General features: G+C 45.5%; 2 protein-coding genes and 1 long non-coding RNA gene across 5 annotated transcripts; 2 read left to right on the top strand and 1 right to left on the bottom strand.

Annotated features, from left to right (window-relative positions):
* Positions 1–12,011: 12,011 nt before the first annotated feature.
* On the top strand, positions 12,012–51,416 carry LOC121857229. Its single transcript, XM_042353197.1, has 11 exons — positions 12,012–18,485; positions 28,822–28,910; positions 42,037–42,161; positions 42,704–42,892; positions 45,016–45,134; positions 45,531–45,684; positions 46,210–46,374; positions 46,795–46,960; positions 47,440–47,586; positions 48,355–48,513; positions 49,358–51,416. The coding sequence occupies exons 1-11, from the start codon at positions 12,022–12,024 to the stop codon at positions 49,510–49,512; spliced, it is 7,932 nt and encodes a 2,643-aa protein (XP_042209131.1). The 5' UTR covers positions 12,012–12,021; the 3' UTR covers positions 49,513–51,416.
* Positions 51,417–54,775: 3,359 nt separating this feature from the next.
* LOC121857185 lies at positions 54,776–59,273 on the bottom strand. 2 transcript variants are annotated; one of them, XM_042353122.1, is made up of 4 exons: positions 57,194–59,273; positions 56,752–56,971; positions 55,313–56,407; positions 54,776–55,172 (listed from the first exon to the last, which is right to left on the bottom strand). In XM_042353122.1, the coding sequence occupies exons 1-4, from the start codon at positions 57,194–57,196 to the stop codon at positions 55,156–55,158; spliced, it is 1,335 nt and encodes a 444-aa protein (XP_042209056.1). In that variant the 5' UTR covers positions 57,197–59,273; the 3' UTR covers positions 54,776–55,155. The 2 variants fall into 2 exon arrangements, with proteins under 2 accessions (XP_042209056.1, XP_042209057.1); XM_042353123.1 differs by having other exon boundaries at positions 57,371–59,272.
* Positions 59,274–63,847: 4,574 nt separating this feature from the next.
* On the top strand, positions 63,848–67,495 carry LOC121857259. Of its 2 annotated transcripts, none has more exons than XR_006087148.1 (6): positions 63,848–64,186; positions 65,115–66,091; positions 66,310–66,412; positions 66,604–66,754; positions 66,924–67,013; positions 67,277–67,495. It is a non-coding gene; the product is annotated as an uncharacterized LOC121857259 (long non-coding RNA). The 2 variants fall into 2 exon arrangements; XR_006087147.1 differs by having other exon boundaries at positions 66,924–67,030.
* The last annotated feature ends 4,298 nt before the right edge of the window (positions 67,496–71,793 follow it).

The raw sequence follows: 71,793 nt of genomic DNA, 5'->3' as shown, positions 1-71,793 counted from the left end.
GTCTTCTGTACTACTGTCGACCAAGACCTGTTGCCTTCTGTACTACTGTCGACCAAGACCTGTTGTCTTCTGTACTACTGTCGACCAAGACCTGTTGCCTTCTGTACTAATGTCGACCAAGACCTGTTGTCTTCTGTACTACTGTCGACCAAGACCTGTTGCCTTCTGTACTAATGTCGACCAAGACCTGTTGCCTTCTGTACTACTGTCGACCAAGACCTGTTGCCTTCTGTACTACTGTCGACTGACCTGTTGTCTTCTGTCTGTTACTGTCGACCAAGACCTGTTGCCTTCTGTACTACTGTCGACCAAGACCTGTTGCCTTCTGTACTACTGTCGACCAAGACCTGTTGCCTTCTGTCGACTACTACTGTCGACCAAGACCTGTTGTCTTCTGTACTACTGTCGACCAAGACCTGTTGTCTGTACTACTGTCGACTAAGACCTGTTGTTTCTGTACTACTGTCGACCAAGACCTGTTGTCTTCTGTACTACTGTCGACCAAGACCTGTTGTCTTCTGTACTACTGTCGACCAAGACCTGTTGGCTTCTGTACTACTGTCGACTGTTGTCTTCTGTACACTGTCGACCAAGACCTGTTGCCTTCTGTACTACTGTCGACCAAGACCTGTTGCCTTCTGTACTACTGTCGACCAAGACCTGTTGCCTTCTGTACTACTGTCGACCAAGACCTGTTGCCTTCTGTACTACTGTCGACCAAGACCTGTTGTCTTCTGTACTACTGTCGACCAAGACCTGTTGCCTTCTGTACTAATGTCGACCAAGACCTGTTGCCTTCTGTACTACTGTCGACCAAGACCTGTTGCCTTCTGTACTACTGTCGACCAAGACCTGTTGTCTTCTGTACTACTGTCGACCAAGACCTTCTGTACTGTCGACCAAGACCTGTTGCCTTCTGTACTACTGTCGACCAAGACCTGTTGTCTTCTGTACTACTGTCGACCAAGACCTGTTGCTTCTGTACTAATGTCGACCAAGACCTGTTGCCTTCTGTACTACTGTCGACCAAGACCTGTTGCCTTCTGTACTACTGTCGACCAAGACCTGTTGCCTTCTGTACTACTGTCGACCAAGACCTGTTGCCTTCTGTACTAATGTCGACCAAGACCTGTTGTCTTCTGTACTACTGTCGACCAAGACCTGTTGTCTTCTGTACTACTGTCGACCAAGACCTGTTGCCTTCTGTACTAATGTCGACCAAGACCTGTTGCCTTCTGTACTAATGTCGACCAAGACCTTTTATCTTGTGGACTTCCAGGACCTGTTGTCTTCTGTACTGCTGTCGACTACTTCCTCACTGTTAGTAGTTATATGTTGGACAGTAGTTGGGTGAGGTAGCCAGTTGGTCTAGACTCTGGCCCAGCGCCTCGGCTCACGACGCTACAGTACAGGCGGTGTTGTCTCTGTGCTGGAGACCGACACCTGAACACTGAGACGTGTTCCCTATGGCCAAGTCTCTGTTGGAAATAATCACAGGAAGTAATAATTGGTCTGTCAAGCAAACCTGCCGCGAGCTGAGTGATGACCGTCTCGGTGTATAATACAACAACCACAACATGTTTTGACTCAAGATTAAGTTAGAAATTAAAACTAAGAAGAGTTGAGATAATTTATTGGTAATGAGAGTTAATACCTTGCCTTAAACAACAGCTAACACATATGAGCTGAAAATGTCACCCAAGTAGTGTTTGCTTTAATATAGAATAAGTTATACAGCATTTATGGCGAGTCTTTACTGAATAGCTCTAGTCAGTAATGCTTTACTGAGTCGTGGGTGTAACCCCATGGTGTGATAGCGCCGTGGGAAGAGGGAAGGTTTCAATGAGTCATTCGTAAAGAGCATCCATAGAGCTGACCAACACGACTAAAGATAAACATTGACATAGAGACGGACATAAAGAACAAAGACTTTGGTGTGTGTGTGTGTGTGTGATTTTTAGTTGTAAGTATAGTAGAGTATTTATTTATTTATTTAAGCTGTTTGGCAAAGTAAGTTTACACCACCACACAACTACACCAGGTTAGGCAAGGTAAGGTAAGGTTAGGTGAGGTCAGGTTGGTTCAGGTAAGCTTAGGTTAGGTGAGGTCAGGTTGGTTCAGGTAAGCTTAAGTTGTGACTGAGGGTGGCGGGGGAGAGTAAGTTGGGTGGTCAGTTGTGTGTGTGTGTTATTTACATTATGGCGGGGATATTCACAACAATCTTCCTCTGTGGTGATAATATTCTCTCCATTACATCCCCAAGAACTGTTATGAGTGTTACTGTCGAGAGGTCACAGGTCACAGCTATGAAGAAGACAACAACAGGGCGTTAACAGATCAGTGCAGTTGTCACCTGAGCTTGTCGCCTGACCTACTGGTTTTTGTGTCAGCGTCTTAGGATATTTATTAATGTAAAATGAAAACCAGCAATTTTTTTTCCTTCCTCGTTACTGGTCTGAGGAAGTGGCGGGACTTCCCCGGTTTATGTTTTTGTGTATCTTTAATAGTTATTGATGTTGTTTGTGTCCAAGGTCAGCCGGTGTTAATGATAGGGGTTTAATGGCGTTGTTTAGGATTTGAAAGAGAAATGCAGTCTGGTTCTGCCTTAACAACACACATTCCTGACCGACTGAACCACTTGCACCGCGGGTAACATAGCGGCAATAATGCTCTGAGACTCCTCATTATTTAGTTTGGTTCACGTATCTTCGACTTGGAATATCAACAAGCTGAGTCACGTTTGGGATTCACGGCGAAAATTTTGCAGTATGTTATATCTGGGTGAGGTAGTGTACCGTGTTGTGTTATGGGCGCAGTGTTGAGTCTCTCGTTTAAGTCAGTCACTTCGGTATAATCTTACTTGTATAGCTATGAGGAATATTAATCTTATGAGCGTTATGTGGACCTGGACCTTGGTGTTGAGGATAAACTTCCCTCCTTTGATCATAAAAGGTTTATTGCTGAGGTTATTGTGCATAGTTCAGTGTTCTTTATGAGGGAGTCCTCAGCAGGGGCGGGTGGGTCCTCAGGGGGGGTCCTCAAGGGGGGGGTTGTTAAGGAAGTTTGGATGGATGGAATTAAGTGATGGTTCCTGGGGTGTCACCTTGATTGATTGATTTAATTGTTATGTCTTTGTAATGTTTTAGGTGTAATATGTGTACAGAGAGAGAGGCAATATGGCCACTAGCCACCAGTAACCTGAGGGTCATAATGGGTAACCCGGGGTGATCAGAAACAACTTTTTGTGGCCATCAGGACAGCCGGGCTGGGCCGGACTGGGTCGTGTAGTGGTGGCCGGTCGCTGTGGCTAATCAGAGAGACGCTTTAATGTGCAGTGGAAGTGGAGGCGTCAGGTGCAGGGGCTAGTTTATGGTGCACCCCTTGTAGTGTGGGTGAAGCGAGGTTCTCAAGCACTACAGGTGACCGGGTGGAGATGCTTGTCCTGATGACTCACGGTGTTGATCTCTCTCTCTCTCTCTCTCTCTCTCTCTCTCTCTCTCCTGCCTCTGTACCTCAGCCAACACCTGAAACCGAACAGGTATTAATTAAAAGTTTTGTAGCTCATTAAACACCTGAAAATCCTGATATCTCATTCAGCAGGAATTACCTGCAGGTGGAAGGAACAGTTACCTGTGGTGGGAGGTGCAGCTGGGTGTGGTCCTAATCCAACGCTCCCCTCTTGTACCGCCTCTGCCGGGAATCTTCCCTTTTGAGCAAAAACTGACGTGTGTGTGTGTCCCTGAACCTTATCCTTCTACCCCCGGACCTTCACCACGCCGTTAATTTAGTAACGGGCATAGGGCGAGGTATGCCCCCCCCCCTCCCTTCCCTAACTCTTACCCGCATATTTTTTATCTGATCATTTTCCCGTTCCATCTTTGTATCTCCCTTCTTCCCTCCTCTCCATCCTTCCTACTGTCCTCTCCCATCCTTCCATATTTGTCGACGTTAGTGAATCTCTCAGCTCCGGGTAGAGAGAGAGAGAGAGAGCATACATTTAGTAATCCCCCCAACCTCAAAAAATTCCCCCACCGTAAGACAACACACCCAAAATAACCTCATTCACCAGACATTTTAAGAGGTTGAGTTCGTCCACTAAGTCCCTCAGGAGAAGAGTTCCTCGCGCCATAAAACACGTTTGGTGCTGAGAGTGATGGTGGACCTGTGGCCTTTGCTGCATCAAGACCCGTGTGGGAGTCTCCTGAGCCCTGGATGACGGTGTATAGCTTGTAGTCCTCTCCTCACCTCTGTCCCTCCTGTCTGCTGTAAACTTGAAATGTTTTATTTGTTGGAACGGATCCTTGTGTGTATTCTTGACGACACCCCCGCCCCGCCTGACACCCCGCCCCGCCTGACACCCCCGCCCCGTCTAACGACACCTGGTCCTGTCTCCTGAATTATGATAATCTTTGTTGACACTCGTGTACAGTACAGAGCCTCCTGCCCCTTCACCTTTGTCTGACTATTTATATTCTTGTGTCAGCCTTGTGTACCACCTCGAGACTACACCTCAGCTGCTTCTTGACCTCTGTCGTCTTAAAGTGCTTTTGTTGAGTCTCACCACCTCCTCCCTCACATGACCAGATGACGTCACTGTTCTCCACCAATAGCATCTCTGAATAACTCGATATAAACAAGAACTATTTTGTGTCAGAACTTCGAGGAATATATTTACCGTAAACAAAACTGTGTCATAACTCGAGTACTTGAGGTCTAGTAAACACGAGGCTGTAGAGGAGGAAGGGACGGGCTGAGCGGGAACAGGACAACCAAGGATTTTTTGTACAGCTGTGAAGGGCATCCCTCCCTCCTTCCCTGGGCTAGAAGGACCCCTCTCACTGACCCTCTTGTTAACGCTGGTGCTGCCTCTCGGGCGTGACCTGAGACCTTGGTGGTTATTACTATATGTTTATAGACTGATTAACGACAGGGGTACTGAGGACTTATTGCTGAGCTGAGACAACGAGGTGGACTTCTCACCAGTATATATGAACAAGATTGATTTTTAGGGAGAGGATCGGAGGATGGTGTGTGGGGTGAGGGGTGGGCTGTAGGGGACCTTTTTAGGATCAGCTGTCAGTGGTGAGGATCCTTCTATGAGGGAGGGTTGAGTCGGCCACTCAGGTGAAGATAGTCGACGATGAGATAGTTTTCCATGTTTATGGAGATAGAGCCAGTTCTTGTGTGTGTGTCGCGGGTGTGTGTTGTTCTCTCACACAAGGGCACGATGCCACCACACCCTTGTCCTCCCCCGCACCACCACACCAGAGGAACCCCGTCTGTCCTTGGTACATCTCCCCCCCCCCTGCCCCTCCTGCCACAGTGCTGATGAAGAAGTTGCAGAAGATGGTGGTGAAGGTGTTTTGTGTGAACCATATCCTCTCACACCTGCCTCGTAAAAAAGCATCTTGTCCCTGAATGTTTAGGTCCTTGACACTAACTTTGTAAACTCCGCAAAGAGACATCATGGGACAGTATCAATAGTGTGCAACTTCATTTGTGTTTTGAAGACTCACGCGAACTCTGGCGGCTGTACCAGTGAGTGTGTGGTGAAGCACCATGACATGACGCAGCAGCACCCAAGTTATAAATAATATATACGTCATTCCTGTTGTTGTATTGACCAGTAGTGTTTATAATGGCGTCATCCTCCACGACATGACGCAGTGAAGTTTACTCCCGTAAAGTTGGAGGAGATGGTGAGGTGGTGCCCGGGACAGCAAGTGGGGGCCGGACAAGAGGTACCTGGAGGGGGAGAGGGGGCGTCGTCCTTGGGTTGTACCACTAAAAAAGAGCCCATATACACCACTATTGGGTCTCGTCTTATATTCTCTACCGTCTGCTGTGGTCAAGGACGGCGGCATTGGCGAGAGTCCTTCCTCTGTGGCTCATTAGTGGCCGGGCAGGGCAGGGCAGGGCGGAGTAGGGTATGGCAGGGCAGTCCACCACCCATGTTAAGTGCCCTTATACTTATCCACTTAATTATCTCCACTCTTGGCCACTCCCCCTTAATTATGGCCACCCGTGCCCATAGTCTTGGTCACTCATGCCTTTAGCCGTTCTACCTTTTGGCCTTATTCACTTCTGATTTTTGGTCCTTCTTGTCAAATGGAACCTTTGAACATTTACAACAAACGTTATTCGCGCGATTGAAAGAACAATGGATAAAATCCTCTCTCCCTCCCTCTCCCTTTTCATCTCTTCTCCCCTTCCACCTTTTCTCTCCTTCCCACATCTCCCCTCCACTTCCTCTCCCCCCTGTCCCCCTACTTCCCAGCTTCCCTCCGTCATTATCTCCCCCACAAATGACGCTCAGCCCTCCAACCGCAGCCACCACCACCTGCGGCTCTGCTCATTAGGTCTCCCCGAGGGCCTGTACCTGGGCTGCTGTGGGAGGCTGTGGGTATTACTTCTGCTGTTGTTATAATATCTCTCTCTCTCTCTCTCTCTCTCTCTCTCTCTCTCTCAGGTAAAGCCACACATAAAACAGAGGGTGTGGCGTCTCTATCATAGCTTGTGAAATCAATTGTGTCTTTGTGATCCAATTATTACATCCAAGACACAAGCCACACCCTGCAGGTCACATGAGTCACTTGCCACACCCTGCAGGTCACATGAGTCACTTGCCACACCCTGCAGGTCACATGAGTCACCACACCCAGATGCTTTGTGTTATCAAGGTCATCAAAGGTCATTGATTACTTCACCTGTGTTTTACCTTCGTTATTGTTATTGATTGTTTTTATTATTTTCACGGGTTGTGGTTCAGCCTCTCGTGATCTACTGTGTGTGTGTGTGTGACAGTGGAGAGATAGAGGGGGGGGGGTCTGTCAGCTGAATAACATCTTCTGGCGTCAGGTTAAACACAATAAAATACCTAATTGCGCCGCTGTCCTCTAAAATCTAAAGGGTCAAACCAAACCAGTTAAGACGACTTTTTTATTTAATAATCCCCCTTAAAGGGGTCCTCTCATCCCCCTCCCTCTACCACCACCACTACCACCATCACTACCATCACCACAGTCACTACCACCACCACAGTCACTACCACCACCACAGTCACTACCACCACAATCACTACCACCACAATCACTACCACCACCACCATCAGTTCCACCACCACCATCAGTACCACCACCATCACTACCACTACCATAACTACCACCATCTACCCACAATCACCACATCACTACCACACTACCACCACCACTATTATCACCACCATCACTGCCACCACTACACAACCACCACCACCATCACTACCACCACCATCACTACCATCACAATCACTTACACCACCACAATCATCACCACTTACCCCCGGACTAAGAGGCTCTCAGAATGTGGTCCAGCTTCTGAACTTTAAGGGACCATTTGAGTTGTAGCTTGAGCGGCATTCTAGCATCCGGTCAAGAGTTTCCTTCGTACGTGTTTGGTGACGGGTAATTCCCTTTGTGTCTGGGTGGGTGTGGGTGGGTGTAGGTGATGGCGGGTGGGTGTAGGTGATGGTGGGTGGGTGTAGGTGATGGCGGGTGGGTGTGATGGATGTGGGTGATGGTGATGGTGGGTGGAGGTGATGGGTGGGTGATGGTGGGTGGGTGGTGGGTGGATGGTGATGGTGGGTGGGTAGGGTGATGGTGGGTGGGTGTAGGTGATGGCGGGTGGGTGATGTGGTGGTGGGTGTAGGTGATGGCGGGTGGGTGTAGGTGAGGTGGGCGGTGGCGGGTGGGTGATGGTGGGTGGGTGGGTGAGGTGATGGCGGGTGGGTGATGGTGATGGTGGGTGGGTGCAGGTGATGGCGGTGGGTGGGTGTAGGTGATGGCGGGTGGGTGGGTGTAGGTGATGGCGGGTGGGTGATGGTGGGTGGGTGGGTGGGTGATGGCGGTGGGTGATGGTGATGGCGGGTGGGTGATGGCGGGTGGGTGATGGTGATGGCGGGTGGGATGGCGGGTGGGTGATGGTGGGTGGGTGTGTGTCAGGTGCCTTGTGGTTAGTTAAGCCTACAAACACCCTCCCCACTTCACTTGCCTCCCTCGTGCTGTACACAGGGAGGTGCCTGTGCAGAGAGACGTGCTACTGCTCCTGCTAGCTGTACACAGGGAGGTGCCTGTTGCGAGAGAGACGTGCTACTGCTCCCTGCTAGCTGTACACAGGAGGTGCCTGTTGCGAGAGAGACGTGCTACTGCTCCCCTGCTAGCTGTACACAGGGAGGTGCCTGCCTGTTGAGAGAGAGACGTGCTACTGCTAGCTGTACACAGGGAGGTGCCTGTTGAGAGAGAGACGTGCTACTGCTCCCTGCTAGCTGTACACAGGGAGGTGCCTGTTGAGAGAGAGACGTGCTACTGCTCCCTGCTAGCTGTACACAGGGAGGTGCCTGTTGAGAGAGAGACGTGCTACTGCTCCCTGCTACACCTTGGTCATCCTGTTATGTTACCTGAAGCCTCCCTCACGTGCCACAAACATCCATCACTCAGGTGAGGTGTTGGGCTGACTGTGTGTAGTAAGCAATATATTTATCATCTTTATCGTAGAGGGAAGCGGAAGTGAACGGTGATCGGCGGTAAGAGGGGTTGATAGTGTGTCGTTTAGAGGTGATGTGTGGCGCTGACGGTGACGTGTGGCGCTGACGGTGATGTGTGGCGCTGACGGTGATGTGTTGAATGAGGGGAGTGTTGGCAGGTGTAGGGCGGGATGTTGTGTTAGATATGACAAAGAGTGTAAGATAGGTGCAGTGTGTGTAGGACTGTGTGTGTGTGTGTGTGTGTGTGGATGGTGATGTGTAAGTTGGGGGTGAAGTGTGTGTTGGGTGTCCGCTTGTGTGTGGGGGGAGAGTGGGGTTGGGTTGTGATTGGGGTGGCGGGGGCGTTGGGCAGCTCGGGCACGCTGGTGGTGGTGGGCGGGGCGTGAGGGAGGGGCAGCAGGAGCACCACCACCACCCCCCACGGGGTCGTCAGCTCCCCGGTGCCTCAGTTAGTGACCAACCTCGCGCCGGGACGCACCTGTGTTGGGCTATTCTTCACTCGCGGCGGTGCTTCCTGTCCTCACGTGAGAGAGAGAGATACCCGCGCCGCGTTTTCTGTCACGTCCCCACACACTGTAGGGGAGACTACGGTACACCAGACCCTCCCCGGGAACTGTGAAGGTTGTGTGGTGATAGTGAACCCGTGATTACAGTGTGTTACAAGGTGCAGTTATAACTACTTAAGAAAACCCCTGGAAATGGTCCATTGTGAGTGTGCGTCAGAGCGGATATTATCACGACCTTCTGATCTAACTTATGGTGAGAAGCCGTTACCTGTGCAGTGATACATGAACAATGTGATATTTAAGAACGTTTATTATGGTGTAGTGAAGAAAGAGATCAGTGTGTGTCCTAAGTGTTGTGTCTCAGTGCGCGTTTCTCAGCGCTATTAAGTGACTCCGCTATTGTGTGTACTAGTTAGCAACATGAATGGAATTATTATGTACCTGTACTAGTTTTTATAATTAGTTCTCCTTGGGCTCTGTATACCTGGAATCCACCTGGGGTTGAACTGTAGAAAAAAATCCTATTAAAATGATTAGTTTACTTGATCAGCTGATGTTAGTGACGGGAGAAAGTGAGAGTCAGATCAGCTGTCTATTGTTTACCCGATCAGCTGATGTTTGTTGTGAGGGGGAGGGAGGTGAGGTTAAGTTTTATGTTAACTATATCAGCTGATGTTTGTTATAGACCTCCATGTGATGTTAGAGAGGTGATGTTAAAATGATGAGGGAGAGACTGAAGAGGTGAGGGGGAGGGGATGTGAGGTGAGAGGGATGTGAGGTGAGAGGGATGTGAGGTGAGGAGGAGGGGAGGTGAGGCGAGGGAAGGAGATAGTATAATTTACCTGACCTGTTGCTTCTATAATATCTTTGAACTTAGTAAATTTTGATGATTTTTTGGGCACTTGTCACTGCTGTTTTTAATTTGACTTTGTGTGTGTGTGTGTGTGTGTCAGTACGCCTTGTCTACCTGTGTCGACCTCTAAAGCTTAATCATGACACCTGCCCCCCAGGCATTGTCAACCTCCTTATTTCACGAGTTTCTTTGACCTAAATTGTCTGTCTGTGTGTGTGTGTGTACCACCTTGTATTAGCACGTAAGCTCGTTAATATACACACAGGGGTCAGTTTGGGAGTATTTTGGTTTTGTCTTCTACGATTGTCTTCAGTGGTCACGTGACTGGGGTGGTGAAACTGTAGCTGTAATTCTGTAGTTAGAAACACCTCACAAGATATGGTAGCTATGAGCGGTTTTCCCGGGTGTGGGAGGGGTGGTGTTGTGTTTTCTGTTACTCTACGGTTTTTCTTTCTCCTTTTTTTTCTCTTCATTTCTCTCTTCACTTTCCCGAGTTTTTCATTTTATCTTACTTTGTCTCTTCTTTCTCCCTCCTTTCTCTTCCATTTTCTCTTAATTTATCTTCCATCTTCTTTCCTTCTCCCCTCCTTTCTCTCTCCCCCCCCTTCTCTTATCAGTGTTGAGGACTAACGAGTGAGGACGTGAAGAGTTAGAGTCTTGTGGCGGTGTGGGTAGTTAGTAGCAGGAACAGTGAGGTAGTTAACGAGGTCCGCTACGAGGAATGCCGAGTGTTATTATGTAATGTTAACCAAGATTAATTTTTGTTCATAATAAAGTTATGTTTAAGGATAGTATAGTATTGTGGCCCCCAGGGAGTGAGTATGTGTACGGCGGGCGTCACCACTGAGGGAACACAGTAAGACCTATGGTGTGGTAACCAGCCGGCGCCAGGCTACGCCCTCGACGCAAACTCTGCGTTCATGGCAGAAGGTCGACGTCGCCGGCGCGGCCCCCAGGGGAAGGTGCCCCACGACAACGTGCTCAGGGTCAACCTGGACGTGCGCTCAGGGGTGCCACGCGCCTCCCTCATCCACCCCAGCAGCAGCAGCAACGGCGCCTCCACCACGGGCGTCGGGGTGACCCCAGGTGTACAGGCCGACCACCCAAACCTTCCTGCCACCCACCGCCCCAACACCGCCACCCATTATCGGGAGTCCCTTGACCAGCCTCCTAAATACGATGACATTTTCAAGGGCCAGGTGAACGGTCAGCCTTCTCACCTCTTTCAAGGACAACATAAGAGTTACGAGAAAAGGCATCTCAAGTCTTACCTGTTTAGACACTTCCCCAAGGCCAAGACTTTCTGTAACAATAAGAATAACAGTAAAGGTCGCGGGGCTCCCGTCGTCAACGGTTCAGTTGGCTCTCGTGGGAAGGGCAGTGTCAGGGGGCGAGGTCAGCACTACGCTGAGGTCAACATCCCGCCCTCACAGCCCCACCACTACCAGGATTCCCAGTTTGTAGGAGGTCCATCGCCGACCCTCCTCCACCCTCCACACCCTGGCCAGGAGTACCACCACCACCCTCAGCAGCAGCCAGAACAGGAGCAGCAGTTTGAGCAGCAACAATATTTCGTAGAAGAAGAGGAGCTTGGGCACCAGCCGGGACCAGATCACCAGCATCCTCATAGCAGCACTAAGAAGTTCACCATCACCCTCAAGCCTGGTCAGTACCGGGTGAACGTTCAGTGGCGCTCCAAGACGCAGCCATTCCGCATTACACTCACACCCAAGAAGAAGACCAGGTTTGAGGCGCCGCCCCCTGCGGATCAGCAGCCACTCTACTACGGCACGTGTACCTCCCATCAGCACGCCCACCATATCTCGCTGCCCAGGCGGCTTGTGCATCGTCTCTTGCTCCGTCCACACTCACCCACCCTGGAGTGTGACTACGAGGAGGACGGCGACGACGAATACGACGAGAATATGACGCCCGCGCAGCTGCCCCAGCACTCGGTGCACCAGGCCCACCTGCAGCAGCAGCAGGAGGTAGTGAAGCATGAAGAGCGGCCTCTGCAGGAAGAGATGGGCATCAACCCCAGGGAGTGTGGGGACAGGAAGGGCCAGAAGAGGTCCTGGGACGGCGTGGGTCCGCGCCACCGCCAGCGGAAGAGCCGCTACAGGTGGGCATCACTCTCATGTATGCATCTGAGCAGCCTGGACGACAGCGTGGGTGAGACCTCCGGCGGCGACTCTTACGGTGGGTATGAGGGCGTGGAGCACCTGAAGCGTCACTCCCTCGGCCACACGAGGGCCGTCAGCTGTGAGAGTCTCACCTGTGGGTGTCGGGCCGTAACTGCCTCTCCAGGTGCTGGAGGCAGACCCAGCTTTGGTAACTATGGTGGTGGGAATATGAGGCGCCGGGGAGTAGCAGCTCTTGGGGTTAGCGCCAGACTAAATTCTCTTAATTCTGCTTTGTATGGTGGTGGTGGTGGTGGTGGTGGTGGTAGTAGTATTGTTGGTGGTAGTGTTGGTAGAGGTGGTGGTAGTGTTGGTAGAGGTGGTGGTAGTGTTGGTGGTGGTAAGACCAGCGTGACAGACGATAGTTTTATCTTCGTGGAGAAGTCTCAGCTGAAGTACCAGGCCGTGTCGTGTGAGGTGTTGAGGGACAACAAGGAGGGGCAGCCTGGGCCAGGTGACTTGTTATCCAGGCTGAGGAAGATCGCGTCGCCGCTGCCTGGTGAACGCAAGACATGGCACGAGGACGAGGCTTTTGTGAAGCAAGTGGTGGAGGAGTACTTCAAGGAGCCCGCACCGCTCTCTGACCTGGAGGAGAAGGTCTCGGAGAAGATTAACCCCCTGCCCGCGTCCACCAAGAAGTCCAGGACCGCTGACAACCTCTTCATCGGTCGTAAAGCTGTCGACCTTCATGATTCATCGTCTTCGTCATCTTCGACTTCGGGTTCTTTATCATCGTCATCGTCCTCTGAAGATGAAGTTGATGACAACGACAACGTGGAGAAAGTAGCGGACTGTGGGAGCCCCAGTATCGACGACACGACGTACTGTGACACAGACGAGAGCAACTCCTGGTTCACGGACGACTCCCAGGGGTACGAGGCTGACGTGGAGCCCAGCGACAGAGACACCCTGGGCCAGGCGTGGCGCCGCTGGCGGAGCGCGCCAGACGTACGACTCACCAGTGACGTCAAGGCCAGGCTGCAGGGGCAACAACTGGGACAAGCTGCTGCAGCGGCGGCGCCTCTGGGTAAAGATGGTGCTGTCAACAGTGGCAGAGGCGGCTTCAATGGCACCAAGAACGGCGGTGGGCGGGTCTGGTGGTGGCAGGGCGAGGGTGGTGGCGTGATAGGGCGGGGAGGAGGGGAGGCGGCCGCCCACGCCACCCCATATAAACACTCGCCGGTGTGTGGCTACCAGACCCGCAAGTCGTGTAGTGTTGACGAGACCAAGCTCTCTCGCCTCAGGCTCGGTCTCCGGAAGGTTAAACAACACAAGCTGCTACAGTTCCCTCAGCAGGACCTAGAGAGGAAGAGGCGCCCCTCCCGAGTTAATGGCCACACTAACAAAAATAATGAGAGAGCGCGAGTGGGTGGTGGTGGGGAGGCGCCTCACCCAGCCAGCAGCACTCCTGACAAAGAGGAGGTAGGCGACCATGTGTTCACTGGTCGTGTGGACAAGTTAGAGTTTGTTAATGGTAAATTTAAAGCTGCTATAGAGAAGACTGGGTGCAAGGAAGTGGTGTGCGAGTGTGTCCGTAAAACTGTCGGGAAAGTGGGCGTAGAATCAGAGGGTGAAGGCGGTGGTGGTGGGCGTGGTGTTGGTAGAGGGAGCAGTGTAGATGGGGGCGGCAGTGTGGACGACAGCACGACGGAGAGGACCCACAGAGTTCTTAGTCAGGGCCTCGTCGTTCACCACTCTGCCACACACGAGTCCCAATCCATCCTCAACGCTAGTATCATCAAGAACGCCCTCAGCATCCTGAGGGAAGGGATAGCAACTGAGGAACTAGAGGCAACAAAACCTGTGTCTTGTGAACCTTCGGCTACGTCAGGAGTGAGGGGCTTGCCAAGTGAGGCAGGGGAGAACAAGGGGCCTCACAGCGAATATAAATCGGGACAGGAAAAGGAAGACGCTGTTCAAGTGGGCGAAGGGGAGAGGACGAGTGTAAACACGGGAGATAGCACACGCGGCCAGACTAACACACCTGCGGCTACACCTGATGACCGGGAAGGACCAACTGTGACGGCAGGAGCTGCAGAAGGTTACACCAAACATCCGGATGTTGACAGAGTGCAGGAGGAAAACAGCGAGATGAATCGAAGTAACCTCAGCATTCATCTTGCATCACATCTGACCCAGAAGCCCAGCCCGGACAAGGACCTGAAGCCAACCATAGGACCCACCACAGAACACCAGCCTTCCTTTGCCCTGCCCTCACAGCACCCACGTGTGAAGGAACAGCCTTGCATGGGGTCTTGGGGAAAACCCCCCAGTAAGTGTAACGACAGTCGCACCTACCAGAACATAGAACGAAGTGGTGGGTTTAACCTTAGAGGCGGTGGTCAACAGGCCAGTGACGGTTTAGTGAGTCAAGGCAACCAGAGGATGAAGACGCTGCTTGAAGCGGGTCCCTCGAGGCGCTCCTCCAGTGTGGACTCTGTGAGGAGGAATGAGCGAACGTCATCAGAGTGGAGGGCGAGTACCGACACTTTGTCCTCGTCCAGCGGCACAAGCAGTTGTTGTCACCCCAGATCTAAACCCAAGTACAAGTCGTCTAGGAAATCAGTCCCGCTGCCCACGGGCCACGGTACCGGGCGGCAGGACTCGAGCACTAGCAGCTCTACCTCGGTCAAGGTGTTTGGTAATGAGTTTCACCTGCATCGTGTTCAGGTGGGCACCGGCAACGACCGTAAATTTGCTCAGGCGACACAGCGGACAGTCCTCGAAGTGCCGGTGAGTGGTGGGGAGCAGAGCGACAGCCAGACACTGTGTCCGCCCCGCGGGGACAACAAACAGTGTGGTGGTGGGGCGACGGTGCAAAAGAGTGAGCTAGTGCTTGGGCCGCCCCAGTACTGTGGCAGCCAGGGCGGGAGACAGAAGCAACCTCCTTCCTTCCTCAACTCCTTCCCCACCACCAACACTTGTATATCAGAGTACAACATCGGCGATGCTCACCCCGCAGCCCCACACTTCCCTAGACTCCTGGCTCGCGAATTTAAAGTTTCTAACATCGATATAGAAAACGCGAAGCTTGTGGGTGATGAACCAACCAAGAAGTCCAACAAGAGCAGCTCAAAAAGCAAGTCCAAGTCCAAACCCAGGAAATATTTCTCTGGTATCCTGAATGCCATTGGTTCAGCAGCGCCTCGGTTCAGGGGTCTGGGCACAACAGGTGACTGTAAGGAGGAGAGAGTGAAGAAGGAGCATGATGCTGGGCGGCTGTTGAAGGAGGTGAGCACTACAGTCTTGCATCCCGATCGTCCCCAGGTGTGCCGCGCCCCGACACCCACTGGGGGCGAGTGTAGGGACTCTGGTTCACAGGATTCTCGGATAGACCGAGCTACAGCGTCGTCAGGTGGCGAGGGTAGTGGCAGGCCTGACGTGGCAGCCTCGGTTATAAGTGAGGTAATACAGGTGCGAGGCTCCACTAAACATAGCGGCGGGAGTGGCTCACAATACGCCACTCTCAATGACGGTGTTCCTCTTCCAAGCCCACACCCACGACGCGCCCGCAAGAATAGCCATGATTCATCAGATAGCGTCGTTGCGCCCACACCACCCACTCGTCGAAAAAACACCGAAGAATCCCCAAGTAAAACAATTATAAGTGGCGGGAGTAACGAGAGGGGCGGCCATCGTGTTGAGAGTCCGCGAGCTAGTCCACGAGTGAGGCGTGGCCGGGAGCCAAACTCACAGTCAGTAGAAAGGAACTTCCGGTGCAACCTACCCACCACCGCCGACCACCCCGCCGAACACCCACCCCCACAGGTCTCCTATGAAAATTTGACCTTCCACGAAAAACATTCGTTTGGAAAGCAGGGAATTACCACCAGCCTGGACAAGATCTGTGACAATAAACAGGACGCGGGTGGAGTAGGGACCTCCCCTTTATTTACGAGATCAAGCAGTCTCAGCCACGGGTCAGAGAGCTACTGGAGTCGACACACAAGGTCAAGGTCAGCTGGAGCACCTGACAGTGGGTCAGGCGGAGGCGGCACGAGGACCCAGAAACAGGACAGTGGGTCGGGAAGGAATAGCGGCACGCCGTACGGGGACTCAACGAGGAGACATGACCGTAATACTGAGTCGGGGAGAGGCAGTGGTGGGAGCGGCGGCCGAGAGGTGGTAGAGGGACATAGTAGTGGCTCAGGGAGAGACAACAGTGGCTTGAAAGGAGATAAAGAAAACGTACCGACACATACCAGAGACCCGACACGGGGCGGCGGGGAGATGAATGGAAGTCGTGGTGGGAATTACAGTGATGAAAGGTGTCGAGCGGAGGGCGGAGGCGGCACCAAGAGAAACAATTCCGTGGGTTCTTCTGGCCCTGACTCAGGTGGCAGCAGCACACCTGGTCGCCGGCGACGTGCCCGACCACCCTCTCTACCCACGACGCCGCCACAGTCATCTCGGGCACGCAGGACGTCCCAGTCGCCTGCCACGTCAGGAGGGTCGTTGCCCTCGTCCCCGACTCGCTGGAGAAGACCCCAGGCGGAGGACACTTGGGAGGACAGCTCGGGTGACGGCTCACACGAGGGCCGCCTCTCAAACTCACCGTCAGCAGAATCTGTCGCATCCGAGTCGACGTCTTTCTACTACAGCGCCGCCGGGTCCGTCTACGACCGCCCCAAGTCGCTTTACGACGACGTGACAGCTCGCTATTCGTTCGTCACTTGTCCTCAGTACGAGCCCCTTTCACCCCTTCAGGAAACTGGTGACACTGACTCCCGGCCACCATCTGCCACACCGGCGAAGGTGAAGGACAGCGTCACCAACATCTCCAGAACCATCAGTGGAGACCTAAACTGTGATGTGGACGTCAGTCTGTCCGAGGGGGAGATAAAGATACGTGTTCGGACAGAAGATGAAGACGTGATATCCTCCACGTCTATACATGACGGTGATGATACAGACAGTGATTGTGACGAGTATGACTTGTGTAGTGATGTTAAAACTTTAGATGAGTCGAGAAAATCTGACTCTCCTGAAAATTGTCCCTCGACTTGTGATTCAGAAACTTTATCGTCTACTGTGTGTGAGGCGGAGGAGGAGGAAGATGAGGCTGGTGTGGCGCACGCTGAGCCCTGCGTGGCGGGCACAGACTCCAGTATCTCCAGCTCTAGCGTGCCGACTTTCCGCGGTCGTTACCTGGATTCCCTCAGTTCTCAAGACTCAAGAAAGAGGGAGAGTGGCCTGGTGCACGCCACCCCCTGCTGGGCCACCACAGACTCCGACTTGAGGTCCAGTGCCTCCAGCGCCGACTACTACGGTAAGGTCTACCTCAGTGCTACTCCCGAGGAACGAGTGTATGAACCTGAATATGAGAACCTGAAGGAAGATGATCCTCCATTACCTGTCCCCGAGGTTGAGGAAAATGGAGACACCGTGAGTGACGAGGGAGAGTCCAGCGAACCTACGATAGAGAAGCGCCGTCTGTCTGGCGTCTGGACCCTCGGCGGTGAGGCTGACGATGACAACGGTGAATGGGAGGAGGAAACTGTCTCCACAGATCTGCCCAAGTGTTTCATTGATGTCAACCTCGATGAGGCAGCTGAGGAGAGCGAGGCACCACAGTCCTCGCCGCTGGTGTACCACGACCCGGCAGAGTGTTCCACCATGGAGGAGGAATTCATTCCGGAAGAGGTTCACCCATTGTCTCCAACCCCACACTTTCATGACCAGAGGGAGACCTATCCTGAGGCGGCTCCGTCGGGTGGCTCCAGCGACGCTCAACAACAACAACAACAACAACAAGGTGTCCCGGGGTGGGATCAACACACTACCGCCTGGGAGTGGCACAAGACCATGTGGGAGCACCACCAGCACCTACACCAGCAGCACATCCACCACCTGCACCAGCACCAGCAGCAGCACCAGTCCCTCCTGGCAGACGTCATGTCGTGTTTGGGTGGACGCTGGGGCATGGGAGGGTCGTGGTGCCACCAGCCCTATCCTGAGTCTCCTGTGGGCTGCCCGAAAGACACGAGCAGCTTCGCCCACCTCCAGGACACACCCACCACTGACTGCCGGTGGTCAGGACAGTTTCAGGATGACCCTCCCTATAGGCCTGCTAGTGCCGCGTCATCCTGCGACATGGGTAAGCCGCCTCCGTCGCCGCTGCCACCCTCGGGCTCCCACAGGAGTCGCGACACGTCCTCGGTGCCTCGGGAAGGCTCGAGGCCTCAGAGTAGACAGAGGTCAAGATCTCGGCGTCGGGCCCACTCGGCCAACTCGAAATACGGAGTGGAGATAGAGATTCCGCCCCATCTACTGACTCGACCTAGACCGTCATCGTTCAGTAGCCTGGCCGCCAGGAGACCCACCAGCCACTCCCCTGAACCCCTGGAGGACGACTTAGGACAGGAGGCGCTGCTCTACCTTACCGACGCCGCTTACGACCACAGCATTGACGCCTCCCGTCGCCGGTACTGTTGAGTGTGTGGTCCCCGACCCTCTAACACCGCCGAGTCTTGTTTGTCTCCGCATTAACTGTACTAATACCGTACATGTAGTAGTAGTAGTGTTGGGAGCATGTGTGCTTTGTGACCTACTAATGTTCACGCCACAACTTTGGCTGCTCTACTGCACTGCTGCAGGTAACATTGGGTAGTAGTTGTTAACGATAAGATGGTGTTTGTGAGCGTCATTGTTTCAGGAGAATGGTGTCCTCATCCAGTTAACCAGAATAAGAATTATGTACAAAACAACTTTTTAATTTCAGTGTTTTTGGTAAGGCGACAACATCTCTTATTAGACCTGTTGTGTGTGTGTGTGTGTGTGTGTGTGTGTGTGTGTGTGTGATCTAACTATATATCTGTCTATCTATCTATATCTATCTATCTATCAATCAATCATCCATCTCCTCTCCTCCATCTCTGCCTCCCTCAAGTATCCATTCTTGTCTCTCCCTTGCATTACTATGTCTTATCCCCTCCTCCTCCTCCAACATCCCCCACCATCTTTCCACTCCAACGCCCACCTCCTCCTCGTCTTGGCAGTTGGTATGGCATAGTTGAACACACACACACACACACACAGAGTTATGTGGGGCAACACGTGCACACAGCTGACGCCACGGACCCAATCTGGCTACACTATATAAACGTTCTCGCCTCCTCGTCTTGGAACGTTTCCAGGGGGACATTTTACTGGTGGGAGTGTGTCAGCCTGTGCCACCCACCCTTCCGTGTCATGTGAGAACTACCAGTACTCCTCCCGGTAACTGGTGATGTAAGAATTTTTCCTCCCGGCAACTGGTGATGTTAGAATTTCTCCTCCCGTTAACTGGTGACGTGAGAACTACTCCTCCCGGTAACTGGTGATGTGACAACTACTCCCGGTAACTGGTGATGTAAGAATTTCTCCTCCCGGCAACTGGTGATGTTAGAATTTCTCCTCCCGGCAACTGGTGATGTTAGAATTTCTCCTCCCGGCAACTGGTGATGTGAGAACTACTCCTCCCGGTAACTGGTGATGTGAGAACGCGCCTGACTCACTCACTGAAAGCAATACGAAAGTTGGCGACCAAATTGACGTAGAAATAGTACTCTTAAGTGAGTATACCGTATAATGGCCACTAACTCACCAATGTACCACTGATTATTATTATTATTATTACTATTATTACTATTTATATTAGTTTTAGTTATTATTATTATTATTATTGTTGTTGTTGGTGTTGTTGGTGTTGTTATTGTTGCTATTATTATTATTATTGTTATTATTATTATTATTATTATTATTATTATTATTATTATTATTATTATTATTATTATTATTGCTATTATTATTATTGTTGTTGTTGTTATGAGTAGTCAGTATTTCTTATCTTTAACAACTCGAGGTGTAAGATTATCTTGCTTGTAATGGTGTAGTTTAAATGAACGACCGACGGCATCTGATTGGCTACCTCGTAAACCACAGAAACGAGAGAAAAATTAAACATTACTTTTATTTCAAGCTCTTTTAAAGTTCTAAATTGATGGCGGCCATTAATGAGTTATAAAAGTCCTTTGAAATATCTCCATGTTTATAGCTGACAAAATACAGTTAATCATAAAGTTTATTCTTAATCAGCCAATAGTAGACGTTGTTCATTAGTGCATACCAGCAGAAGGGGACCAGGTGGGAGGTGTAGTGTGTCCTGGCGGCTAGGTGTTTTATTAGGTGTTCCGTGTGTACTAGGTTAGTGTGTGTCTAATATCGTGGTGTTATTATCGAGAAGTTCCTTTGTAATTGCATGGTCATTTTGGTCAGCCAGTATTTGGTACCAGTTCAATACGTGTCTTAATCATGACCAGTGGCAGGAATCTGTATATTACGTATCTTAAGTGTGACAGAAAACGTCGTAGTTTGAGCGGTAACTTAACCATTTAGCGGTGACTATGTTATTCTGTTGAGGATTATATCGACACACCCAACCTCTCCTCCCTTTAAGTTCTAACGGGCCCACGCTTAATAGACTACGGTTCTAATAGGCCATAACCTAATATGCTAATCAGATCTGTATTTGTTGTATGGAATCGGGGCCATTAAGGACTGAAAAGCTAGGTTAGGTGAGGTCAGATTAGATTAAGTTAGGTTGGATTAGAGTAAGTTTGTTTACGTTAAATTTCTGGTAGGTTAGGTTAGGTTCGGTTAGGATTCTTGTAGTCAATATGTCACTCCTCAACAAGACGAGTGTGTTTACCTGAGTGAGGAAGACGTAAACACACCTCCACTATTAAGACACCTGACGATAATGGTCAAGTTTATGCATCACCTGGACCTAACTAGACTCTTGTTAATGAGTATTGTGCTCGTCTACACCTGTGAGGTATTTAGTGTAATAAACCTTCACTCAGCAGTAACACCTTTGAACTTAATGAGGTAGTTTAATGTTTGAGTGGCGGCGAGGTGTGTGTGTGTGTGTGTGTGACGCTATCTACCTGATCAAGGTGTGTGGTGGACCGCCAGGTATGTGTTGTGGGGAGAACCTCTGAGTTAGTTTACGGTGTTCCTCTCCATCGGCTCCTGCTGGTGGTGTTGGCACGTCGGCGGTGGAGGGAGGGCGTGGTGGTGCAGGTGGGGGGTAGATGGAGGTAATAGAGGAAAGTGGAACAATAACAAACCTTGCCAAGCATAAACAGTAAACATTGGTTGACCAGGTGTGAGGCGGAGCTATACTTCACTATCTCGTCTCAGGGCCCCAGGTGCTCTCTCTCTCTCTCTCTCTCTCTCTCCAGTGTCTTCTTAATTTAGTTTTAATGTTGGTTTTATTCTTCTCTCACTGGTTTGGCCTTGTTTTACTTAAGGACGTGTTGGCTTGTCCTTGTTACTCGTCAAGACACATTGTTTTATCTGTGTTTTTTCTTAAGGGTTTATGTAACTCGTCTTTTTTTACCACAGGACATAATTATTACCTCACAATTGTCATCAGAAATATGACACGTACAATACATGTTCTTAGGTTTGACCTCGTGTTGCCTCACCTACGTCACGGGTGTCTTGTTGACCTCTCGCTACTGCTGGGGAGGGTGGTAGTGTGGGGGTGATGGTATGGGTGGTACTGGTGTGAAAATCAGTGGTGGTGGTGGTGAGGGGGGGTGGTGTGGTGGTGAGGGGGGTGGTACTGAGGTGGTGGTGGTGGTGGTGGTGAGGGTGGTACTGGAGGTGGTGGTGGTGGTGGTGGTGAGGGTGGTACTGGTGGTGGAGGGGGAGAGGTGTAGATGGATGGAATCCCCACTTTAACTTGCCAGCCTTGTCGTCTCTTATACAATATTCTTCAGTAAGTCTTGCTAAGATTCACACACTAAGATTCACACACTAAGATTCACACATTAAGATTCACACACTAAGATTCACACATTAAGATTCACACATTAAGATTCACACATTAAGATTCACACACTAAGATTCACACATTAAGATTCACACATTAAGATTCACACATTAAGATTCACACATTAAGATTCACACATTAAGATTCGCACATTAAGATTCACACATTAAGATTCACACATTAAGATTCACACACTAAGATTCACACATTAAGATTCACACACTAAGATTCACACATTAAGATTCAACACAAAGATTCACACATTTTACCTCGTGTTTATGTTATATCTCTTCTACCCTGGCTGATGTGTGTGTGTGTGTGTGTGTGTGTGTGTGTGTGTGTGTGTGTGTGTGTCCGGTCCATGATCGCCAAGTCACCATTATTTTGCCGAACTTTTTCTTTATGTGTAATTTTATCTCTGTTGTAAGTCATCATTGTTGGTGATGACTGTTGAGTGTGTCAGTGCCTTGGTGATGACTGTTGAGTGTGTCAGTGCCTTGGTGATGACTGGTGAGTGTGTCAGTGTCTTGGTGATGACTGGTGAGTGTCAGTGTCTTGGTGATGACTGGTGAGTGTGTCAGTGTCTTGGTGATGACTGGTGAGTGTGTCAGTGTCTTGGTGATGACTGGTGAGTGTGTCAGTGTCTTGGTGATGACTGGTGAGTGTGTCAGTGTCTTGGTGATGACTGGTGTGTCAGTGTCATGTGGTGACTGTTGAGTGTGTCAGTGCCTTGGTGATGACTGTTGAGGTGTCAGTGTCTTGGTGATGACTGGTGAGTGTGTCAGTGTCTTGGTGATGACTGGTGAGTGTCAGTGTCTTGGTGATGACTGGTGAGTGTTATTGTCTGTCTGTGTGAGTTGGTGTACCTGGCTGGTTTATTGATTGGGTATTAGTGTCTGGTTGATTGTTAGTGGTTGGTGATGGTAGCTGTGGTTGCGGTGACATCACTCGCTGGCCCCATTGTTACCTCGACCTACCTTCTGCACTCCCTCTCCCGTCTCCCTCTTCCCTCCCCCTCTCCCCCTCTGCCCCTCTGCCCCCCTCTCACCTTCCCGGAGCCTGACACTCTTGGTCATATTGGAAGGTATAAGCCCCTCCCAAACCCAACACCTGGTAGATGGCAGGTGTTCCCTTCTCAATGGTTGTGTGTTGAGGTCGTCTCCCACCCATGTTAGAGTTAGGTGGTGGGGGGTGTGATAGAGGGGTGACAGGGAGTGGTTAAGGTGATGGTAGAAGGGGTGGCAAAGTAGGTGGTAGAGGGTGTGGCAGGCAGGGAAGGAGGCGGAGTGGAGGGGGGGGGGCGTTCGCCAGCGTCGTCCCACATTTAGCAGGTAGCAACAGGTGGTGGTAGTGGCGGCGAGTTGTTTACCTGGGATTAAAGAGATAATTAATAGTGATTAACTGTGGGAACCTCGTGTGGCTCCTTACCTGAGTGTTGAGGAGATAGTGTAGGTGGTGGTGAGGTGGGCTGGGTTGGGTGGTGGTGGTGAGGTGGGCTGGGTGGTGGTGGTGAGGTGAGGTGGGTGGTGGTGGTGAGTGGGCTGGGTTGGGTGGTGGTGGTGAGGTGGAGTTGGGTGGTGGTGGTGGTGAGGTGGGCTGGGTGGTGGTGGGTGGTGGGGTGGGCTGGGTGGTGGTGGTGGTGAGGTGGGCTGGGTGGTGGTGGTGGTAGAGCATCAGTCAAACAAACAACAAAACCTCCAGAACTAACCTAACCTAACGTGGTCGCTGGTGATAGAGGGCAAGAGGTGTGGTGCCTTAATGGTTGACGTGTGGAGGTCGTCTGTGTCCTTGTGAGGGTTAGAGGCAGTGAGGGAGAGAAGTTTGTGATGGTGGAGGGAGGAGGTGATGAAACAGGCTGGTGTGGTCTGACTGACTGTCTCCCCATGTGTACTGTTAAAAAAACACTTGGTACTCACCGCCAACCTGCCACCACCACCATTACCAGTCTTAACACTTCCTACTTATCATGACCACATTTTCTTCACCCCCCACCCTCACCCCCACCACTCACCCCCCACCACTCACCCCCACCACTCACCTCTTCCACTCACCCCCCCACCACCGTTGAACTATAGATCAAGACGTACATGCTGAGTTAATGAATAATGGTCAGTTTTTTTGTTGATAATATTCTTTCACTTCCCTCTTGTCCCCCGCCTTGTACAGTGGGGGTATAATCACTACACTGTCCATACTTCTGTCTGTTAGTTTTTCTCTTCCCGTCTGAGTGTCAGTATAGTTCCTGGTTGACAGTGATGTACCTATAGACAGCTAGTGATGACTCGGAGGATTCTTTCAGTTGTGAGAAAGTTGATAAATGAGGTGTGTGTGTGTGTGTGTGTGTGTGTGTGTGGAGGAGGCAAGCGATTGACTAACATATTGACGGATATAAATTGTTTAACTAGCCCTGCGCTCTCACATGCGACAAAATTAATTTAACAGCACCCCCCTCCCATTTCCTTCTCCCCTTCCATCCCCTCCTCCCTCATCCCCTTCTCCCTCATCCCCTTCTCCCCCATCCCCTTCTCCCCCATCCTTCCTCCTCCCCCCATCCCTCCCTCCCCATCCCCTCCTCCTCCTCCATCCCCCCTCCCCCTCCTCCTCCCCATCCCCTCCTCCCCCCCATCCCCTCTCCCCCCATCCCCTCCTCCCCATCCCCTCCTCCCCCCCATCCCCCTCCCCCATCCCCTCCCTCCCCCTATCCCCTTCTTTCATCCCCCCCTTCTCCCCATCAAAAATAGCGGTGTGGCGTGGCAGTAATGGTTGTTAAGAGAGAAAAAAAAGTAGGCGGGTGTGACGTAAATATAAAGTGGCACTGGTGGTGTGGTGGAGGAGGTAGGGATGTGGTGTAGTGGTGTGGTGTGGTGGAGGAAGTAGTGATGTGGTGGAGGTAATGAGGTGGTGTAGTGTGGTGTGGTGGTAGTGTCACTTGGCTCTGTGTGGTGAGGCAAGATCACCAAATTTTCTGGTGTTTTTAGATGCTGATGAGAGAGAGAGAGAGAGAGAGAGAGAGAGAGAGAGAGAGAGAGAGAGAGAGAGAGCCGAAGTCAATTATTTATTTCTAGGCGTGAGTGTGGTGACGAGCCTTGCCCTGAGTTGTGATATATTTTTAGGTGAGAGGAGGAATGTGATGATGAAGGTGGTGATGTTAGAGGTGGTGATAATAGTGGTGCTTATGGTGAAGGTAGTGGTAGTAATGAGTGTGTAGGTCTATGTGTTTTTGGCGCTGTGTTGGGGTGAGGGAGGCCGCCAGGTGGACGTGACGACTCCTTGCCTCTTCACGTTTCCGGAATCTTAAGTTAAATATCTCTGAAAATAGTGGTAAGAGGGACTATATACGTGTGTGTGTGTGTGTGTGTGTGTGTCAGCAGCTGGTGGTGGTGGTGCCAGTCGCTAACCGCTCCATCCTTCCCCATTACATCTACCTATTTACCTCATTTCCTTCCTTCCTCCTTACCCTACTTCCTGACCCACACGCCTCCTCCTCCTCCTCTCCCCCCCCCCTCTCCCTCCTTCTCTCACTCCTCCTTCCACCTTATTTTGTTCCCACTTTCTTCTTTTTACGTCTTTCTACCTTCCCTCTACTGTCTCTCTCCCCCCAACAGGTAAATCCAGGTATGAATAAGGCTGGAGGGGGTGAGGGAGTGTTGTCGGGGGGAGACCTGTAGTCATCAGGTAACCAGGTGTGGCTCTCACCTGGTTAATTAGTTATTCACCTCCTTCATTCGCCTCCTCTTCCCATCCTCCTCTTTCTTCTCTTCCTCCTCTTTTCCTTTCTCTCCCATCTTTTCCAGGTTGCTCTTCCGTCATCACCATCATCTTCATGTGGTGGTGATGAAGGCTGTAGGTTGTGGTGGTGAACGCTGTAGGTTGTGGTGGTGAGGGCTGTAGGTTGTGGTGATGAAGGCTGTAGGTTGTGGTGGTGAAGGCTGTAGGTTGTGGTGATGAAGGCTGTAGGTTGTGGTGGTGAGGGCTGTAGGTTGTGGTGGTGAAGGCTGTAGGTTGTGGTGGTGAAGGCTGTAGGTGGTGTTGGTGGTGGTGAAGGCGTGGGAGGGAAGTGTAGGCGCGTCTCAGCTTGACAAGCCTGGCGGTGGTGGCGGCGGTCCAGTGTGCCGCGCGGCGCTCTCACGATCACTGGCTCCGACACCTCCGTCTGCTTCCCCTCCTCCTCACAGCTGTACACACCTGTCCTCCCCTTAACACCCGAGACACCTGCAACACTGGTTCCACCGCTGTGCCTGTGTAGTCAACCCCGGGCGGGTGATCCCTCAGTAGAGAGAGGCCTGGGGGACGCTTCCTGCCTTGACGTCTTCAGTTTTAGAAAGAGAAAAAAATCGGTTGAGGCGTATCACAACATGTAGGACTCGAGTGTTTTATTATCGTATTATGGAAAAGTTTGTGTGTGTGTTGGTAGTGTAGTACACCGTGGCGATGGTGTGGGTGACGTACACTGTGACGACGGACGCTCAGGACGTCGACAACAGACTATGGACGTCGTGGTTACCCGGTAGTTCCCTCACCCACTACTACCAATGGCTCAAGACGCCAGCATCATGGGCGTCTTGGCACCTCCCCACGCTTGACGATGACCTGCATGGCAGCTACGGAAGTATGGCAACTCTTGACAGGATGCTTGAAGGCAACAGAAAGACTACCAAACGTAGACGAGAGGGTGACGTCACACAGAAAGACCTTGGGTCCCTGTCACCACAGGACGTTTCAGGGATATGTCTATCTCAGCCTGTGTCAGCAGCGTCATCCGTCTGTGAGCTGCAGCCCGAGCACAGTCAGGAGACCACAGCCGGAGGCGACACTCGTGCTTCACAATGGAGAGGTCTAGCAACTCTGGAAAGCGAAGGTATAGATAAACCTGTTAGTAAAGAGGCGCCCGTGGAGGTGATGGGAGAGGGTGAGACATGCCGGGAGCCAGGGAGGTGGTGGTGGTGTGGGTGGTTATGTTTAACGGGGCTCCCACAGTGTGGCACTGACAAGCTGGCTGCTGAGGACAAGTGTTCGTGTCCCAGCTGTGGTGATGGTGCCTATCATAGTGGTGCTGCTAAACTGTATTCTTTGTTGACGTGTTCATTGTTGCAAGGGAAAGTGTCGTCTGAGTTGGCGGCATTGAGGAGCAAGTGTGTGGTGCCAGCGGGCGAGGGAGGGGAGTGCCGGGAGAAATCTCAAGGGGCGTGGGGATGGCCAGGCTGGTGGTGTGGTTCCCCAGGTGGTGTGGTCCACGACTCCCCCAGGTTCCCTCCCCTCCCACGCGTCACACTCCCCCCCAGACCTCGCTTGAAATTTCCTTCCAGAGGTCGAGTCAAACTGCCCTATACACTACGCATGAGGCTCGCCTCCAGACCTCGTTTGAAACTGCCCTCCAGAACTCGAATCAAACTGCCCTCGAAACCTCGCTTAAAACTGCCTTACAGACTACGAATCCGTTTGGCTTCAAGACGTCGTATCAAACTGCCTTCCAGACCTCGTATACAGCTGGCGCTCAGACTCCCCTCCAGAGCTAGATTGGCGGATAAACTGTCCTCTGCTCCCCGCATCAAACTGCCCTCTCGCTTTCGCACCATTAACTTGCCCCGAAACGTGACCTCCAGCCTGACCCCGCCGCCCAAACTGACTACCAACTTTCCTCGACGACCTCTATTAACCCTTAATTTGACCCCGAGTGACCTGCTGCGGTATTGGCCGTTACTGAGACTCAAGCGGTTGTTGAAGACCTTCCACACTTACTTGACTGACCCCGTGTTTAGGTAACAACACTGACTGGCTCTACTGGAGACCTTGGAGTGTGACTGACTTTATGAGTGGGTTGGGGTGACTGGTAGTAGTAGTAGTAGTAGTAGTAGTAACAGTAGTTTTATGTTGTAACTTATTCTGAAGTCTGCAGTAATTTGGGTTGTTTTGGTAGAAGAAAGGAAACTTGTGGACATACTGAGGCCTGTTGTTCTAATTGAAGTAAGACGTGTTAGTGGCGTGACGGTCTGCCGGGAGACGTGCCCAAGAACAGGACCACTTGAGGAAGGTTTGGGTTATAATGTTGTGAAGGTTGTGACTGGGGAGGGGTTATGAGTACTTTAATAACTATTGTAGCATGTTGTTTTAGTGGTGGTTGTTTTTGATGATTTTGTGCTTTGTAATAACACCAACAAAACAGTGTAAGACCTGCTCAGTCCCGGATGTATGCGACTAGAGAGAGCTCCCGTCAGCCACCCTGTTATTGGTAGGAGCACGTGACGTCATCTTTGGGTTTGGTGAATTAACCAGACTTAACCTAATCTAATCTAACTTAAACTACTGTAGTCTTATGCACATTAACCTGTCCTAGGAGGAGGATTAGGTTAGGTTGAGTTGACATTGTAAGAATCTGTGTTTAGAGCCATGACGTTAACGATTTCCAACCAATCAATGTCTGGCTGAGGTGTGAGAACGTACCTACCTGGCTCATTCACCTCACCTGTGACACAATAGTCCGAGTCTTTCATATTTTCTAACCGTAAACTTCCTCCTGTTTTTGGAGATCTTAAGAACATGTCAACGTGATTTACTTAATGGATGTTCATTAAATTAGTAACCAATGTGACGTAATACTTTCTTTCATGTTAAATTTAAAGCAAAGGAAGTATGGGGGGGCGGGGGGGGGGTTAGTGGTGACGTCAATAGGACTTCCGGCGGTGAATGTTTGTCTGTCCGTTGTCGAGGTCTGTGTGTTGATAACTGTCTTGTGTTAAAGCTTTCATTAATAAATATGTAATTGTAGAGTTTTTAACCGAGTGAGTGAGTGGGGGAGTTAAATAAGCGTGTGTGAGTGAGTGGGCGAGTTGAGTGAGTGAGTGAGTGAGTTAGTTGAATAAGTGTGAGTGAGTGTTATAGATGGGTGTACTGTAGAGGTGTTGGGTGTGACTAATAAAAGTGTTGTTGTCTTGGTGTTGCAGGTTGGCGGAGCGAAAGAAAAATGAAGGCAACGAACTGTACAAGAACAAGGACTACCGGGAGGCCCTCAAACTCTACACCCAGGCCATCGGTGAGTACCTCCACCTGTGTACCTCCAACTGTGTACCTCCACCTGTGTACCTCCAACTGTGTACCTCCACCTGTGTACCTCCACCTGTGTACCTCCACCTGTGTACCTCCAACTGTGTACCTCTACCTGTGTACCTCCACCTGTGTACCTCCAACTGTGTACCTCCACCTGTGTACCTCCAACTGTGTACCTCCACCTGTGTACCTCCAACTGTGTACCTCCAACTGTGTACCTCTACCTGTGTACCTCCAACTGTGTACCTCCCGTTTTCTGACTATACCGTCGGTCCGCCTGTCTGGTGCTGTTACTCTCCCTCCCTCCCACGCATCATCCTCTTTCCCACTGGACGGATGGACGCGCAGTATCAGGGCCGCCCGGTCAGGCACACACATTCGGAGACGTCTGCCACACCACCAACACACTGTGGTAACCAAGGCCGTCTACACCCTCATACCAAACAACACTACCAGATACACCCGTAGCATCACTAGATACACTCACTCACTCACTCATTCCAAACGGTGGGAGACCGATGATGAGACAATTGAGAAATAATTAACATCAAAATATACTGTATAAAACGCCTTGAGTCTTAACGTGTTGGGAGACAATGTTGTGGTCCCGTTAGGAGGTGTGTGAGGGCCGCTTGTGTTTACTCTCTGCACCAGTTGCTGCCCTCGCTGACTCCCCCCCATCACCCCTTCCTGTTTAGTGCACTGGTTGTTTGTTTGTTTGTTTGTTTTACTTTGGTATGTTTATATAACTTTCCAAAATACAAGTTAACTGTTCAATACCTTTTTCTGGGATATTTTATATTGTGTGTGTGTGTTTATATAAATTACCTTACCTGTTAATTAAGAAGGTTTTACTCACACGGGAGAAAGTTATTTAGGCATGAGTAATGAGCTGTGAACAAGAGGCGAGGTATATCATAGTTCAGTTTGGGAAAGTTGTTTATAGGTGCTGAAAGTGTGGCGATGGTTGGAGAGGCCAGTCACGCCCAACCGCCCTTGAGTGTGTGTGTGTGTGTGTGTAAATATAAGATGATCAGTGTTGGATGATGAAGATTGAGTGTTCTGAAGAGCTGAGTCACCTAGGTCAGCAGACACAGTTAGCATCACCTGAAGAGTCTCCCCCTCCCCCCACCCCCACACACCCCTCCTCTGATATATAAATAGCCTCCGTTAATTTGTTTCACACTGTCAGCGAGAAAGTTGTTGAATATATAAAGTTTAACTCCCACTGTCAGAACTTCCCGGCCACCTGCCTTTATATATAATATCTTCATAATGTTCTATTTAATTAGCCTCCTGACCATCCTGAACTATTTTAGATGTAGGTAATTATCTCGTTAGTGTGCTGTTTACCTGGTCTGAGGCTTAATTAGTTTGTTAATAAAGTGTGAGGGCTGTACAGGTGATGCTCCCCGAGTGATCTGGTGTTAGAGGTTAGGTTAGGTTGAGGGGTTTAATGGTCATCCAGGTGTGGTGATTATATAATACCTGACCTGTAAATGTAACCTTTCCCCTCCTCCCCATCCCCTCCCCCCACCACCACCACCTCTCTCCCAACACACACACACACACGATAGCTCTCTCTCACGTCACATATGTTGATGTGTTTGTTGTGTTTTCTGATTATTTGTCTGTCTCTGTCTTCAGTATAGTCATCTTTAAATCTTCTCCCGTAGATAGATAAATAGATAGATGAATAGATAGATAAATAGATAGATACAACTTTACCAAACTCCTTGATCTCTTAGTTATGGTACGTCTTTGTGTAGGTGTGGGTGGTCCAGCTGCCAAACGTTTTGGGATGATCGTCTTGAAACGTTTAAATTTGTATCCGGAAGGTCGTGGTCATTAACGCCTGTCAGTTCTTATTTTGTCTACTGGTATAGGTGGGTGGATCTCTCTCTCTTTCTCTCTCTCTCTCTCTCATTTTCTTTCACTCTCCTGTAGTAGTCGCAGCCAGGGTGTGTGCTGTGGGCTCCTCCTGTAGTAGTCGTGGCCAGGGTGTGTGCTGTGGACTCCTCCTGTAGTAGTTGTAGCCAGGGTGTGTGCTGTGGGCTCCTCCTGTAGTAGTCGTGGCCAGGGTGTGTGCTGTGGGCTCCTCCTGTAGTAGTCGTGGCCAGGGTGTGTGCTGTGGGCTCCTCCTGTAGTAGTCCAGGGTGTGCTGTGGGCTCCTCCTGTAGTAGTCGTGGCCAGGGTGTGTGCTGTGGGCTCCTCCTGTAGTAGTCGTGGCCAGGGTGTGTGCTGTGGGCTCCTCCTGTAGTAGTCGTGGCCAGGGTGTGTGCTGTGGGCTCCTCCTGTAGTAGTCGTGGCCAGGGTGTGTGCTGTGGGACGCCCTGGGCCATCCTCTTCAAACCTTCATTCTGGAGTCATAGCGGTCTGGCGCGTCGGCCCCTTGTCCAGACTGATGATATTCTTAATATTGAGAGAGAGCCCTCTCTCTCTCTCTCCCGTCTCTACTCCTCTGTCTCTCACCCCTTTAAACACTCTCCCTCCCTCCAGAGAAACACCCCCGACTCTTCTTTTCTCTCATTCTCTCTCTTTTTCTCTCTCTCTCTCTCTCGCCCCTTTAAACACTCTCCCTCCCTCCAGAGAAACACCCCCGACTCTTCTTTTCTCTCTCTCTCTCTCTCTCTCTCTCGCCCCTTTAAACACTCTCCCTCCCACCAGAGACACGCACCTGACTCTTCTTTTCTCTCATTCTCTCTCTTTTTTTCTCTCTCTCTCTGTCTCTCGCCCCTTTAAACACTCTCCCTCCCACCAGAGACACTCACCTGACGCACCTGACTCTCAAGGTAAACTTAATTTACCTGAGTGAGCCGACGTACCTACGAGGCGACCCACTTTTTTCCCTCCTTCAGGCAAAAATGAACTCGGGGGAGGGGGGTACTGTGGGAACTCTTGTGTAGAGCTTGCTTTTGAGGAGGGGTAGTGAGGGGGGAGGGGGGGGAGGTAATGCTGGTTTTGTAGGTAAGGAAGGATGCCGGGGGGGTAATTCGGCTTGAGGGGGTGGAGGAGGAAGTATATAGAGAGGTTTTGTGATAATAATAATCTCAAGAAGGATGATAATATTCCACACTAATAACGTAACCGAATGACAATATACTTGTTTACACACACCTGTATAAACCTTTTCAACTCCAGGTATTTGTTTCCCTGCAATACGTGTTTCCCAAGACGCAAATTTCCTCCAGTAAGCTTCAAGTATGGATAAGCTTGGCGCCAGTGTTTACTTTTACCAGCTGGTGAAACCCAAACAGCTGACTGGGTTGGGGAGGAGGGGAGGGAGGTAGAGTATAGCATTTTATTACCCCGACACTCACGCCTCTGACACAGTTACCAGTTACTGTTTTTTCTTTTAATTGGTATTTGTGGGTTGTTGATGGCATCTGTTGACCGATAGCTTAACTATGGTGGTTGATATAGTTAATTGTGGTGGTGGAGGTGTGGTTGTGGTGGTGGGGAGGTTAGGTTAGGTGCTTGAGCCTTGGAAGAACATTTTTTGTCCTCGATGAAACTAACCCTTTCGTGTGTGTGTGTGTGTGTGTGTGTGTGTGTGTGTGTGTGTGTGCACCATCACGGTAACCAAACACTGACCGACCACCTAGAGAGACACACTTGTGATGTCATTCGTTGATACACTCACCCTTTTGTAACGTTAACCACTTGCTAATGGTGTCATCTTCTAACGGGATGAGTCAGCAGGTAAAGGTGAGATCTCATTATGTAATTGACGTCATTTGGCGGCCATGTTTGTGTCACACCTTGAGGGAACTCGTCCACCAGGTGAGACTTCACTGTTGTTCTCTGACGTAATTATGATCGGTAAGTGAAGTAGGTAGTGAGGTGAGGTAGATGAGGTGAGGTAGGTAGGTAGATGAGGTGAGGTAGATGAGGTGAGGTAGGTAGGTAGATGAGGTGAGGTAGGTAGGTAGATGAGGTGAGGTAGATAAGGTAGAACTCTCAGGTAACCATACAGGGGGGAAATTGAAAGTTGTATGAATTTAACTGAGGAAATATAAGATCTTGAGACATAATCGCTCCCGTGTGTTCATTATTTACTGGTCTATAAAGTGTTTAGTAAAAGGTGTTGACGCCCATGAGGATGAATCAGCTGCTGACCTTTGAGTGTCAGGCCTCGTGATTGGTCTAACTCCCTGCTGACTGACTGGCTGGTTGGTTGGTTGGCAAGATGCTTCACTTCTCGTCCCATGACACCTGGCTGGCTGTCATACCACTATCTGCAGCGTCGTGATACCGCCCTTCTGATATTGACTACTAGCTCAATTGCCCCTCCCCAGACCTAATAGGCCCCAACATAACCAAACCCTGGCTATTTTTTTTCTTTGGGGGGATCTAGTTTCAATGAGCCCAAAGTTGAAATAGCTCCAGTCGTATAGGAACCCAGCGTTATGGTTACGTTAAGTTCGGTTAGGTACTGCACGTATTGACTATACGAGTGCACTTTTAAACAGACTTGGGGGAGCGGAGGAGAATGCTTGGTGGTTCATAATATCTGTTGAAACTTCCTGCAGTGATAAGACGCGAACAGGGCGTACTGGTGATGCTCTGGTGTGGGGGAGGGTGAGAGTTGTGGGGGTGATGCTGGCTCTAATGTGTTGGGGGAGGGGAGGTGGGGGTTGTCTTGCTGAGGGGGATGGGTGATGGTGGCGGTGTTTATCAGGTGTTGTCGTAATTAGTTGGGGACTGTTGAGATCGGAGGTATTGCCTATGATGTGGGTAATGGGGAGGGAGGGAAGTAGGCAAGCAAGCAGGTAGGCGGACATGGGTAGATGGAGGGTGAGACATAGTCAGTCAGTTCATGCATATAATGTAGGAAGGTGCGAGAGGCTGGAGAGACTGTGTAGTTATCCTTATCAACACGTCACCAGTGGAGGTGTGTGTCCGTCCGTCCGTCCGTCATCACGATCTGCCACTGTGGTCCACTGGTCACAGCTCAGCCAAAGTTTGTTTTCAATTGTTTTTTTTTTGTGGAGAGGGGTGCTGGAGTTAGCGATACTACCACCTGGCGTTGTTGGGTACACGAGAGAGAGGGGACTAGACGAGAGGAAGAGAAGAAAGAGAGAGGGAGAGGGGACTAGACGAGAAGAGAAAAAAGAAGGGGAGATGGTAGAAGAGAAAAGGTGACAGTAGAAAAGAGAGAGAGAGTTGTGGGACCAGTCTTATTAACAACTACGATGTTGCCGACGAGGGTGAGGGCATGAGACGTGGCTGAGGGACCTGCTGTTGTGTGGCTCCCGGTCCATAACAAAAACTTGGTCCGCTCTTAATGGGGAAAAAATATAACGGTTATACTTGAAAATTGAAGAAAATTTGTAGAAGGAGAAGGGATAAATTGAGGAAGAAAGGACAAAAAGAAGAAGAGTGTAGATAACGACGAAGGAGAATGGAGAAGAGGAAGATGCAGTGAAAAAGAAGAAGGGGGAGATGAAAGGCGGAGGCGAATAAATAAGAAGATTGTTACTTAGTTGAAGAAAGGATAGATCATTGTATTGTTAAATTGATGGCTTGATGGATGGATGGTCGGGTAGATGGATATATGGATGTTTGCTAGGGTTGAAGAATGGCCAGATGGATAGAGAGGGAAGGAGGGTTACACGCACGCTTGAGTATTACCGCGTCAGGTAGGCCCATACATCATACACTCGTGACGGTGACGACCTTGTGTCAGCTGGACGGGATGGTCGACACACACCTCGTAAACAAACAGCCCACACAAGTCCAACTGATAATTTTTTTTTTTTTTGCTGTTTAGCGGTGTACGCCTGGCTAGGGTGAAGGCAGGACCTATGTAAAGTGCACTGCAGGGAGCTTTAAAAGTTCAGGGTGATGTGCTACACCTGTGTCCCTGACCACTCCCGGCTGAGGACACCTGTGAAGGGCAAGATCTTACACCATATTTCCATGGAGGAGTATGACAGATGTTAAAGAGTTCCGTTTCAAGAAGGTGCGTTGTGGTGTTAGGGTGATAGAGCGAGTGAGTGTGGACAAGAGATGACCAGCACGTGTATTTTAGGTTGGAGTGTGTTGGTGGTGATAGACTGAAGTTAAGAATTGCGGTTGAGTGATGGTATTGGGTCGGTGGATTTCCTTTGTTCTGTGTTTGGGGGAGGAGAGGGCGAGGGTGTGTCTTCTCTGGGGGTAATACTTCGTCGGCGCCGCCCTCGTGTTGTTCCTGCCTCCGAGCTATGACCTTTCGGATGCTTTGTTCACGCCCTGCCCACACCTGTTGTCAGTCCTGACCATTATTCTGTTGTGTTTACCCATACACGTGTCCTGTCCCTACCTGTGTACTATCCAAACTCTGCCTCACTGTGTCGCCCCGAGGGATATGTCTGATTGGTTAAGAGGCAAGTCGCTGGGTCACTGGCGGCGTGGTAGTAGCAGTAGTAAGTTGTAGTAGTAGTTGTAGTTGTGATAGAGTAGGTAACCGTGTTGGGTTAAGGCCTACAGTCACACCCAGAAGGCACTTAATGAGTCTGGTGGACCCTGACCTTCCTCCGCCTGTGACTGACCACACCACGGGGGTCACGGTGCTCTCTCTCTCTCTCTCTCTCTCTCAGATGATGTTTATGTGATGAAGAATCTCATTAACATAGCAGCACATTTACCTGCTGGTGGATGACGTCACATGAGTATTATGAGAAGAGGTGTTAGTCTGATAAGGGTATTAACCTAACCTAACCTATACCACCAGCTGTGTCTGTCGTTGCCATCACGCTGGCCACACAGAAGCCTCCTGTTGAAAGAGCCACGGTGCTGGGTGGTGGTGGGGCACTAGTGGGTGTGTTACGGGCTGTGGCGTAGGGTGGGGAGGACTGAGGCAGGTGGTGCACAGGTAAGACTCAGGAGAGGTAAACGTGACCAGGTGCTCGTACGGGAGGGGGTAACCCTGGCGAGGCGTGGGGGCCGCGTGGGAAGATGAGGGCGTGGGAGAGGAGAGCGTGGTGAAGGGGGGCGTGGGAGAGGAGAGCGTGGTGAAGGGGGGCGTGGGAGAGGAGAGCGTGGGGGAGGGAGGGCGTGGGAGGGAACACATTCAGTATTGAAATCCTTGACTGGGGGAGTAGGAGGGAGGGGGTGGTGGTGGAGGTGGTGGTGGGCCTCTTGGGTGTACTTAACCGAGGAATTGTGTGGTCACGCAACTCCTTCCCCGCCTCGCCTCCTCCCGGATACTGTTACTCTCACCTGCTGCTCTTCCACGCCCCCCTCCTCTCTCTCTGCCTTACGTCAGTGGTGGTGGTGGTGTCCTCCTCGCCCACTCGTGTCCTGCCGTCCTGTCACCGCCACGCACCCCCCCCCCTTCCTCACCTCCTCCTCCTCACGTGTCTGCCTGTTTTCCTCCCTACCTTTGGCTACAATTAATGAGCCCAAATATACGTGTTTTGTGTTTTACCTGGCTGTTGGATACATTTAGCGCGTGAAGAAGCCAGTTTTAGTCACTTTTATGCTCTTGGTTTTCTTTTATGCCTTTTTTACATTGCGTAAGCATGATAAAAAGGGTGTAAGGATTGCACCAATCCGTCCGTCCGTCCGTCCGTCCATCCGTCCGTCCGTCCGTCCGGATATGGCAGTGCCAAAATACGATGTAGCAGTAGAGTAGTTAGGCTGTGTAAGTTTTATTATTATACTGGACACCTTCACACCACCTGGTTATATTATGGTGTCGTGGTGGCGAAGGAACACACTCAACTATCTTCTTGGTGTGTTTACGTCTCCTAGTCTACTTAACGTCTCTTGATCTACTTATATTCATACTTACTACTTATACTTCTTGTTCATTTTTTTTACGACAGCTGGACTGGTTAAGTGAGTGTGATCGTCTGGACACACTATGTAGGCTCCTCTGTCTGGCTGCTGAGGTGATGAAGCAAAAACAGAAGTGACATTTATCAGTTACAGTTATAAAAGGTTGTTGAGGTAGTTGTTAGTGTGTGTGTGTAATATTTTGGTCTGGTTGTGGGTGATGGGTGGATGGATGGGGGTAGAGAAAGAGGATGGGGGGGGTATGTAGGGGTAGATAAAGAGTGAGAGTGGTAGATGGATGAGGAGGAAGGAGGGGGAGGGGCGATGGATGGGTGGTGAGGGGAGAGACGCAGGCGCCAGGTAAAACTAAGAGGGGAGAAGGCAGGGAGAGTTGAGTCAGTGAGTGAAGGCCTTGTGAGGGGAAGGTGTGAGTGTGTCGGTACTCGTTCCCCTCACCTGGTGTTGAGTGGGTGATGGTGGTGTTGGGCCTGGTGTTGAGCTGAAGGACTGGTATAGAGTTCATATCACCGGTGTTGAACAGGTTAGGTGAGATCGAGACTAATTAATGATGGATTTATGTGAGAGAGGGAGGAAAGAAGGAGATAAGGAAGGAGAAGTGGCCATCATAATCTGGCAACACCGTAGAAGCCTCAGGTAACATATTTAAATACCAGTGAGGAAGAAACCTAACCCAGCGTGTGTTGACTTTGGCAGTGGTTGTGTATCCTGTACCTAGGTGGCACTGTATACCAAGGTGACAGATGGGAGTTGAAGTAAACATCCTGTGACCAGTTACTTGAGGCTCTATGTTTTTTAAGCCACCATCATATGAGGTCAACACAGCCCAAGAAAGTTGTTTGATAAGGCAGATGTTGAGGTCAGGTGGAGGTTGAAGGTTACACTGGTCATTCACCCCCCCAGCCCCCCAGGTGCTCCGTTTGTGCCTCAAGACCAGAAAGTGAAAGTTATGGTGAGGAAATGTTGTACAGGAGAATAAATAAAGCAAACTTGGGAAATATTAAATGTTACTTGAAGGTTTTAGTCTTAGTGTTTATTAAAGGAATAAATAGTTTGTGGAACGTAAAATGAAAGTTTTCTTGGAGAAGCAATTGATTGTTTTTAGACCATGAAATATATAGTTTTAGATATTTTTATGGAGAATAAAATAGACCCTTTCCTATCATAGACTTTTTTGTAAATTTAAAATCGATGATCTATTGTGTTTATTAAAGTACACCAATCAATACATATATATTGAATGATCCTTAGTGGAGAATTATGGTGAGATAGTGGGTATATGTGTGTTGGTGCACAACGTAAATTAGGATGTCCTGCTGGAGGTGAGAGTGAAGGAGCTCTGAGTTTGGTCGTCCTGTGGGAGGTGCACTTGTTACCTGGCCCACCCACAGCCTGGGTGTACGAGGGTAAAGACTTAGGGCAGGTACGTGTAGGGATATGACCAGGGACATGGGATCAGGTATAGGTCATGAGAGGAGGCATGTACAGGAACATTAGCGAGGGCACGGCCTGGTTCATGGCCGTGGGTGTGCTTCAGGCGGGGTAAGTCATTGTGAAGGGTTTCAGCCATGGCTCACTCCACCCACACCCATGACGCAACACCCGGGGTAATCTTCCTGCTGGTGTAACACAGTGTTCACCTTCAGGTATGACTGACACTCACCTGCGTGTTATTGTGCAACTTTGTGTTTCAAGAAGGAAAAACGGAAAACAGTTGAGGATGTACAGTAGTTATAATGAACAGATTATTGTTGTGACTTGTGAGAGGCAGTAAACAATGCTGGACTGAGAAAGAAACTGTTATGATGTAAATATTATGTTACTGTACTGTACTGTACTGTAAAACAATAAAACATCAGTGTAAGTGAGACCAACACCTGGTGAGGGCTGGACCCACATGTATGGTCTAGTATGGAGAGAAAGAAGTGCACAGAGTGGACAAAACAAAGCTTCATTAACACGAGACGCCTGAGTACAAGATGAAGGGAGATGTTCCTTGTTTTGTGAGTGGGGGAATGAGGACCATGACTGTGAGGAGTTGTTTTAATGAGTAGAGGGAGGAGTAGTGGTGTGAGGAGGAGGGGAGGCCACCAAAGGCTGGCCCCTCTACCTCCCCCACCCCAACACTCAGTCTCCCCCACCATGGACGGGGGAGCTTGTTACTCGTGGAGGACACCCGTCAAGGACCCGAGTAAGTTACACGGTGGTCCTCCAGTCAGGATGACCTGCTGTTGAAACCCGGACTCAGACCCAGATTGTGGCAGGTTAACTTGTACACCAGTGTCCACAAGAGTGGGCTCTGCTTGGGTATGTGTCTGTGTCACATAATAGACTGAGCTGATGTTATCATTTTGACCAACGACTGTGGCAGGTTATCGTAATATACTGTATTTACTTTACCCACATTGATGTTAACAACACAGGGAACAGTTAAATGTGTGCTGGGGTTGTAGGTAACAAAAGTTGTGACGTTATGAGCAACCACGTACCCAACATGGCGGTCTCCCCTTAAAGAGGGAGAGGGCCCCCCACACTGGCACAATGTATGTGTTGATGGTCAGATTGTGGGTAACAGTAACAATAGAGGAGTGTAAGTAGATAGTCATGGCCCCTGGTACTGGACGCAGGATTATATGATGTGCTGTGCATGATAACAGTGACATTCGCCGACTCCTCTAGGTGTGTGTTGCACCAGTGGTTATTGTTTTGTGTGTTGTACTGTACCAAGCCTACCAGGATAGTGTCATGGTTGTTATACTGTGGGTGATTCACACAACGTCTCCACCAACCCATCTCACTGCCTGATGCTACTGCTACTGTTCCACCCTGCTCCCTCCTGCCCCCAGTCAGCCTGCTTGTTATTGCTACTGCTGCCTGCTACTTCACCGGTCCGCCACCTAGAAGAACAGGTTTTGCTAAAGTTCAGGGTTGACTAGTTTGTGGAACATTGTTTACTCTATATGACACTCCTTAGCTACCATCTTGCTGATCTTGTATCAAATAGGGTCAAGTGGTCAGGGGAGGGCAGGTGGGTTAGGTGGCTGGCATAAAGTTCACATATTAGAGAGAGGAAGAAGACCTGTGTTGTGGCTGTCAGCGGCTGTTGTCAGACGTACAGAGAATGTAGGAGTGGCTGTGTGCTGGTGCTGTAGAGAGAGAGACTAGACTCTGGTTCACACCGACATAAACACACTAACATCCTATTAATTACTTTGCTTTAGATGACAACTTTGTGTTCCTTATTATATGCAATTTATCTCATATACGTACCCACAGTGCTGTTAGCTTACCAAAAGTAATTATTTATCAGCAGTGGCAGGCCTTTCTGGTAGGGTGGGTCTCCAGCTGTCGGGTCGTGTCTATGTACATTCACTACTGCGTAGGTTTATCCCTTACCTGGCAGAGACATTATGAGGTGAAACGTTTTAGTGCAGGTTAATTCAGGTGTTGGCAGCGACTCTACTTATTGAAAGGTGTTGTGTGATCACTGTGGTTCTCCTTGGTACACTGGGAAAGGGGGGGGGGTGGGCTGTGTACTTACTCCCATACAATGATGAATAGTTCAGATATACAGAAGAAATAAAGTAATCACTGTATACAATCAGCGGGGAGGAAGATTGGAATTTAAAAGTTGTGGTCATCGGTGTGAGACAAAGTATGGGAGGATCGGTTTGGTGTTGAGGGCCGTGGTCACCAACCCTCAGACATGATGCTGGGATCTTGGTTGATTGGTTAAAATAAACTAGAATGTCTACAAGTATGTCTTAACCCATAGAGGGCCGAGTGATAAGGTGTGTGTGTGTGTGCGTGTACGCGTGTACGTGTGCCTGCCTGCCTGCCTGCACAGTTCTTGGTGGTGGTAGTGTAGATGGAGGTGGTGCAGCCTGTGCAGGTGGCAGTCCCCCATGTTTAACGTAGTTATCAACGGCACATTTACTGCTGGCCGCTCACTTCCTGCCCTGCCCTCCCTTTCCTTCTCCTTCCCCTCCTTTATTCCTTCCCTGGACAGGCATCTCTTTTTTATCCTTTCCTCCCCACCTTCCATCCATCTACAGCTGCTGCTCTCTTGTCCTTCCCACCCTCTCCTCTACACCCTCTTTCTATAGTTGGGGTGATTCTAAGCAGGGGAGGGGATAGTAAACGCATCGTACGTTTGCCAGGTTACTGTACTATCACCGGATTGCTGGACATAGCTTCTCAAACTGTCGTAAAGCATTGAAACCAGGTTGAGATTAACAAAGATTGGATGGGTTAAAGCAACAACAACAACAATAATGAAGCTACTATTGCGAGGTTAAGTAGAATCTCAGCCACGCACTTCCCCATTATCGGGCCAGAAAATCATTAGCCCCTCGATGGAATAGTTTGTGTGGAGAAGATTAACTCTGAGGGATCGAAGTGAGGCACCGCAAGAATGCCTCCTGGCCACACCCCGTGAGAACTGACCACCTGGTACAAGATGGGGTCAAAGCCGAGCAGGAAGTGCGTGTTTTGCTCAGGATACACTTAAGTCAGTAGTATTAGGGAAGTGTGTCTGTACAGGATACACTAGGTCATCAACGTTACAAGATAGAAGTGTATTTTGGTCCAGAATAAACACTTAAGTTGTCAACAATACCTACCAGGGAAAGTGTAATTAATATACCTTACTTGTTTTCTATACCACAGCAACTCGCTGATCATATATCGTAATGCCATAGAGATTAGGGTTTTTGCTTTTTTTTTTCCCCTTGGTTGAAAATTTCCTCCAAATCGTAAAGAATTATGTTGAATGAGTGTGAAGCTATTTACAGTATTACCTATGCAAAAAATTACCAGTTACGAAGGGTCAACAAATCATACTCTTAGGAATATTTTACACGATGGGGTTGACGGCATTACTGCTGCCAGTGTCTTCCTGTGTGGACGTTGATAAAAATGTTCAGTGTTTCTCTTACTTTTTGTACTTTTATATGTAACTAACTTTATTTGATTAGATTGTAACCATGGAATTCTTTTATTGAAATATTTTGTGATTGTGCAAATGAGAATATTACAGTTGTTGTAGTTAAGCACTTGATGGTCAGTATGTACTGTAGTACATGAATTTGCTTCTTTAAAGATCTTAGTACTCCAGTTTTTTAGACTAATTATGAAAAAGGTGAAGTTGGGTACATTCCTCTACAGTATGTGTGATATTTTTTATTGATCCTCCTAGTTATTTAGTGTCACTTTCTTTCACTACTTTACTTCTGGCTCCTCTCTTATAGGATGTTCTGTAGCTCTTTGTCCTTCCTAGACACAACTAAGACTGTGATATACAGGGTATCTAATGGTTATTTTCTTCTTTACAGACTTATGTCCGGACTGTGCGGCGTACTTCAGCAATCGGTCAGCATGTCACATGATGCTGGGCAAGTACTACGAGGCCCTCAACGATGCCAGGGAGGCCGTGCGGTTAGACACATCCTTTGTAAAGGTAAGGGGCATTAGTTAATGCTAATGAGGTAGTGTGGTAAGCTTTAGCATTTATAAAGGTGAAGGTAACAGACCCTTTAGTGTTTGTTCCCTCCAAATTCAGGCCTTGTTAATTTGATAAAGTGGCAAAGGTTGGTCATCTAATTGGCATATGATGAAGCAGTCTTCCAGAGGACCTGTGAGAGTAAAGTGCAATCAGGAGTGGCTGTGATGTAGTTCAAGATAATATTAGTACTGTACATTAAACAGTTCCATGCTCAAGTGATTTTTATACAACTTACTTGCTGCTGTAGTGTGACACTCTTGGCCCAAAAGTGTACTAAAGCTGTCCACACTTGATGACATCAGTAACAAAAGTAATTTTTTTTATTTGTAAAATAAATTCATAATATGGTATAGTAGTACAGTAAAACAAACATATCGGTTCATAACAATGTTTTCCTACTAAATATAAGTTGACAAAGACATATAATCAAAGCATGCAAGTTATAGACATTTTATATATGAAAAATAGTCAAACCACTTGTTCTTACTGTCTTGCAGGGCTACCTTCGTGTTGCAAAGTGTAATATAGCTCTTGGAGATGCCACAGCAGCACTCTCAGTGCTGAGACAGGCTAGTGATTTAGAGCCCAACAACCGGGCCATCAGGGAGGAGATGACCAAAGCCCAGAGCCTTGTTCGCTGCCAAGATGAAGTTGCTAAGGCTACAGCTAAGGCTGACTACAGGACAGTGAGTGGCAACTCTTTATTTGTTTAATATAAATTTTGACCATTCTGTACATGTATATTTTTCATGGACTAATGCTTCATGCCAATAAGAAAGTTTGAAGAATGCCACCAGTTAGAAGCAGTAACATTGTGTAATCTGCCATGTTGTGATTTTATGCCACATACTGTACTACACTATATTTATATCCAACATTGAATCTGGTTTGTTGCACATTTACACAAGTCTTGCATTATTATAATATCGGTAACTAACTAACTAAACCTATGCGAGTCTCTTCATGATGCTGAAGAGGAGCTGCAAACCATTATAGGATTCATAGTGATTATTAATTTTACAATTGATATAATCTCTAGCGCAAGACTCAATGAATACATGAGACAAATTTCATACACACCCATACATGGGTGTAACATATATACTGTACAGGGTATATATATACAGCTGCACCCATACTTATGACGGTGTTAGGGACCCAAATCCAGGTCGTAAGTCGAAAATGCAAAAAATGATAGTGAAAATCTAAAATGAAATACAGTACAGTAAAAGTAATCAATAATGAAGAATGAATACAGTGTTACTGTGCACTTACCTTTAATGTAGTCAGCTGAATGCACACGGGGCCCCCATAATTTTTTAATTATACATGACTACATTAACTGGATGAAGCAGAGGAGGAGACAGGGCTGGGTCGGTCATCAATGTCGCTTTCTTCAGACAGGTTAACATACAGGGGAAACTTGCTTGTTGAAGGTATTGGATCATCTTTAGGGAGTGAAGAGGCAGCACTGGTGGGGCGTGAGGAGACGGCAATGGGGGACTTCTTAAAACATATGTCCAATTTTGACTGCACAGTTTGCCTTTTCTTTTCATTGTTAATCTCCCTGTAACAAGCAAGTGCATCTTGGATCATTCTGTCAACTTTTGCAAAACGTTCAACATTTAGATCCATTCTGTCAAAACATTTGCATCCCCTTATTAATTGTAGCAAATGCCTCTGCCATTTGTTTCACTGAAAATTTTTTGGGGGGTGCAGGTTCTTCTACATTTTTATTCTCTTCTTCCTCTGCAATTTTCTGTGCATCCAGTTCAATAAGATCCTTCGTTACTTAGCCCTTCTGCTACACTTTCAACCAACTGCTCAACATCTTCATTATCAATTTTTAAATCCAGCTGTTGACCCAACTCCACTATCTTGTTACTAATCTCAGAAATTACTTCATCTTCATTAAATCCTCTGAAAATTCACATATCTTTTCAGGACTTTCTTCCATATTCCATTCATGCACTGACCTGTAACCTCATCCCATGCTGCAGCTATGTTCTTTATACATTTCAAAATATTGTAGTCCTTCCAAAACTCTCTGTGCGTTTTCTCACCTTCAGTAGCAGCAATAGCCTGAGCAAAGGTCGTACGTAAATAGTTCGCTTTAAAAGCAGCAGTAGCACCTTGATCCATGGGTTGGATGATAGAGGTAGTGTTAGGTGGAATGTAGACTACCTTAACATCAGGGTGCAGGTCGTCCAGGTGTGGTGGGTGTCCCGGAGCATTATCCAAAATTAACAAAATCTTGAATGCAATCCCTTGTTGCAGACAATACTCCTTGGCTCGTGGAATGAAACAAGTCAGGAACCAATCCTCAAACAGTAGTAGGGTCATCCATGCTTTCTTATTACTGGGATAAAACACTGGCAGTGTGTGCTTGCTGACATGTTTAAAAGCCCTCGGGTTCTCTGAATGATATATCATGAAGGGCTTTATCTTGAAACCAGCTATATTCCCTCCAACCGAAGTGTGATTAACTTAGTGCTCTACGGCGTGGGTGCTGTAGCCACGAGGCGACCCAGCCCACGCGACGCTCTTGTACGGGACAGAAACGTTTTGGTCTAGAAAATACGCACGTCAATTGAAAATATTTTTGGTACCGACTGCGGCGGTCATATGTGCAGGTGGTCGTACTGACCGAGGCGGTCGTATGTGCGGGTAGTCGTAGGTCAAGTATGCCGTAAGTCAAGGAATAGCTGTATACAGTTAATTTTTTTATAAACATGTATTGTACAACATAATTTACCTTCAGTTGTGTAAGAACCGCTACAAATTTTACACTCTTGTTCTTTTCATACAGGCCATATTCCACCTGGATCGAGCGTTAGATTTAGCAGTTGGATGCCGGAACCTCAAAGTCACCAAGGCTGAGTACTTGGTGTTCTTGCAGCGCTATGCTGATGCTCAGGAGATGGTCAAGTGAGTTTATTGTTGTGAGGGAAAATAAAGTTTCCTTGAAATTTTTTTTGGAGAAATCAATTAAGAAGGACCACATACTAACCTTTACTTTACTAGAAACGTGGCAGTTGTGTCATGATAAATTCTTTGTAGTTTGTCATTTAATATTTCCCCACCAGGCTGAGTTGGTCATCTGGCCTGTAGTGTTCTTGTGAAAATAAGAAAAATGGATAATGGTCCGGTTGATTGTTTACAATGTTTGAATAAAGACCATTACTGGAGACCTTACTGAGGGCTGGAGCTGCTACAGTAAAGGGTTAATTTGGTGTAAAAATTTTATATATTTTGTTTACATTACTGTAATACTGTATGCTTATAATCGTAAACATTACACTAACAACGTGTTCTATTCATCAGCGAGATTCTACAGTACGAGTGCGGAAATGCTGATGCGATATATGTAAGAGGAATGTGTCTCTACTACCAAGACAACCCTGAGGCTGCCTTCAACCATTTCCAGCATGTACTACGCTTAGCACCTGACCACCAGAAGGCTCGTGATGTTTACAAGGTGAAACAGATTTTTTTCTGGATTTTCTCGTCTAATATTCATTAATTTTGTCCTCTCCAGTGAAAACTTTACTTGAGGGACTATATAGAGATGAAAGTCTGTTATATCAAGGGTCCATTAGATGTGACCCCCTCATCTAATGGATTACATGGAAAGAGAAATTCGTTATATAGAAGTTTCACTGTACAATACACTCTAGTTAGGCACTTTGTGTTTACTGCTGTGTGTTGCTGGGAACCATCAGACATAATGTTTATAAGTTGACTCGGTGTAAATCAATCTGGGGATTTTCGTTTGTATCCTCCTACTGTATCTTATTCAAGGGATAACTTAAGCATTTAATCAACTATTTCCTTAACTAATGTTCACGTCGTTTGTTAAAGTTGTTGCAACAAACTTTCTGTTATTATATATATATCTAATGAAAATCTTTTACAAGTCCCTGATCTGGGCGAAAAATGTTTGGTAACAGTTTGCTCAATGTTTTAATTAATAGAATATTAAATATCTTGTTTATATTTTCAGAAAGCAAAGCTACTAAAGCAGAAGAAGGAAGAAGGTAATGATGCCTTCAAAAAGGGGAACTTCCAGGAGGCATTTAATCTGTATACAGAAGCCCTGGCCATCGACCCTCTCAATAAACATACTAATGCCAAACTCTACTTCAATCGTGCCACAGTGGGGTCAAAGGTAGGCATTTTGTATCAGTGCTGCGGAGTCCATTAACCTCTCCTCCACCATAAACTGAAGCTGTGGTGTTAACACATTGTTTAGTGCACCACAGCCTCCATGTGTAGTAAAGAAGGGTTGAAGCACTTCCTACATGAGTGTTATTTTGACTAGAATTAAGTTTTAACTGTACATTGTGTTCCACTTGTTGTCCCTGAGTGTGGTACATCATTTACACCATTACCAACTGAGTGTCTCCTATTATGAAATCAAGTTCAGTTATAGCTCATATTTTTCCTTCCTCCAACATTCCATAATAAATCTTCAAGGTTAAAGATATTTACAAAGAAAAGAAATCTTATTTTTTATTTAAGTTTTATATTAACATGTAATCATCCACTTATTTTGGCTCACCCCATGACTGTTTTTATTCTTTAACAGTTAAATAAACTTGAACAAGCCACAGAAGACTGCACAGCAGCCATAAACCTTGATGATGGTTATGTGAAAGCATACCTTCGACGAGCTAGGTGTTACCAGTTGTTAGAAAAGCATGAAGAAGCTGTCAGAGATTATGAGAAAGTTACCCGTATAGACCGGAATCAAGGTAAGCCTAAATGGTTATGGTCTTACAGTAATGTATTTCACAGTAGTGTTATTCTTTTTTCTTTCTTTTTTTTTTTCATTTGTATAAGATGATGAATGACGATAAAAGACAATGGTATCCCTCACCAGGATGGTGTCTGTTTTATTCATTTTGTGTTCATTAATCAAAAAATTTAGTATGCAGGGTATTATAAGGGGTTTTCTTCGATTACACTTTGAGTATGTATAGCTATTTCGTATAACCTCTGTCTTGTCAACAAGTGACCTGAGCGAGTGAAGGAAAGTATCCTGTTCCCTTAATTTTGGATATCTTTACTCTTTCTTTTGTATTTTTTTTTTTTTTTGTATGTGCATATATGTGTAGGGGGAGAGGGGGGAAAGCTGGTCGAGAAATTATATTTGCCTGTACAGTATTGTAATTGCATAAAATGTTAGTAAAATGCAAAACAAGAAATAGAGACTGATGGTTGTGTGTTACAGAATATAAACGATTACTACACGATGCCAAAATTCAGTTGAAGCGGTCGAAGAGAAAGGACTACTACAAGATCCTTGGAGTAAACAAGAACGCTTCTGATGATGAGATCAAGAAGTCCTACCGCAAGATGGCATTAGTGCATCATCCAGGTGAGTGAAGACCTTAGAGAGAAGAGAACAACCACTTGTAACAGGAGTGAGGGTTTATTGCTTCATATGTTTCTTGATTGACAATAAGTTGATGAAAATAAATCTGTTCATGTATATCCAGGTAAGTGCTGTGAAGGCATATAATTGTAAGGTTCATGTTCTTGTGGTAGGAACAAGTAGTGAATGCACAATGTGAATGTAAATTAGATAAAGCACTGAAGAATGATGTTAGTGAGTAGAAATAGTGAAGGAGAGTAAGTCAGAGTTGTTAGTAGTGTCTGGATCAGTCTTACACTCAACAAGTGTAATGTGTCTGTTTTAAAGATGTACCCAGGGCTTGATAAACACACTAAATAGTACAACATATGTTAATTTATCTAATACATTAACACGCAAGCGTCCTGTTTTGCCGGCAGCCAGCACAACCTCCCCTTCTTCATTTTAATGTGATGCAGTTGTTTGTATATGGATTATTTTAGAACATTTTGTAGGATTTGACTAAAAATCCATACACATTAGATATATAACTTGATGCATATATTTAATTTATATTTATGTGATTCCAATGTTATATAAGAGGAAAATAAGGAGAGAATTTTTAATTACAGGTATATAACCATAATTTTGTGCACCATGGTAGTAGCACTGAAATAATGATAGGCATCTCAGCCAGAACATATGTAGTGTTAGATAGAGGACAGGAAACTTGTTAAGCAGTATTGTGTACTTTTGGAGAGAGGTGTACAGTATATTGTCCTCTTCCTTCAGATCGTCATGCTAATGCTAGTGACAAGGACAAGCATGAACATGAAATCAAGTTCAAGGAGATAGGAGAAGCCTACTCAGTGTTGACTGATACCAAGAAGAGGGCCATGTACGACAGAGGACAAGACGTCAACGATCCTGAAGGTGGCTTTGGACATGATGGTTAGTATATCACTTAAGTTTAATAATATTAGTTTTATCTGGTGTATCTTATCTTTTCTATTACCCTTGACTTCAGTCCTATTTTCTTCAGTTAATATTCTATATAAAACCTCACAAACTTTTCATATTCTTTTCTATTACCCTTGACTTCAGTCCTATTTTCTTCAGTTAATATTCTATATAAAACCTCACAAACTTTTCATATTTATCCAATGTTCACGAATTTTCTATGTGAAGAGACATTTTCACATAGTGTACTTCAATATAGCACATAAGGATCAGGGAGAGGGTGAGAACAGTAGTGACATTTATCCTTTAACTCCAGCACAGTTTTGCCTCGGCACATGATGGGTTGTTATTCCTTCAACGTGATTGTCTGGAATAACTATAAAATCTCAGTGCCTCCACAAATTCCAAATACAGTACATCATGTACGGTTGTACCTTCCCAGTTGAGGAGAGCACCTATACGCATAGTAGGGTAGTCCTAAATTTTTAGCTACAGTTTTAGTATCTGAAGTAATACTCATAGCATATGGTGGTGAATTTTGTGTGCTGGTGATAATACCACTTGCTGAATATGTCCCCACTGGAAGCACTCCAGAGCAAACTATAGAAAGAAAGACCATGACCTCAGTAAGCATACATAACATAAATAAGAACACAATAGTGAAGAAGCAGGATAGATTGAATAGAAGAGAAATTTAATAAATCTGTAAAATATTTATTTTTTAATATTACTTTGATAGATATACTGCCTGTGTGTGTGTGTGTGTGTTTACAATAATTAAACCAGCAAACTAGAGAGACTGAAAAGTAATTATTGACATTTTTTTTTCCACCAGATATTGACCCCAATCAAATATTCCAAGCCTTCTTTGGTGGAGGCCACGGGGGATACAGCTTTGGTCACAATGCGGGCTTCCAGCAAGCTGGTTTCCCAGGGAGTGGTTTCGGAGGTGGCAGCTTCCCCAGCGGATTCCACTTTCAATTTGGCTAAAAAGGACGAGGAGTCTCTGAACTGTGTGGGGGTAGTCTTGATGTGGGAAATATTACGGTGTGGTGTTTCATGATAGGAAAACGTGTGCGGTCTCCTAAATTTAAGTATTTAAAAATTTTAAAAAATATATATATAAAAAATATGCTTATTTGCCCCAACATATTTCCCATGACTAATTCCAGGATATATTTAAATCCTCTTTGACAAAGGTAAAAATAAATGTATATATATATATGTAATGTTTGAAGCTACAGCTGTAATATGTAAATTATCCTGTCTTCATTATTCAGGAAGATACAGTATGTTGACCAAGCTATGCTAAAACCTTGTAAAGCGAATATTGTCCTTGCTTTGAAAACAGTATCAATGAGATGTATATACACTTAATTATAATAATTCACATCCCAGGGAAATTATCAGAATAACTAGGAAACCTGTACAGCATATTTATAAATGAGAACCTGAATGTTGTCAGTTTTGGAAGATTAAAAGGACAGCTTTAAAAACACCAGAAGAATTACTGTGAAAATCTTCTTAATTTTGTATTGGTGTTTTATGTCATCCATGATCATAAGCTTTTATTTTTTCATCTGTTGTGCTGCACTATCACTTAAATACTCACCACAGTATATATATACTGTATATATATACAGGGTCTTGTGATAGACCCTGTATATGTATAATGTGTACATGTGTTCTTGTCCATCTCCATTTGTGAAGGCTCAACCATTATTTGCCTCGGACCAACATTTGGCCTCACAGAGGCTGCTGTGTTTCTGGTACAGTACAGTTCTCTTACAAATCAAGCTAACTATATTTTTCACTTGCATATTTAAAGTTTTCACCCAAAACTTTTTTGTTTACCGTGTCACTTTCTTCAGCTACAGGATTTGTGATTAATGATCTTTTGTCTAGAGTGAAGATGAAAAAATGTGTTAAGTAAGGAAAATATTAGTGTTCAGAACTTATTTAAGCTTCAAATCACTGATCATATGTTAGTTGTACTCAGCTGTCGTGTGAGTTTTGGGCCCTCTGGGGATACTGCCGAGTCCATCAATTTGTATCAATTTTTTTTTTTTTTTACATAATACCCTGAGGCAATTAAGATAATGATGGATTCACTGTCGGTCATAGAAATGAAGATCAGTGGCATTTATCTTTATTAAATGTCCAGGATACTACATTGTGCATTCCTGCCTCAAGTACTTTATTGCTGCTTCCAAGTAACACAGATCAGTGATATTTGTGTATCTGTAAAGACTTCAGCTCATGCTACTACAATTTGTCTCATTTGTTTGGTATTTTTCCAATAAATACATTTTTACCAGTCTTTAGGCTGACATACATCCATATACTACAAACTGTTTATATGTGGGAAGTTGACACAGTTGTATGTTGAGCAATATCTAGCTGAGGGAGGTGGTTAATACACAGTGGATATACACTTCGTGTACTTCTCATGTCCCTTTTTTTTACACAAGATTAAACTTGAGTAAGTTTATATATATATATATATATATATATATATATATATATATATATATATATATATATATATATATATATATATATATATATATATATATATATATATATATATATATATATATATATATTCTAAATTTTATATATTCAATGATATTTTATATATTGTGTTGTAAATTAGGATTTTTGTGTTGATTGTTTGATAAAGGAAAATCATAAGGGTGAAAATATACACAGACCATTTGTTACAGTCATTATGTCACAGAAAAAAGGAATTATTATTTGGGTTTGATGTGTTTTATATTTTACACGTTTACATAAATTATACTGTATTAAATTATTGAATCAACATTGTATGTTTCTAGATGGGAGAACTTGTGTAAGCATAACAGTACCTTGAAAATAAAGTTCCAAATGTGTACTGACGTTTTTATAACTACAGTCAACCTCACTTTACGCGGTTAATATAACCCACAGGGTACCGCGGAAAGTGAGAAACGCGTAAAGTGAACAACATAACATATGGGATTAATTGAAATAGAGACTGGGCCGACCCCCAAACTCCACTTTTTGACGACACACAACTATGTTGTAGTAAAATTTTATCTTAACTTTATGATGGTATGCACAAACAAGTAATATAGAAGAGGTTAAGTTAGGAAAAATAAAGGTTAGGTTAGGAAAACTAAAAGTTAGGTTGAACACTTCCGTTAGTAGAAGGGATGGGTCGGCATACAGGGATGGAGGCTGGTTCCGAGGCAGAGGGCAGGCTACTGGCCCTCAGGTGAGTCACCATCACTGTCATCCACACTTGTCAGGGCCTCCCTGACAAATCCCTCAAAGTCATCTTCACTGTCTCTACCTCTGTCACTATCACTGGCTTGGGCTGGCTGTGGTGGGTTGCGGGCGAAGAACTCTGTTATGCTTTGCTGACGGCTGGTGTTTATGTTGTCGTGATAAACCTTGAAGTAGGGCTCCATAGTCTGCAACAGCTGGGTAGTGAAGATTTCATACCTGTTTGCATCATGGTCGTCGGAAAGGAGGAGCTTGATTTTCTCGACACTCGATGGCACCCCTAACATTACTATGGGATAAGCGGTGTTCTTCTTGGGATGACGCACCACCTGCCTCTTCACTGACGTCATCATCATCTACCATCTCGTCGGTAGTCACATCAGGATCCCTTATCACCGCCAGGATGTCGTCGTTGGTGGTCTCGGAGAAGCCTGCAGCTGTAACACTCTGCGCAGCTTCTCTGGCAAGGTCCACTGCTACTGCAACAGTCTGAACCTCACCAGTCACAGATTAACTGCCTTACGCCCGGAATGCCTTGCAACACATGTCTCCATGGGTGACAAACAGTTGCTACAGACAGCTGATCCCATGCCTCCACCAAGAAGTCCACAGCCTTCTTGATGTTAAATATTCTCCAGAATTGTTTGAAAAGTATTTTTTGCTCTGCCAGCTGTTGATCTTGTCTTCTTCGCTCTTGCTATCGGTGGTGGTGTCACTCAGGTTACGCAACTCTTCCCTGGTGTTGGTGTAGTCGTTCAGGAGCTGGAATTTTTTTGTTGAGAATGCAGCTTTTACATTACAGATTAACTCTTGGTCCATGGGCTGTAATATAGACGTAGTGTTGGGAGGAAGGAAGACCACTTTTACGTTGGGGTGGCGATATAACAGTAGGGGAGTGTCCTGGTGCGTTGTCCAGCAGCAACAAAATCTTGAATGGCACATTCTGTTGCTCACAGAATTTCTTTACATCGGGAACAAAACAGTCATCAAACCAGGAGAGGAAGTGTAGAGAACATCCACGCTTTACGTGCGGTCAGCCAGTGGACATTTAGCTTGGTCATGTCCATGCTCTTGTAGGCGTGCGGCTTGCAGGCTGTGTGGATCACCGATAACTTGAGCTTACAGGTACCGGAGGCATTGGTGGTAAACAGGACGGTGATGCACTCCTTCTGCATCTTCCGGCCCCGAATCTTGCTGGCATTCTTCACAACGAAGGTCTTGGAAGGTGGCATTTTCCAAAAAAGACCAGATTCGACCATGTTAAACACCTGGTCGTCGGTGTACTGTCCTTCCTCTATAATCTCACGTAAAAACGGAGGAAATTCCCTAGCCGCAGCACGGTCAGCACTAGCTTCTTCATCACCAATGTTTATATTGGTGATCTTGTTCCGTATCTTAAACCTCTGTAACCACCCAGAGGAAGCATTAAAGGGTTTGGGCTCTGTAATTCCCATCTTTCGTGACACTGCAGCATACAGTTCACGTGCGTACTCCTTAACAGAGCGCGTGTCGACCGCCATGTTCAGTCGCGCCTGACGCACCAAGTAGCTCACAAGTAATTTTTCCGTCTTGAGAAGCACCTGGTTGTGAAAATACTTGATCATAGAAGCACCTGTAGACTTTGTGATCTTCATGTGCTCCTTTATCTTGGCTGCATCATTCTTTATCATCCGGATCGTAGATTCGTTCACACCATGCTGGCGCGCCAAATCAACCTGTCTTGTTCCTTTCTCTAACTCTTGGATGATCTTGTACTTCACCTCGTAGCTTAAGGAACGTCGTGTCTTCTTGGGCTTAGGGCGGCTGGGTCCAGGCAAGGAAAGGTTTCTCTCTCGGGGCGGTGGTCCGGCGGAAGCCATTTTACAGAACAATGGATGCACGATTACATGGTGTGGCCTGGAGGGATGAAATTGCTGCCGCTAGGTCAAGCGTCGTCTTTCCTCCCTCCCTCCCTCCCCCGGGTGGACACGTCATATTACTTTAAACCAATTACAGCTTGCAGCGGAGGGAGGTAGGGATGCATGGCCAATCACAGTCCGATACGTCATAGGACGTCAGTGATAACGCAACAGACATGCACTGCGCAACCTTACCGCGCGGCTTGGCCAGGCGGAGGGAGCAGGCGGGTGGGGCGAATCTAAAAATAGTGTCGAGCCAGACACTTTCCGCGTAAAGGGGTACACGCACCGTGGAATGTGAGCATCCTGGGTTCCGGCAGGGCACCGCGTAAACGTGGAAACGCGGAATGTGGGACCGCGTAAAGTGAGGGTTGACTATTTCAACTCTGTGTTATATTGGTCTCTTTAAACTTGTCAAAAAATGGTGTGTGTGTGTCTGTGTGATGTATTGACAATTAGTGTCTGCCAAGTGAGTTGCCAGTTTGGTGAATAGATGGTCGACTTCTCAGTATACTTACAACAATAAGTTAGTTTTTTATGTGGGATTAACTCTTATGAAAATTGATAAACAGAAATTTTAATCTCATAATCTCTTCCATTTCCTGTTGGAGATGCCAAACATAAGACAATATCAATGAGATAAACGATGTGGCTGGCCTACAGAGGTTGGCACACCATTATAACAAATACAGTCAGCGCTCGGGTAACGTGTCCAATCTACGTACGGTACATCAGCAGGCACTTTCTATAATGGTACCACATGTTGAGTTGTACGTGGTCATGACTGCAGAAAGATACAGTACATTACATCTGTCCTGATCATGTCTACCACCAGGTGCTCCCAGATGCTGTTCACTTGCTTCACTTTATTATGTCGTGTGGACATTGACAAAAACTCGTGGAAAAAACAGTGTGTTGGTCACACCTGGACAACACTGTGAGTCTTGGTAAGTGTAGTTATGTTGACACAAGTCACTGTACAGGTGAAGATATATTTTATCTCTTAATTTATTAATTTATTTGTTCTTTTACATCATATTTATTGTTGGTTAATATAAGAGAACAGATAAATTAAGTGACCTTAAGTCAACCACACAAGAAGGGACCTCCCTCCTCCCTTCCCCACACCTGCCATGTTTCACACAGTCTCCCCTTACTTGGGTTGTTTGGTGTTGTTGATCGTTTGGTGTAGTGTCAGGTATGGTACTACAGGTATTTATGTTTTGTATATTATTGAGCATCACAGGAGACAGCTACTCAAGAACACCTTTCCATTGACACACTGTTTTATTTCTTGCTAGAAAGACTTTAGGTGGGATGTTTTCCAAGGATAAATGAGTCAGTCCATGAACCTACAAGTTCATTGTGTATATGTGGGATGTGGGATGAGGCCATATAGGTGGGCTTTACTACAACACCGCTCAAGTAGTTGTCTCTTCTTCCTCCTCCTTGGGTCCTCTAAACATCAACAGTGTGTGCAGCCTGCAAGATAGACGCAGGTACCATGGTTAATAACTTTACACGGTAGGTAATGGATATACAGGGTATTTATTTTCTTTTACCTCTGCTTCAACTGCATTCATGAATTTCCAGAAAACTTAATTAATCTATGTGCAGCTTACCTGAGTGTTGTTGATCGCTCAGGAAGGCAGTGTAGAAGTCTCCAAGAGGCTGGCCGAACCCTTTCACGGTCGCCTCCGTTCTCCATCTTGAGCGCCTCCTCTTGCCACCGACACTCCAAATGTTGCGGTCGGCGGCTCTCTGAGAGACGATTGTCGGGTTGTCAACCAACAGCTGTTGAGCTGAAGGTGAAGATCGTTTGAGGAGTTGCTCCTCGACTGGCTGGTACAAAGGGATCAAGGTTCTTGCTGTGTTGGTGTTTCTGTTTATTATATTCCTGAAGTTCTCGACGCCCCTCCCGATTTGGTTACTGATGCCATCCCCGATGGCCCTAATATTGTTGTGGACTCTTTTGATGCCATTTTGGATGAAGTTGGCAGGAGACTCAAACACAAGGTAACCTGACGAAGGTCTCTCAGTGTCTGTCTGTTGCTGGATTACAATCTGGGTTGTCATATGCTGGTAAGGCAAGACAGGATCCGGTTCAATGACCTGCACTAAATGGCCGCTGTTCCCCAAAGATGTATTCTGGTGAAATTTCTTGAAGGGGTTCAGATCCCAACTTGAGTAATTATTACTTCCGGATTCTAAGTCATGGAGCTTTGAGGCTAATATGTTGAGGAGGAGGCCGTCACTTCCCTGTGTCTGCATCATTGCTGCCCGAGTGTGAGTCACTGTGTGTGTCAGGACGACAGGTGCCTGTTGCGTGACGACGATTGTCTGAGGCTCTGGATTCGTCACCGTCATGGGATACTGATGAGGCTTCGGATAAAGTTGTTGATGCAGGGGCTGGCTGTTGAGGCCGAGGATGATGGGCTGAACTACCGGCTGGTGATGGAAGGGAACAAACACTGGGGATAGAGGATAGTAAGGGTAGCCTCCCTGATGACTGTGGCTCAGCCTGGAGAACTCCTTGTCTGCATTATCTTTTTCTTCTTCCTCCTCTTCCTCCTCTTTCTTTTTATTCTTTTGGAATTGGTTGAAGAGAGAGTTGAAGAGGAACCTTGGGGAGCGCGATATGGGGACGTTGTCACCTGTCTCCTGAGCCTCTTCTACATCCTCTGACTCTGGTGTCACGGTGGATGTCTTTTGTTGCCCTGTTGGTGACATCGTGAGAGCTGAGCAATAAATGTATAGTATGGGGGAGAGGGGTGTGACAAGCAGTTGAAATATATAATAGACTGCAATATACAGCTACATTTACTTTCTACTAAGGATGTGAGACATATGTCGATATTTTAAACATAACAAATATTAATATGACTAGTAGTCAAATATACTCTCATAGATTTTTCTTTTCTTTAACCAGTTAAGAAGTTCACTACTCACCTTAATTACTGAAAAAGAAGGCATCTCAACAAATGCCCTAAGACTGTTTTGAGGACAAGGAAGTTTGACAGGTTAGCTCTACTAATGTGTGATTATGTAGGTTAACACTTACTAGTTCCGTGCATCAGGTCCTCGTGGAAGAGCACCATGTCTCTCCGGGAGTTGTACATGTAGGAGGGAGAATCCTGCTGTTTCTGCCCCAACACTGCTGCTCTCCTAGAGTGTTGCTCACCCAGGGGCTGTAGGAACCCATTCGGGACCTCTGCTGTTGCTCCCTGTAGGCACAGAACTGCCCCCAGAGTCACCAGGGCCGTTCTCCTTCCACACCCAACCTGTAGAAGGCAAAGGAGCAATAAACTTTGAATATCTAAGAGTAAGTATCTTGTTTGTTTTATAATATGGCCATCATTAAATGTTATGTTATTAATGATGAATTTTTACTTAGTACAGTATGTGTAATTATGAAAGTTTGTTTGTTATATAATGTAAAGGCATTAACCCAGGGGTCAGGATGATTTAGGAGACAGGACTTTTAGGAGTAAATTAAGTCTTACCATATTTGACTCGTTGCTGATGAGGCACAGTAGGTTGTTCTTGGAGGTGTACCAATGTGGAGGTGAGTGTTTTTTGCCCCCTTTTTGTTGTTGTTGGTGGTAGTGAAAAAGAACAATAAGTGACAAGAAAAAATTTTCTTCTGGTAGTTGACACAATTCAGGATCTTTGTCACTTACATGATAGCTTGACGTTACATCAGAGGGGAGAGTTTGATGTCTTGCTCAGTGATAATGGTTCAGCCTCTCTGTTCACTCCCTCACTCTCCTCGTGGGCATCAAGAAACAAGAAAAGTTGTAAGGTGGGATTCTTCTTCACTTGTATTAGTACAGGTACAACAACTCTTGAAATTGTGGTGCAACAGAATTCCTGTGAACTCGTCGTGCTAACCTTGACTAGTAACAAGATAATGAGGGATATGATCTTCAAGCCTGACTGGCTCAACAAATCACAAAATGATGGCAAGTCACATTCTTTTTCTGTAATGTTGGATCTATAGAATGATAAATCAAAGCAACATAATTTTTCTATGATATTGTTATAACCAAATGTGGGCCCACTTTTATAGTATATTTCGACTCTGACTGACACTTGCCAGTGTGAACTGTGTGTGTTGGTCTCTCCTTGATCACCACACCTGTGAGTCTTTCATACCGGGGAGCTGGAGAAAGTCACATCGGTTGGCAGGTTCTTTCTAAACTGGTCTACTTGCCAGGCCGGTGGTGGTGGAGGAGGAAAAACTCCTTGGAAGACATCCAGCAGCTGCGGGTCACCACTTACAGAGGAGAATGATGTTGTTGAATGGGATCTTGAAATTCTGGAGTCTTGGTGTAGAATACCTATGAATCCATTTATTATTCTGTGTGTCTCTGTCTTGCATTAGTTCTTTTTTTATCTCTGTCTGTATGTTTGTGGTTGCATTATTACTCTCCATTGCCAGTCTGTTGTTTTTCTCTACTCGTCTCTCTATCTTTTTTCTATATTTTTTCTTTCGGTCTTCAGTAGGTCAGGAAGTAAGTAAGCTCTCCATAGTGTGTCTGGGTTTCACCTTCTTGCTCTCTTGACAAATTCCTGTACACAACAGATTTTTAAAAGGAAAGCTGCAGCATCTTGTGAATTTTGTTGTTGTTGTGAGTTGTTTATTAAGGGTAAAGGGGGCTCCGTGCCTGTTGATTCATAAATAATATCCTCACCTGAAAATTTGGCATCCCAGCATATTTAACCTCAAAATCAACAATCCTAACCTAACCTAAACCCAACTTTCCAGGTGGCATTAGGGTATTTAATCATCAGGTGAAATAAACTGAGGGTGACTAATCTTCAGGTAAATCTAATATACTGTTCTTACTAATGTTTAATGTATATTTTGTCAAAGAGACTCTCTCCATACTACCAACTGGCTTTCTTTTGTCTTGTATCCAGTTTTTATTTGGGTTAGGGAAAAAAAGTAATACTGTCGTTAATGGTTGACCGTTATCTTTTTGTGTCTGGTTGATGTACAGTATCATGTTGCCCAGTTGCCATGGTCACTGAGTAGGTAGGTAGGTAAAGTAGGTACATAGATACATAGGTAGATGTATAGGTAGGAAGGTTGGTAGGTCGATAGATAAATAGATAGAAAGACGTACATACATACATTCGCTCAGGAAATTCATGACACAACTTCACACTAGTAAATATTAGTTTTAAACATGATGTAAGAACTGTTTACATAATATATCACAGCGTCTACAGCTAGCAACACATTGGTAACATCTAATTAAATATTGAAAGAAATACTAATTACCTCCAAAAAGTAGTTATGAGAGTGTTTATTAAAATCAGATGAAAGGGGTGAAGGCAGGTCCAGGTAAAATAAGAACACAGACAGTGTAAGCTGGGCTAACGAGGGTTGGTGCAGAATCACCAAATTCTGCAGGAGGCTAACTGAAAAATAACCATAACACGAAAAAAAAATGAATTTGGGACGCAGACTTGTGATTATTCAGTTACAGGTGTGGGTCGATGACCTGTGCCCGTGTGGGCTAGTCCCATGTAAGCTTACTGTCTGGTCCCCGAGATATGCTAGAGACTGTCAGTTGGTTGAAAATGTTCAAAGGAGGGCCACCAGACTGGTGCCTGCACTTTGAGAGATTGGAGCGCCTGAACTTGCCTAGCTTATACTACAGACGGGCAAGGGGAGACCTAATTGAGGTGTATAAGCATCTCAAGGGGCACCACTCAGTCGAGTGTCCTTACTTGGAGCTGGCGGACGCTCGCCCCACAAGGGGTCACAGCTCAAGATTGAAGAAGCTGCAAGTCCAGAAAACTGCGAGGGCAAACTTTTTCGGAGTGAGAGTTGTGAGCTCTTGGAACAATCTACCAGAAAGTGTTGTGACGGCACCGAGTGTGAGCTCTTTCAAGACCAGACTTGACCAACACTGGAGCAGGTTCAGGTACATTCAGGAACCGGTGCATGCCCAGTACTTGCCAACAGTGCGTAACAGAGACGTGACCGATCGCCCGGGCGGCTAACGAGCCGATCAGTGGTGATGAGGATAAAAGTAAAGTACTGTAAAGGTGGTCAGGTGGTATGTGTTTTTTTATCAAGGCGATCTCTCTCTCTCTCTCTCTCTCTCTCTCTCTTCTGACGCTGGAAAGTCTGGGATGTCCGGGTTGAAAGTAGTCTGGGAATGGTGCATGTGTGTCAAGAAGGAGGGGAACAGAACATCAGCAAAAAAGAAGCACAAAAGAAAAACAAGCCGAACAAAAAAACTCGCCCACTTAGTTTAGTTTTTGTATTATGAAGAGTTGATGTGACAGATGTGCGCTTGTGAAAAGCATTGCCACACACACACACACAGATATTATCTCTTTCATATAAGTGAAATTATTATTTATCAATATACTAACAAATCTGAGAAGGGTGACGTGATCTAAACAGATGCAGGTTAGTACAAGGAAAATAACCCGCAGTGTAAATTTTATACATTAATATAAAAATAAGGAAGGTCGCCATAAGGAAAAATTAAAAACCATCGTTTTGAGTGATGTTATGAAAGCACATTTTCACAATAGAGACGAGTTTATCAGTTAGTTTGTGTAATTTTGTAGTATTGTGGTGATAATAAAGAAATTGGAATGTTTTTGTGGTAGTATTTCTTTGTGGTTATCTGCATCCATCCAGAAATATAATCAAGTTTTACGTTGCCTAAATGGAAATCATAAATAGTTTGGTTAATGCTAAAACACATAGCATTTTCTATGTGATAATACTATTCTCATATATATATATATATATATATATATATATATATATATATATATATATATATATATATATATATATATATATATATATATATATATATATATATATCAGTAGCCTTTTATTAAACAATAAAATAAAAATAAAAATAGTTTATATATTATTGAGAATTAGATAATATTTTTGTTTTAGATAATGATAAGTCATATGATATAATTTATTTAGATTTCAGTAAAGCATTCGATAGAGTCCCTCATGAGAGATTGATAAGGAAGGTAGAAGCACATGGAATAGGTGGATCATTATTAAAATGGATTAGGTCATGGTTAACTGGTACGAAACAAAGAGTCATCACTTCACTCCTGCAGGCTGAGTCATCCACTTCACTCCTGCAGGCTGAGTCATCCACCTCACTCCTGTTGTCTGAGTCATCACTTCACTCCTGCAGGCTGAGTCATCCACTTCACTCCTGCAGGCTGAGTCATCCACCTCACTCTTGTTGTCTGAGTCATCACTTCACTCCTGCAGGCTGAGTCATCCACTTCACTCCTGCAGGCTGAGTCATCCACCTCACTCCTGTTGTCTGAGTCATCACTTCACTCCTGCAGGCTGAGTCATCCACTTCACTCCTGCAGGCTGAGTCATCCACCTCACTCTTGTTGTCTGAGTCATCACTTCACTCCTGCAGGCTGCGTCATCCACTTCACTCCTGCAGGCTGAGTCATCCACCTCACTCCTGTTGTCTGAGTCATCCATGGTTGACAGTCAGCCAGCTGTTGATGGAGGGTGTAATTATACTGTACAAAGAACAAAATATAATAAATAATAATAATGATTTATGTTTACTTCACACATCCTGAAGTGTTATGTGGGTATTATACACAAGAGAGGCGTCAAGTAGCATAATTGATGAAGATTTGGTTCATAAACATATCCAATAATAACAAAACAATAAACCACATATAATGAAGGTGGTGAGTGAACACAACGTCTACTGTTTTATTACCACGATGATGATAATAACGAGACAACGTTCATATATGGAGCTTGAGTTACGCCAGACTATTAATTATATGAAGCAATACAGCGCTTTTGTGATGAAGGTCCGTCCGTCTTTATAAGGACAAGAACAAGAGAGGGAGAGGGAAAGAGAACACGAGAGAGCGAGTAAAATGGAGAATGAGAGCAAAAGAGAGAGAGACTGCCACAAGTTCAGAGTTCACTATATGCGTTGTAATTGTTAATTAACGTAAGATATTCCATTAAAATCCTTGAAAAATCAAAATCGCTAATAAAAAAAATTCGTGTTTCGAAGCTTCAAATGCTTCAATGAAGCATTAAAATGATTCAATGAAGCTTCAGTGACGTCACTCTGAACCCTGGTATAAAAGGCCGCGACTAACTCCTTTTTGCTCATTCCTCACTCACCGGCTGGAGCTGCAAACACAGGAAGGTAAGACCCACAACCTCTCTTCTCGTCTCCATTGTTTCCACTTAAAAATTTTCCCCGGGCGTGTATATGTATAGTAACCAAGAAAAGCAGTTATTCTTTGGATATAATTCAATAATTGTGCCTTAATATACTTAATTACGGCGTAATAAGTGCTGATTTACGTAAATAGTTGCCGGCCGGTTGTTTGAGCAATTTTCTTCCCAACAACGCACCCCATGTTTCACTGGGCTGTCAGGCCTATGGTACTCATTTTACAGTTTAAACAAATAAGATGGTTTAGTTTTATATTCAGTGTTACTCTTGCTACGTAATTTCTTAATGTTTTTGACCAATATTCCGCCTAAACGAGCCATGACGGTAAACGAGCCTAAACTATAAGCCGGTGGTGGGTAAACGAGCCTACGCCGTATGTCAGTATTTACGTAATAATTAATATTGAGTACAATGACCAGATTAGGTATTTAGTTTTTTTAGTCCTCTATTTTTAATTTAACATTTTACCACGGCTTCGAAGACCAGTCCATTTTTGGCAAAGCCGGGTGGTCATAACTCGATAATTACGCATTTCCCCAAACTTTAACCACCACCAATGTATTCAGCATTGAAAACTGAACTAGCGTAAGTATAATTTAATAAAAATATAACGTTTTTTGAGGCAATAATTAGATACTTCTGGACTGAATCTTCACGGATATTTTTGTTAATACTGTAGTTCGTTGTGGCTCGCTATCCGCCTGGGAGGTCGGTTAAGTCTCTGTTACACACTTCCGAGCATGAACTGGCTCCTGAATGTATGTTTTGGTAAATTCGGGTCCGACTAATTACCCTAATGTAGCCTACACTCGGTGCCGTCACACCGGCAGATTGCTCGGTAATCCTAGAGCAGTGGCTAGCACCAGAACGCGTTGTTAGAATTCGTTAATTTTTTTACGGATATTCTTAGGATGATAGCAAGTAATAAAAACGATACAATGCATAGAACCTAATAGAACAGGGGTGGGCAAAGTGCGGCCCGCGGGCCACATTTGGCCCGCCAAATTATTTCTGTGGCCCGCCACTGCATTTGGCAATCAGAAAAAAAAAATTCTTAATTAATTACAGAAAGGACAATTTTGGAAGTTGGGTGGACATCGCAGCAATACTGGCTCGTTGCTGTTAACCTGTGGCCCGCGAAGTGTGCCACCATTCATGAAGTGGCCCTCCATCAAAAATAATTGCCCACCCCTGTAATAGAACCTGACCAAAGAAACCTATCTCACCTTACCGCACGGACCCCTTGCCATATTAAACCGAGAGTACTTACTTTAATACCTGGTACCAATTAAAGCAACTTTCTTGAAGCGGCATGGAGAATTTCACGTTTTTTGTGGCCATGAGACTCCCCACGGACAGACTGCGCAGCCAGCACGCGCGTGATGCGCCTCGCAGATATGTCAGATTATTGGGCTGCATATTTATGGTGAATAGTTAATTTCTTGGTATACAAATCACGTAGAGGCATCATATTAATGCCATATGATATGGTGCTCGCAGTGTTTTGTCCCGTAATTTACTTCATCCTTCAGGGGGAGGGGCTGTGGAAGGAGGGGTAGGTGCTGTAGAAGGTGGGGTGGGGAGGTATCCCCAAATAGTTGAGTGACTACATGCGCAATTATTCCATTAAAACTCACCCCTAATCATGCATAATTATTGCAATAAAGCTAAAATGACAACGTGCAACATGTGTACAGTATAGTCAAAATTTCACATAGTTGGTGAATAACAATGGTGAAGTGTATTTACCTCAGCCTGGTGACGTGTGTTTGCTTGGACGTGTTATAAACTTTTACCTAATGGCTACTGTGGAAAATGTTTGAACCTGACGATTCATCCCCCAGCTTATTTCACCTGAAGATCAATCTAACCTAAGCCGATCTAATATTACCAAGTGCTTATGAATCTATCTTTTTCAGAACAAGGAAGGACTCGCTAGATTCACGTAGAGTACAAAGCCTTCTCACCGGTGTGGTCCAGGATGTGGTCGTCACCGGTGTGGTCCAGGATGTGGTCGTCACTGATGTGGTGCAGGATGTGGTCGTCACCGGTGTGGTCCAGGATGTGGTCGTGACCAGTGTGGTGCAGGATGTGGTCGTCACTGATGTGGTGCAGGATGTGGCCGTGACCAGTGTGGTCCAGGATGTGGTCGTCACCGGTGTGGTCCAGGATGTGGTCGTCACTGGTGTGGTGCAGGATGTGGGAACAACGGACCATAAATGTGAAGCTTCTTGGACTCCCTACACAACAGTATTCCTTAAGGTTAGTTTTAAGCTGGTCAAGATGATGACTTAAGCTGATAGATTGGCAAGTCGTCACTTGTCCAGCTTCAACAAAATGTAATGGAGTCAAAGTTAGAGGACTACAGCAGAAGCACTCTACCCTGCACTCTACTTTACTGTACGTGTTGAAAACTGTAGCCAGAGTGACCCGAGATTAACAAACACTGAAGAGTAAAATATGGATTTGTTGTAGTGACCTACAGTAGACGTAAAATGGTCTAAATATACAGGACTACATGCCAATTAGTTAAATCAGTGTAGTAATTGATTTAGCAAGTATACAGAAATTTGTTTTGGGGCCAAATTCACTATTAACCAAGATTCATTTAACCTAGATAGACACAACCTAACCCAATAAAAATTAATCCACTCAAAGATGCCATAAAACTTAAAGAAAACAAGTACGTATAATAAAATGATACTGTATTACCCAAATTTGATTGATTTTGAATCAAGAAAGTAAATTTTGAAGTTTTTAGTTTGCTATTCAAAGTATAATGCAGTACTGACTTTCCCACAGATTAAGTTGGCCAAAAGTGACATCGTACTGAGCCTAACGAGTTGAACTTTTAAAACGCCATAACAGGTATAGGTGTTAAGTAACTGTAACTGAAGTTCTGTTAAGAGATGGGAAGTTTTGTTAGAGGTATCACAAAGAGTACTGGATAAAGGTTTTTTGTATGTTTTGTGTAGGTGTGTCTTGTTGGGGTCCAGTAAGTGAACTGTGGTAGACCTTTAGACCTTGTGTACAGTATAGTGCATGAAGCAGTGTTGGTGTTAAGTGATTAAAGTTGTGGATTAGCTGGTATAAGTAAGCTTTGTTGGGAACAGTTTAAATACATGTGGTGGAGGAAAATTGTAAATTTAATCTTCATTGTACAAGAATTACAACTCTAAATGTGTTGCAGATGACAGCTAATGTACGTGAAGGCCAGTATAGAGGAAGTGACAGAATCTTCAGCAAGATGTAACCAACAGCAAGTTACTTCAGCTTCCTCAGATAAGTTACTTATTTATCATAGTATGGCCATCCCCAGAAGCCACTGGATGTAAGACTCGAGAGGAGAGACTTGCTTTTCGTGAAGGGTTGGGAAGAAGCATAGGGCAGTGGGAGGAGGGGCGCTCGTACAGTGGGAGGAGGGGCGCTCGTACAGTGGGAGGAGGGGCGCTCGTACAGTGGAGGAGGGGTGCTCGTACAGTGGAAGGGCACATCTGCATGGCTGGTGGTGAGCTCATACAAAGGACAATAGTGAAAGTTAGATTTCTATGTGATACAAAAAAATGGCATCTACTGTGAAGGCGTGTGGGGGATGATGCTTATGAGAAGACGGCTGCAGCCACAAGTGAGGGAGGGTGGTCGAGTGTACAGTATGGGTTTATGTAAGGATGTAAGTTTAGAATGTAAGAAATTTTGGAGTAAATGATGAGTTGGTAGTGACACATTGTTAATTATGATTGATCTGAATTCAAAATCTTGTTGCAGATGGTTGGTGTACAGGAGGTGGACACAAGGCAGCAAGATGATTGTAATGGATTCTCACTACTGTCCCACACCTCGAGGACTACCACGTTACTAAGTATACAGAATTGGTATACTGTACCGTAAGAATAATGTAATATAAAAGTTAAAGTAAGTATTACTGAAACCTTATTTTATATACTGAAATTTGGTAAAACGTGAGAAATTAAGGTTATGCATTCAAGAACGTAAAAGTAAATCTCCATATTGGTATTGATATATAATGGGCTGGTTAATCCAGACGTATCTAAAATGAAATTCATGTTGCAGATGGTTGGTGTACAAGAGGTGGACAAAACAGGAAGACGACTGTTCTCACTACTGTCCCACAGCCCACACCTTGAGGACTACCACATTACTAAGGAAGTATGCAGAATTGGTATACTGTACCGTAAGAATAACGTAATCTAAAAGTTTAAGTATTACCGAAACCTTTTTTTATGTACTGAAATTTAGTAAAACTTGATAAACTAATTAAAGTAATTCATTCAAGAACGTTTAAGTAAACCTCAATGTTATGTGTATTGGTAGTGACCTGGAACGGGTTAAGTGGGATGTACTGTATATCTAAATTCATGTTGCAGATGGTTGGTGTACAAGAGGTGGACAAGACAGGAAGATGACTGTCCAGCATCCCACACCTTGTGACTACCACCTTACTAAGTACAGAACTGGTAGAGTATACAGGTACGGTTTTGTAAGAATAATGTTATGTAAAAGTTTAAAGTATTACTGAAACCTTATTTTATATACTGTAATTTAGGAAACTTGAGATTTAAAATAATGCATTAAAGAATGAATAACCTCGATATTGTGTATTGGTAGTGATATATAACGGGTTAAGCGAGTTGTACTGTATATCTAAATTCATGTTGCAGATGGTTGGTGTACAAGATAGATGGACAAGACAGGAAGACGACTGTTCTCACTACTGTCCAGCATCCCACACCTTGATGACTACCACCTTACTAAGAAAGTATATAGAATTGGTATACTGTACCGTAAGAATAATGTAATCTAAAAGTTTAAGTAAGTATTACCGAAACCTTATTTTATGTACTGAAATTTAGTAAAACTTGATAAACTATTTAAAGTAATTCATTCAAGAACGTTTAAGTAAACCTCAATGTTATGTGTATTGGTAGTGACCTATAACGGGTTAAGTGGGATGTACTGTATATTCAAATTCATGTTGTAGATGGTTGGTGTACAAGAGGTGGACAAGACAGGAAGATGACTGTCCAGCATCCCACACCTTGTGACTACCACCTTACTAAGTACAGAACTGGTACAGTCTACTGTCTTGTAAGAATAATGTAATACTGTATACTAAAGTAAAATTTTAAGTATTTACTAAAATCTTTTGTATCATTTAGCAAAACTTGAGATGTTTTAAAAGCAATGCATTTAAGAATGTAAAAATAAACGTCAATTAAGCCAGACAGGATTAAAATGGCTAGATACATTATGTATAGTATTATTAAATATGGTAGCCACAGTATTGTTGTGGTTACAAAAATGTCCATTCTATAATAATTTTTTTTTCCACAGGTGAAGTATCAACGAGGTGTAGAACAAGAGATACTCGGACATCAATCAAATTTATCATTTTCTTTTAGTGGTTTGTAAAATTAAGTGTACAGTAATATGTAAGTGTTGTTCAATATGGAGAGGCCTCTAGTGGCTTGTGCTGGAGGGGGTGGCGTTTGTACTGTGGGGTGGCGTTTGTACTGTGGGGTGGCGTTTGTACTGTGGGGTGGCGTTTGTACTAGGGGGAGGCGTTTGTACTAGGGGGAGGCGTTTGTACTAGGGGGAGGCGTTTGTACTAGGGGAGGCGTTTGTACTAGGGGGGTACTAGGGGTGGCGTTTGTACTAGGGGAGGCGTTTGTACTAGGGGAGGCGTTTGTACTAGGGGGGCGTTTGTACTAGGGGGAGGCGTTTGTACTAGGGGGAGGCGTTTGTACTAGGGGGAGGCGTTTGTACTAGGGGGAGGCGTTTGTACTGGTTGACACTTGTAGTAATTACGAGATTATTATGGTTGGCACTCCTTTACAATAACTGTATATAATCAAATAAACTCTGAATAAACTTGACATGTTTTATACTCCAAAGTTGAATGATAATGATCTTGTAAACCATAAGAAGCGTACAACCATAAACTGAACTTGAAACAAGTGTACTGTATGAACCTCTTGAGATGAACATGACGGCTTCTACTGTATATCACAAATACAGTAAATGCCCGCATGATGGCATCTGTTTCATAGATGCCCACAAGATAGCCTATGTATAATAACTACTGTACTGTAATTGGTGCCTATATGATGGTGTATGTATACTGATCACTGACATCCAAGTAGCAGCCTATGTATGACTGTTACAAACTAATTCCCATGTGATAACTTGAATATGTATAATCAAAACTAAAGAATACCCACATGACTGTACCTACAGATGGCATTGCATGTATCTCAATTTGTAGTTTGTACAAGGTGTACAGTACAGACAATCAAAATATCTAAGATTGTGTTAGACATTCAACCTCGGACGAAGGATTTTGACAGCCTTCCTGAAACGGGAGTCGGTGTTCATTTTGAGATCATTGGCCATGTCCCTAAAGATAAGATTTTGATTGTGTGAAAAAATGCCCACCCGAGTCCAATGTGTTTATAAAAGTACACATTGTACATCAGTTTAGGTTCAGTTGGTGTTTGTATTGCACCTGATAACTGAATCACAACTGCTCTATTTGTACATTATCAGACCCAGGTGGGCAGATCTGTACTAGTATTTGAAAGTGAAGTATATAGTACAATACTGCACATGTAAAGTACAGTTGGGATTGTACTTACTGCATGTTGTGACAATCTGGACACTGCACACTTACTGTTGAATGTCAGTCAGTTTTACCCTAAAAAATAGAAAAGAAATCCTTGCTTTCTAATTTCCCTTGCAACTGTCTATATTTCATTTTAAACGTTGAATGTATTTTAAATAGCTGTAATAACTAGGAGGAGGATGGGGCTTCAAAGCTTACTTATAACACCCCCTGAGCAGCCGTAACTGTGCGGACTGTCCATACGTCATCAAACATGGGACAAATTTATTTTGAGCATTCAATTGAGTCTGCTGCTGTATGCCATTCTAAGTACAGTACAGTATATTATGTTGTCTAATTTATGAAAAATATGCATCACACAGGAACATGGAAAATATTAAAAGTAATAATATAAATTATTTGATGTTTAATATAGATCTGAAGTACCATTACAAAATTTAATTGGAATATGTGAATAACATTTATCTGAATTAGCTATGTAATAGTGTAATTGGCACACATGCATCAATAGTCACTGGTGTAAGAAATATAAATATTACCTTATAATATCATACAGTACTACAAATATAATTTACTATGCACTTACATAAGTTTGAAGAAATACAAGTTGACACTACACAAGAGTAAAGGAGCACTCGCCCTAAAATTGCTACAATATTTGTTAAAAAAATTCTCCAAAACTTGACATTAACATCTGTACAAAAATGACACTTTTACATGAGATATTTACTTAAAAGTTGTAACATTTTAAGGCATCACAGTACAGTAGGTCATGACATTGCCTGTTCATCAATTCTTTACTAAAACATAGTTTAGTATTCACCTAAAGAAAAAACTGGTATCTTCAATGCAAATATCAAGATCATTATGATTAAAACACAGTTATCCAAATTATACTAATCTCATGTCATCAGTAATGTGTTTGACATGAGAACATTTATAAAATTCATAGCTACAGTATGTCTTAGTCCATAAAATGGAGAAAAATAAGTTAGAATATCAGCAGCAGATCCTGTGGGATTACAGTTCACTTGTAAGAATCTGCATCGAGTAGCAAGTCCTAAGAATAGTTTTTGCAGTTGCTGGTCAAATGGACTCCAGTCTTACTGGGCTCCAACCTTACAACTGGGAAGGAAGTCTAATCTTATGGTTAGGTTGGCACCCTCCTTCACCATCTCCTTTTCTATATGAAAGTTCTTGGGTAACAGAAGTACCAATAAAACTGAGGAATAAAATTGCAATTGTGCTCCAAGTTTAAACTAATAAAGGTGAAAAAGCAGTAAAGAAAGTTTGTCAGTGCCTTTTTTTTTTTTGCAATAACTAAAAACTGCTTTTATTCTCAAGCAAACAGGTACTAACCAAGTACAGGAGTGCTCCGATTTAAGAAATGGATATGTATTCCTGAAAAACCTTTCGTAAATTGAAGCTATTTTCCAACTGACTTCCATTATACAGTATAAAGGGAGAAACGTTCCTACAAATAATATGTCCCCCAAATGTAAAAATACACAATTTTAAGCCGTTTTTTTATGGGAACAATACTTTCTAAGTATTTATCTTAATGATAATAACATTAATAAAGCAGTACAATACAATATCAAGTTTATAAGTTTATTTAATCCATATTAAAATACATTCTACTTCCGGAAAACTGTAGATGGTCAGTGCTTAGGGTGATCAGTTCTAAATTTTTGCTTCTTATTTGGTGGTTGGTTAACCATAGTTTTATATCACACCGCCTAGTAAGGAGAGGGCTAGGGAGATGTGGCTACAGTGATGAGTCTAACTTGGTAACATGCCATCAACAATGTAAACATATGTGATTAAAACAGTTTGATATTTCCATTAATTTATAAGCAAAGAAACGTTGCCAAACACTGGCCTGCACTACAGTACACTGCTTACTGTACGTGTTCAGCAAGGAATGCTCTCAGATGTCTTGTAAAAGTGGGGTTTCTTCCGTACAATGATGCTCTGGAATTTTTTTTTTTTTTTTTGTATAAGCAAATTTTCATAAATCGATGTTACATAAATCGAAGCACTCCTGTAGTTTGCAGAAATTCAGCAGCAAAAGATATTTCTTCCGCATTTAATAACTTTGCATTTTTATAACCCGTTATACAACACTCTTTAAGTTAATGCACATAAAGTATATCTGTTCAAGTTAAATAGACTGTCATTACAGGAGTAAAATAGTGTACAGTAATGTACAGTATACAATAAACCCTAATCATTTACAGACATTTTTAACGATCTTTCAATAGGAGGGAGCATGACACATGACTGAGATATATTGGTAGACATTGTAAGGTGGTTATCTCACTAGGTATTCAGATGTTCTACTCATTTTCTTATATGAAAATGAAGTAACTACCTACCCTAACCACTGACAGGTATCCCCCACGTATAAAGTTGTACACATTTGTATGCACAGGTGTATCTCAATATTTAAAGACTTGATATCTGTGATTTGACTATTCATGGTGGCCTAAGATGATCACCATTTAAACATCTGTGGTGGGGGTTTTGATGATCGTAGACTAGAGCAGGGGTCATCAAACTTTTTTCACAGTGGGCCGGATAACTGAAGGAATGACGCGCGCGGGCCACATAATCATTCTGTTCAATACTTGCAAGCCAGAACGAAAGCTCTGGTAACGTCAGAGCGTAGGCAGAGCTACCACGAGCCGGGGAAGGACTTGGGATCAGGCCCGCGGGCCGTAGTTTGGTGACCCCTGCTCTAGAGCATAGCAAGGCGACTCCAAGGCAGACCTATTATAAACTGCAGTATATAAAGAAAAACCATAAATACTCTTATTATATGATACATATAACATAAGAAACAAAACAACAGATAAAGTTTTCAAAACCTACTTACAGAAAATGGAGCATCTATGTTTCCTGCCTTAACTGTGGTGGCTTCTATGGGTGATGTTTTGTCTCTCACACTTCACATTAACCTAAACACGTTCTCCATCCTGTGCTACTACTGTGGGGTCCCTCTCATCCCAAGATGAAGATGGGGGAGAATCCTGCATCCATATAACCCACACGCAAGCACATAAGCCAACTTCTTCACTACAATCACCATCATACTCATAACATCTGCTTAAGTTATTTTAAAGATTGTTCGGTACTGTATACATCTTTTTATTATTATTTACATACAATAAACAATATGTATTTCTTTGCTTTCCTCTATTCTAGTTTAATTTTTTTTCTTGCCCTA

This window comes from Homarus americanus, unplaced genomic scaffold (assembly GCF_018991925.1).
Source record: "Homarus americanus isolate GMGI-L3 unplaced genomic scaffold, GMGI_Hamer_2.0 scaffold20465, whole genome shotgun sequence".
Classification (NCBI taxonomy): domain Eukaryota; kingdom Metazoa; phylum Arthropoda; class Malacostraca; order Decapoda; family Nephropidae; genus Homarus; species Homarus americanus.
This window is presented reverse-complemented; position numbering and strand designations above follow the sequence as displayed.

Coding starts and splice junctions, on each gene's coding strand:
- LOC121857185 (XM_042353122.1), bottom strand. Junction 56,408..56,751: donor GGACCTGATGCACGGAACTA/GTAAGTGTTAAC, acceptor TGTCACCAACAG/GGCAACAAAAGACATCCACC.
- LOC121857229 (XM_042353197.1), top strand. CDS start 12,022: ATGCATCTGAGCAGCCTGGACGACAGCGTGGGTGAGACCTCCGGCGGC. Junction 28,911..42,036: donor ACTCTACACCCAGGCCATCG/GTGAGTACCTCC, acceptor TCTTCTTTACAG/ACTTATGTCCGGACTGTGCG. Junction 47,587..48,354: donor GGCATTAGTGCATCATCCAG/GTGAGTGAAGAC, acceptor CTCTTCCTTCAG/ATCGTCATGCTAATGCTAGT.